Here is a 72,089-nt window from a genome sequence, read left to right on the forward strand (position 1 = left end):
TTCCCAGTGCATTCTGTCTTTTACATAGCTATGTCAATGGAACTATTCATGTGCATAAAGTTAAACATATACATAAGTGTTTCAGGATCAAGTACCTAGGCTGTAAATTCTTTGAGTCAGAGATTGTCTTTATTTTTGTGTATTGTACAGGGTCCAGGATTGAGAAATCTGGTGGTGTTAAACAAATTATTTTAAAAAATAGAAATAAGGGCTTTTCAGTTTAGCTCTAGCTATTGATATCATAGACTCTCTATAAATAATGGAAAAATTATGCTAGGACTAAAAATAATTATTGATGTTCCATCTTGATCTGAGTGCTGGTGAGTCCTAGTGCCACAACAGGCTGTTGTCTCTGTAATTAAACATATTGGTGACTGCAGCTGTTTCATTTGATATCGTTCAAAATGAATGAAAACATCTGTAACATGCATTAATCAGAGCCCTTTAGCTTATACACAATATTTTAAAACTTTTTAGCATATACACAATATTAAAAAAACTAACCCTACCAATTTTATATTTTTGCTCAGTGTTCAGAAAGCATTTAAACTCCCCTACAAGAAAAATATATAAACAAGGGATTCTTTGTAATGACCTCTCAGGCTAAAGCCTGCTTAATAGATGGGCCTTATAGCTTACAGAGAGCAAAGAAAATTGGGACTGTAACTTCTTGTGAACCCTGAACATGTCCTATCATTTAGGCCCGGTCTACCTATAGTTTCTGTGTTGGTATAACTACTTTTTTTTGTTCTATGTTTGTACAGCATGTAGCATAATGGGGGCTTAGTCCATGACTAGAACTCCTAGCACTATAGTAATACAAGTAATAAATAACAATAATAATATTTAGGTTAGGGAGTGTGATGTTTTACTAAATTAGTTGCACTGGTATAATGCCTAGTGTGGATCCGGTTATACTAGTATAAAAGAATCCTGTTACAGCTTTTTCTCCTTCCCTTACAGGAATAGCTATACTGCTATAAGGTAACATTTTATTGGTATAAATTCACCATTCACACTGTGGTACAACTAACTTATTTTCCACACCCCTAAACGACATAGTTATACTGACCTAACCCCCAGTCTAGACAGCACTGTATCAATAGGCAGACTTCTTCTGTCGACATAACTATTACCTCTTGTGGAGGTGGAGTACCTAAGGTGGTGACAGGCAAAGCTCTCCCGTTGGCATTGGCAGTGCCTTCACTAAGCACTGCAGCTGTGCTGCTCCAGCACTGTAAGTGTAGATAAGCCCTGTGTGTGATACACTGTTTTAACTATTCCATTACAGTTAATGCAGTGCAATTTTTGTGTAGACATCCCTTAATAAAAATCCTCACACACTTTAAGTTATCTTATAAATAATTCATAATAAAATAATGATAAGTAATAGGCCATGTCTACACTAGGAGTGCTTTATTGGTATAGCTATATTACTGTACTGTACTGGTGAACCACTCTTACTGTGGATGTAGTTTATACTGGGAAAGCTGTGCTTTTACTGCTGTAGGTTATTCCACCCCTCCCGATCCACACAAGCTACACTGGTCAAAGCAGTTTTGCAGGTATAACTACATCTGCACAAGGGGCTTTTGCCAGCACAGCTATGGAGGACAGATCTGACACTTCTTCTCGCCCTTGCCTGACACAGCCATGGCAGCAGAAGTCTGTAGTGTAACAGCCCTATGGGGAGCAGTGGGTGGAATCCAGGACCAGAACTAAAGGCCTCTTACACAAAGCCACAGGTTTCTTGTTGCAACCAACTGGGGTTGGTTAACACAAGATCCTCAGCTGATCTGGTTTCCTTGAGGAGCGGGAGGGTTTCTGGAACCCCCAGCGTGGGGGCTTCAGCAGTTTCAGCCATATGGGCTGCTGGCAGGTTACCGGCTGCCTATCTGGATGATGTGGTCATCCATAGCCCCGACTGGGAAACGCACCTGGGGAAAGTGGAGGCGGTGCTCGACTCCCTCCGGAAAGCTGGACTCACTGCAAATCCCCCTAAGTGCACAATAGGGCTGGCTGAGGCCAAATACCTGGGCTACGTGGTAGGGAGAGGCCTGGGAAAGCCCCAGTGGAACAAGGTGGAGGCCTGGCCTGGCCCTGACCGGTCCGCAAGAAACAGGTCAGGGCATTCTTAGGGATTGTGGGGTATTATAGGAGGTTTATTACCCACTTTGCCACTAGAGCAGGGCCCTTGACTGACCTGATAAAAGCTCGGGACCCGGATATGGTGAAGTGGACCGACGTGGCTGAAAAGCATTCCTGGACCTAAGGTCAGCCCTTTGTAGCCACCCAGAGCTTATAGCCCCAGACTTTGAGAAGGAATTAATCCTCCAAACGGAGGCCTCAGAGACAGGGCTAGGGGCTGAACTCACACAACTAATCGCAGGTGAGCAGGGCAGCCTGAGCCAGGCAAGGACTGAAGGTGAAGTCCCTGGGGTTTCGCAGCGCTGAGGCACTTGCACCTCTGCCCCAAACCACCAGAGTGTCGTCGTCGTCGTCGTCAGCAGCAGCAGCAGCCACCCAGCTCCTGACAGTCACCGGGGCACTTTCCAATGGGCCTTAGGTCCGGCCCAATGGGAAATTAGCGGCGTGAGACTCCGAAAGCTCCCCCACCCCACCCCTTTTGGCGGGCCGGGCCAGGCCGGGCCACCCCGTCCGCGAGCGGGCTCCTGCAGTTGCTGGTTCTCCTCGCCAGAGGGCAGCGCTGCGCTGGAAGGGCCGCGGGAGACAGGAGACCATAGAGTCCCTCCCTGGCACCGCCCCTCGGACGGCCGGTGGGAGGAGCGGCGGGGAGCCGAGGCCTTGTCTACCCACCGGGGCTCTATGGTAGCAGCGAGCGGTGCGCGTGCGCGGTGAGGGGGCAGCGGCAGGGGCAAGCTGAGCCGAAGGGTTCGGCGGCCATGGCGGCGTCCATGATCTGCAGCCGGGTGTCGGCCGGGCTGAGGCACAACGGCGGCCGGACATCGTTCGGCGCCGCCGCTGCCGCCGCCAAGGTGACCCCCTCGCGCGGGGTGGGGCCGGGCCGGGGTACGGGGCTGGCTCCGAGGCGGGGTCACTCGCTGTGACATTCTCCCCTCCCCCCACCTACGTGCGGGCCGCCAGCCCCGGGGGCAGAGGGGCCTGGCGGGGGACAGCGCTCGGCGGGCCGGAGCGGGAGGGGGGAACCGACGTTATGGGGCTTGTCTCAGCGTCTGGTTCGGCTCCACATACAGAAGGCGGGAGCAGCTGGGCCGCGGCGCGTCCCGGGGCTGGGTGGCTGAGAATGGCCCTTGGGGTGTCCCGCACCCTGGGTGAGGGCTGGGGGGCACCGCAGTGCGTGTGTCTCGCTGGGCGGGGGTGGGGTGGGGGAAGGGTGGTTGACATCTGTCCCTTGGCCGGCCTCCCTCCCCCCGCCTGCGTGCAGCAGCAGCTGTTGGGTGACCGCTGGCTTCTCTCTGCCCCCATCGCACAGTTGCAATGGCAACGCTCCCACACGCTCAGCTCTGTAACACTGGTCAGCTGGAGTCCCGGGGCGGCTGGTTGCTTCAGTAGGTGCCACTTCCTCCGAAGTTGCCCCTGCCCTGATGCTGGTTCACGAGCGTGTTTCTTTTCAGCTTGTCCTCCTGCTTGCTTCCGTTCGCACATCTACAGGGAATTTTATGCAAACCAAAGCATGGGCCAGTGAAGTAAACAGGTTCGGTGGTCTGCCCTTCCCCCTGCCACAAATGGAGGAAGTCTGGTGCTGCTTCTTTTCTCACATTACGCTAGGGCGTCTTTGAGGAGCACTGCTGGTCAGTTTGAGAAGCAGCAGCTACTGCAACAAGCACCTTTCGTTTGATATCCAAACCAAGTAAACAGTGTACTGTTTGCAGTAGTGATCCTCGAGGGTTGAGTAGGCTTTGCTTTCTGTTTGTCTAGCTTGAATTTCCCAGGCAAACCCTTGTGTTTGCTTATTTGAAATATAAAAAGAATCCCCTCGAATTCTGGGATATTAAACATCAATGCCCTGTTAAAAATCAGCGTGTTTAAATGTCACTGCCACTAATAACACCATAGCCTAAAACTAAGAGAATCTTAAAAATCAAACATTTCTTGTACTTAAGTCAGCTTCCATAGTGAAATACTTTGGCTCCAGCCTTGCAAATGTGTATATAAACAAACCAATTGAATTCAATGGGACTACTTGTTTGCAACAAGTTAAGCATGTGCTCTTCTACACTTAAATTTAAAAAACAAATGCACTTTTTTCTAGTAGTGTTGGGAATCATTCTCTTTTGTTATAAACACAAATCCTTGGTTTATGCTATCTAATAGCGTGCTCTTTAAAATTTGGAAAAATTGCTTTGCATTTTGTCCAGTAGTTGCTTTTCATAGTTTTGTTCATATTGCACTGTTGACGGTTGTGTAATAAAATCAGAATTCCACCCTCATTTGCTTTGTGTGCCCACTCATTTCTAGCTAGTGTCTATCCAGAAACTCCTGGAGCACTGTATATCAGTTTCCATGAAGAAATGACTCTGTTTTGATAGTGGAATGTCCTGTTTCAGTCTCAGGAATATTTTTTCTCTACTTGACTTAGTATAAAAAATATTTATCTTGCCTTCTGTGCAACCTTCTGGTTAACTGCTGACACTTGATATCAAGTATTAATAATGTCTAAGAGAGAGTTAAATCTGGATTTTTCTGCTTTTACGATGGTCTGGAGACACAGATAGCAATGCTAAGGCATGTCAACAGTCATTTTGCCAGATTGGTGAAACGCAGTACAACCCCACAGCAACTGGTATAAAATGCCCCCTTTTAGTCATTGCTTATGCCTCTTAATTTATCTCTTACACAGATAAAGTTTTAAAGATAAAATAGTTCCTCTTTTACTGTACATTTTGCTGCCTGTATCTTAATTCTGTCCATCTTTATACTTTTTATGTAAAACGCTAAATGTTAAACTGAGCGCACAGTTTTTTAAAAGAAAACTGTAACTCTTGCACTTTCATGTTAAACTTGCTAGTGCTATGGCATTTATCATTGTACAACCTTCTTATTGTACCAGAATATGCCATCTCACATAAATCCATTCTTCAAATTCCATAGTTCTTATGCATTTAACATAGAATTTGTGGTTAAACAGAGGATAACCTGTTTGAAAGACAATCACTTTCTTTACTTTTCCTAGGTACTTGGTGGAGGTCCAGGACTATTCAGTAGCCATGGGCTTCAAGTGCAACAGCAAAGGAGCCTGTCACTGCATGAATACCTGAGCATGGGACTGTTGCAAGAGGCTGGTATTTCTGTTCCACATGGACTAGTTGCAAGGACACCAGAAGAAGCTTACAAAATTGCAAAAGAAATAGGTATAATATTAAACAGAACATATACATTATAGACATGGAATTTCTGTTACAAGCTGTAACTACCTTTGTTTCTTTCTTTCCTGGTAAAACACGTCTTAGTTCTACATATCCTCTTAAGGAGAGCTCCCACCTCTTCCCCCCCCCTGGAAAAAACTTGCTTGAATATTATTTTGTAGCTGAAATCTTGTTTTATTCATTGAAGCTTTCTAAAGTTGGGGATTCTACAGTGCAACAATGAAAATAGTAATGTCAGCTTGTTGGCCTAGTGATAGTTGTATTGCTGTGCAGCAATACTGGGTCAAATCATGTGCCTGAGATCTACAAGGGGAGAATATCAGTTCTTCTGTATGGAAAAGGGGGCTCAGTTGCCCTCCTGTTCCTTGCTCCCAACTCTGTAGGAATGCTTTTCATGCAGCTGAAGATCTGTGGCTGGGTTGGGGTGGGTGGGTGATAAGGATGTTTGTCCATCATTTTAATGTGGGCTCTTCATAACTTTTCTGAGAGAGCTAATACATCATAATTTTTTTCCCTCTAGATAGATCCTGGGGAAGACATGGCTGGAGGGGTTTTTAGGGGCCAAAGCCACTTCAGGTGAAAATGGCCTTTGCATGGATGGTCCAGGCCTCCCACTGATCATGAGGGCATTGCTAGGTTTGCATGCAACTTTTTTGTGATGGAAGGGCAGGTTTTTACCCTTACTCCTAACAGAACAATGTTTCTTGAGTTCATCTCAGAGAGTTTTTTTCTTGTAAAAGTCCTCTTCAGCTGCTTTTGTTGCAGAAGGGGCCACTGTATGTAGTGTTGTGGAGTGTATGCTGAATTCCCAGGGTATGAAGAGAACCAGTTTTTGTCTGAACTCTGTAATTTAGTTACTTTTCTGCAACATTTCTGCTATTACCGTATGGTCACTCATTATGTGAGAATAGTCTCATGTTAAGCTCTTTTTAGGCTACTGGGTGTCAAAAAACTGTCATTACATTGTTCTAATGGTAACTGTCTGTAGGCTTGCTCTTTCTCTGAGTTGACTTAACTTTCGTGTCACATTGATTTGCCACTTGAATTTACTCATGTCTCTTGTTGTCAGCGATCTCTTGATAGACGAGGATGATCCCTTTCAAAAGTTTTTGTTTTATATGAGTCCTTTGGTGACTAATCGTAGAGCCACAGACTCGTTGGCAGACATTGCATGTGGTGTTGGAAGGCAGGGTTGGGCCATGATTGCTGCATGACAGTGGTCTGTCCTTTTCTGGCATTTTTCTGCAGCCAAGGTGAGGAGATGTTCCTCAAAAGTGGTCATTCCTTCTCTGACAAGTCTTCTCCAGTTAGCCCTGTCTTGGGCTTCTGTCTCCCAGCATGTGGTGTCAATGCCACATTTTTTTTGATGTTTGTCTTGAGGGTATCTTTGAAGTGTTTCTTTTGGCCTCCCTGTTTCCTTTCTCCTTTTGGTGAATTGGGCATACAGCAGTTGTTTTGGTAGGCGTGCCATCAGACATGCACACACAGTGTCCGCCCCACCTCAGCTGGTACTGGATGATCAGGGCCTCAACACTGAAGACGTTGGCCTCCATGAAGACACTGATGTTAGTATGGCGATCCTCCTACTTTATATTGAGGATCTTTTGAAAAAAGTGCTGGTGTTGGCATTCCAGGTTTTACAGGTGATTTCTGTAAGTCCCCCAAGTCTTGCAGCTGTAGAGGAGAGCTGGGATTACCACTGCTTTGTAAACTATAAAAGTCTAACGTGTGTTCTGATGTTGTGGTCGCTGACCACCCAGCAAGGTAGTCTGCCAAAAGCAAGGCTGGCACAGTGGATTCTGTGCTGAATCTCGACATCTATGTTTGCCCTCTGAGAGATGGCTGCCAAGGCAGGCAGAGTGTTCCATATTTTCCGGTTCCTCTCTGTCAATGTAGATCTTCCTTATTGGGTTTGATGATTGACTGGAAGTAGGCTGATGGAGAACTTTAATTTTTGCCAATATTCAGGGTTACTTCTAGGATTTTGCAAGCTTCAGAGAAGCAATTGAGGGCAGTTTGTAGATCTTCCTTTTAGTGTGCAACTACAGCACAATCATCTGTGTATTGAAGTTTGGTTATTGTTGCCGATGTTACTTTAGTTTAGGCATGGAGGCGAGAGGTTGAAGAGGTTTCTGTCAATCCAATATTAGATGCCTGTGACAGTTGGTCTTGGATTAGAGTTTTCATAGCTGCTTGAAAAATGGAGAAGAGAGTGGGTACCATTACATAACCTTGCTGTACACCAATTTGGATGTTAAAGGTCTCAGAAGTAGAACCACTGCACAAGATGGAGGCAATCATCCAGTCATGGAGGAGTCTTACGATGGTGGTAAATTTGGTTTGCAGTTGAACTTTGACATGATCCACAGAGCCTCATGATTGACAGAATCGAAGGCTTTGGTCAGATCAATAAAGGCCATATACAGCGCCTGCTGTTGTTCTTGACGTTTTTCCTGGATCTGCCTAGCTGCAAAAATCAAGTTGGTGGTGCCTCGTGATGGTCTGAAGCCACACTGGGACTCGGTGAGTACTTCCTCTGCAAGAGGGAGCAGATGATTCAGTAAGATTCTAGCAAGAATCTTCATAGCAATGGAAAAGAAAGCAGTGCCTTGATAGGGCCAACTGTGGCAACTATCTCCCTTTTTAAAAGTGGCAGTGTTAGTGTTGCGTAAGTCAGCGGGGATTTCTTCAATGTGCCAGTTTTTGAGGAACAGCAAATGGAGCTTGTTTATCAGTGTTACTCCCCCCCACTTTTAGTATTTCAGCTGGTATGCCATCAAGGCCTGAGGCTTTGTTCTTCATTTGCTTAATTGCTTTATGAACTTCTTCAAGTGTTGGAGGGTTGGCGAGAGTTTCCCAGACTGGGTGCTGAGGGATGGAATCAGCGGTGTCATCAGTCAACTGTCGATTTTCGTTTTAGAAGCTTTTGGTAGTGTTCTTTCCAGCACTTGTTATATCTTACAACAGTGCTCTTTCATGGAATCATTGTGTTTAAGAAGGGTACTACTATTTTCAGATCTCAGCAGTGAGAGGCTACATGAACTTGGTCCTTACAGGGTCTTTATCTGAGAGAAAAAGCTCTGCATATCATGTCTGTCAGCGAATGCTTGGATTTTTTTGCTTTGTCCTCCCGTTTATTTTTAATTTCTCGGATCCTCCTTTGAACCTCAGTTTTGAGCTGATGGAAAGAGCTCTGCTTCTGACTAGATCAGTGTTTCTGAACCTGGGGGTTTAGAGGGGTCGCAAGTGCAGAGCTGGTATTGGGGGTGGCAAGAAAGGCAATTGCCTGGAGCCACAGGGGCGCCATGAAACTAAGTTACATGCCTCAGCCCCGTGGGGGTGGGACTCAGGCTTCAGGGGTACAGTCGTTTGGAAAGGTTAAGAACCACTGGACTAGATGATGGATGGTTGTACCAATCGCAGAAAGCTTTTTTCTTCTGGTTCAATAGGGCTATGATCTCAATATTGTTGTCATGAAACCAGTCCTGATTAACTGGTGGCAGTGGTTAACAAGGCCAATGGATTCTTCACAAGCCTCATGGATGGTCTGTTTTAGGGCTTCCCAGTCTTCTTCGACACTTGTGTTGTCATTTCTAGAAGTGCATGTGGTCCGTTTTCCACTGAGGTATGCTTAGAAATTCTCTCGCTGCATTAAGGATTGAAATCTTTGTATTGCTGTCTGAGTGATTTGGATTGATTTCTATGTTTTATTTTCCTGTCGCTTGCTGGTTTCCCTTTCCAGAAGAAAATGTAGCTGTTGTCCTAAGTCTGCATGTCTTGTTCCTCTGTCGATGTTATACCTCAAGCATTCTTGCGCAATAATTGCCATTCTGTGTTTAGGTCGTTCATTTTTTTCATCGTCTATTAGGATGGTGACATTCCAAGTTGCAAGAAAAATTTTTGTTTTTCAACCACATTGGAAGTTATCCCTCTGGACGTGGTTTTCCAGTCTGGTATGATGAGAGAGCCTATGTTTGGGACAACTTTTCTAATTCGTTTCCCATGTGGGGTGAGCAGAAGGGTTCCTAAAAAGGCCTGCTCAGTCGTGACCGAAAATGGCCCTCTATCCCAGTTCAGGGGCATTATGACCATCTTGCGGTCACTACATGTGGGTCTCTTGTTTCATATATATATATAATTTGTATTTATATGTATTTCTGGATTGATTTCGGTTTCCCTTCTATATTGTTTCAGCAATGACTATTAATTTGCATGAAATAAGCTCTCTGATTTGAAATAGCATGTTGTAGACTTGCATCAGTCAGGGTTTAATGTAGAAAAGTATTTGCCTGAATTCACTGCCATGCGTAGGAGGCCTAGATATACCTTAAACTTGCTGCATCAGAGATGTTTTCTTAATTGGTATTTCTATGACAAAAATATCTACTTGTGTCTTTGAACACTGATCTCTGCTGTGGTGCTAAGGTATATTGCAGGCAATAAGATCTACAAAGAACTTGTTTTTTTTTCTCAGAGGAAGTGGTGCTGTGTTAATATGTATAAAGGTTTTGAAAGGCTCCACCCCTCAGCTATCCAAGTATGTCTGATATACTAGAAATTCAGGTCTTGTCTGTCCTGTTTTCTTGAGAATGACTGGAGAATTAGTAGGAGGATTATGACACAAATGTCAGGTAAACTAAAATTGAGCCAGAGGTTAGAGATCTATTGCAGGCGTGGGTGGGTGAGGTTCTGTGGCCTGCAATATGCAGGAGATCAGACTAGAAATCAGGGTGGCCAAACTTGCTGAGCCTCTCAGACTCACTTCCCCTCTGGGCAGAATCCTCTAGCCCTACCACCCTGCAGGGCAGAAGCTCCGAGCTCCCCATCCCAGCCTGGTAGGCGGAGAATGGGGGGGGGGGTGGGAACATAGGGGGCTCTGCGAGCTGCACATTAACTGCAAAAGAGATGCATGCAGCTCATAAGCCACAGTTTGGTCACCTCTGGAATAGATGATCATGATGGTACCTTCTGACCTTAAAATCTATGAAAACTTTATGTAAACTTTATGAAAGGTTTATGTAAACAAGGGCAAAATTGAACCATGTCTAGATTAGGAAAAATTGCTCTGTTTTCAGGATAGCTAACATACTGCAAAATCCTAGCTAATACAAAGTAAAACTACAACTTGCCCTGCCTACTCTAGGATTTTACAATGTGTTAGCTATCTTCTAATAAAAGTAGATTTCCCCAGTGCTCCCCTCCCCCAGTCAAGACATGATCTTGGAAGGGAGGAGGACTATTCTGTGGAGCAGTACTCTAGTGAATCCAGAGGCCAGTGCATTTAAGATTTTGTTTCAATTTGCATTGTAAAGCCTCCCTCACCCCCTATTGTGAATCTTTTAATTCTTGCACTAGACCTTGTGTTACTCTGACGAGCAGTAAGATGTACACACAATGAGTTTCCTACCCGTACACGAAATAACTTTCAGAATTGAGTTTTGTAAGACTTTCACAGAGATATGAACTTCATATTTAAATTCTAATTTATAATTCAACAGTCTGACTTTATTTTGTCAATCTTGTATTGGTTTCCTCAGACTTGTCTGTCACTCTTTAGGTATTTAAAAGAAAGCTGCTATGAAATTATTTGAATGCTATGAGGAACTTGTATAATAAAGCATGCTAATCACACTGGCAAGACAAAATCCCAGTAGTTCAGAGGACTGTTGCTGGCAACTTGTTCAACCTTAAGAAAGAAACATTTAAAATCACTTGTCAATTAAATAAAAAATGATGCTATTTTCAAACTATTATCCTCTACCACGTTCCAGAATCTTTCTTCAATTCACATATCTGTGCTTGTTGTAAAATGTTTTGAAAATAACTATTGTTTCATCTCTCCTTAGACATGGAAATGACTTTTTTCTTTTGTTGTTGTGCAGTGGAAGGATTGAGCACAGTTTAATTGAGCACAATTTAGTGATTGTGACATGACCTTTTGGAAGAGACTAACATTATTATGGAGAGCTACTTTTTCCTGTTTATATAAACTAATATATTACAAAGGATGTTATCACTAATCTGTTTGCCAAACTACTGTAACATTATATTCCTCAGTACAATAAATGCTATATTATTCCAACTTTATCTTTTAAAGCTCAGATCTCATTGGTAGTGCTTAAAAAAAGAAGTCCTCTTGAGGCTGTGGATTGAATAAGTTTCTCACGGGTCCATTGCCCATCATCTATAAACACTTACTGGTCTGAGTTCATTTCTAGGCCTTTCAGGTCTGAAATATTGGACTCTTAATGTGTGAGTGTCACTTAAGTTACTGAACTAATGTTTTCAGTTTTTCTGTTACAGAATGTTAACTGCAAAATACCTCCATAGATAGATAACCTGTGAATTCTGTATTTGCATCTCATATATTATCCCTTTTTTCAAAACATTTTTCTTCGTAGTCTGTCTTAAACTATTGTCACGCTCTCTTGTTTTGTCTGTTTTGACCATAACTAAGATTAAGATTATGTAATGGTTATTTTTAGAAAAAGTCAGGGAGGAGGTCAAGGGCAATAAACAAAAATTCATGGAAGTCGTGACCTCTCCCTGACTTTTACTAAAAATCACTATCTATGGCAAAATGGGGCTGATTTGGGGTGAGGTGGGGGTGGGATGAGAGCAGCAGGGTAGGGTCTGCCTTCCCCTGCTGTCTGCAGAGGCTGGGAGCTGGGGGCCAGGCCTGGGAGCTGGGTGTTTGTGGGGAGTCCAGTCAGTGAGTACTCTCCTCACCCCCGACGCCTGTGGTGACTTGGAGCTGCCGGGGCCCCTCACCCCCTGCGGCAGCTCAAAGTGCTACCCACAGCGGTGAATCGGGGCTATGGGGGCTTCCTAGTGCCCACGGTGGCTGGGAGCTGCAGGGGCCAGAGGCAGCGGCAGGAAATTCCAGGCATCCTCTACTGCTTGCTGCAGCTTGGAGCTCTCCCCCCTTTTTCCCTGCCCCTGGAGGCAGGGAGTTGCTGGGCTCCCCGCTGGCTGACAGCTCTTGCCCCGTCCCCCCATCTGAAGCAGAAAATGTCATGGAGGTCACAGGAAGTCACGGAATCCATGATTTCTGTGACATAATCTTATCTTTAACAGTAACTTGTGCAACACCTTTAATCAAGCATGTAAACTCATTTAGAATACTTCTTAAAGAATGACTGTTACAAAAGCACTATGCATTAGATATGTTATCTGATAAATCTGTGTATAAGGTTCTGTCCATAAAATATCTTATAAATCCAGTTCAGTGATAATTTGAGGACTTCTTCGATATTAACCAAAAATATTTAGTCTTGAAACTGTGGTGTGTTAACCCACTGACTGGATCACCAAGATGCAATCTTCCACGCTAATTTCTTGCCTTGCAATTAAAATACAGGCTTAATTCTTGAGTAATAAGGATATTTGAAGGTTATACCATAGCTTCCATGCTGTTCAGAAGGTCTGTCTATTCTAAGTTCATTATTGAATCAAATGTAGTATCTTCTCTTAGAAAGAAATCTCTTCCCCTAAAGAGAATTTGCAAGTCAATTAAGTACAGAAATCGAGTCAGAAAGTCAAGTTACTGGGGCTGTAAAGTACTGAAGCATTGTGACATTCCGCAGGGTACAATCCGGACTAGCGAACAGCAGTGCCCCCTTAATTCTCTAGCCTGGGATGCTTCTTACACTACTTTGCTTCCAGAACAGCCACACCTGGCCTGCTTATACAGTCTCCAGCATGTAACTTGCTCCCAGCTACACAGTATTGAGTGCTGCTAGCTACCCACTCATAAATTGCATACATGACGACACCTGCATATCCCCAGCCTTGTTCCACAGAAATATGTGTCTTGCACTGCTCAGTGTTCTCCTGGACAGTGTAAGCTCATAGTACGTCTGTCATTCCAACACTGGGTAATGATTGTGCCCCAGCCTTATCATTCTAATTAGAGATTCCCAAATACATCAATCCAAACACAATGGTTTAAACAAAGCAAGTTTAATAACTAGAGAAAGATAGATTTTATGTGATTACAAGTGATAAGGCATGAAAGTCAGAATTGGTTACAAAAGAAATGAAAAGATTAAAAATGCAAGCTGCTACCTAAATGAACTTTAAAAGCAAAATGTAACAGTTCATTGGCTGGATTTTCTTTCAGCTAGCGACCTGTCCCTCAGTTCAGTGCTCTTCAGTTATTCATTGATGCCGTGAGCAGAGAGATGTGCAGAGGAAAGGGGTAATGTGGAGGTCACTGTCTCTTCTTTTTATTAGGGATGTAAAACAGCAAACAGTTAACCAGTAAGTAGTAGTCTTACCGTTTTTAACGGTTAGCTGCATGGGGGGAGCAGGGGCTGTGCTCATGGGGTTGCAGGGAGGGATGATTGAAGGTGGGGGCTTGGATTCGTTCATGTGCAGAGGAGAGCCCTGGTGGCTCAGGGTTTTGGTGCCGGCGGAGGTGCCAGCTTGAGCAGCAGTGAGCCAGGAGACCCTGCACCTGGGTGAAGGGTCTGGGGGATCAGGTAGGCACGGGTGGTGTCCCCGGTCCTGGGACAGGGCCAGGAGCGTGAATGGGGGTTGGATGGGCTCGGGGGCTTGGCAGGATGTGGAGTTGCCTTAAATCCCCCCCTTCCACCCCGAGGGGTGGCAGGCCCTGCACACCCAGGTCAAAGTTGGGCAAAGTGTGACTGGGAAGTCAGGATGGAGGCACCTCTTTGCTGCAGCTGGCGTGGCCACAGCTCCGTCTCCAGTGCTCCCCGTGCCTGCCTCACCAGAGAAAGTCCGACCCAACTGCTGGAGTGTGGCCCTGGCAGGGCAGAGAGCGCTCCCTACTGCCCCGATGTGTGTGTTGCTTTGCTGGCCAAAAAGCAACCCCCGCTCCCAAGCACAGTTGGCTCTCCCCAGTGGAGAGCTTGCAGTGGAGAAGCTGCAGCCATGCACCTTTGGGACCCTCACACTCTTCTCCCCTCCCCACTGGCCCAGGGGGGGTCCCAGTATCCTCCCTTGCGCCCCAAGCCGGCGCCACTCACTGAGTAAGCATACTTTATACTGGAGCCAGGGATGTGAAATATATTGTTTAAACAATACAATTTTTATCATTTAAACATTTGTTTAGTTAAATGATATTTTATATCCCTACTTTTATACCCTCCTCTCTTTGAGGATTATGACCCATCCCCTCCCCTTCCCCCGTGTAGGCAAATAGTTCTCTGTGTACCTGAGATTCGAACAGTCTCTGAGATGAAATGTAAATTTCTTGTTTATACCTTCTCCCTTACTGAAGGATGGCCAGTTAAGTAGGTAATGGCCCTTTAGCACCTTGCTGGCCTGCTAGTGTGCCTTTGTCTCTGAGAAAATGGCTTGTGGGCGTTACCTGGAACTACAACATATTTGAGTAACACTCATATAGCAAAATCTCATAATTTTACATGCTGTGATGTTGCACACATTTCGACAGGATAATATTCAGCAGAATGAGTTTTCAAATGACACCTCAGAAGGCATACTCTACAAAAAGTACCATAACCATATGAAAGTGGTGAATATGGGGTACAGGGTGCCAAACACATAAGTTAGGTCAAGATGTTCTTTTCAAAACAGTATTCTAAATAATGAACTGCAGTGCACTAGTTTTATTTTCTTAGGATACTTAAAATTTTTCCGTTGATTTGGCCCCAGTGGGGAGCGAGTGGTGAAGGCCTGCAGATGACACAAAGTTGAGAAAGCCAGGCTGAAGAAAGAAGGCTAGAATATCTTCTATTTTGTATCTGTTTCCTTTTCAGTAGCAGACTTCTTAACTCTTGATCACAGCTATCTTTTGGGGTCCTTCAGGACACTCATGAGAAATTTGAATAGAGATGTAGAAATCCAGGAAATGGAATTCTTCATAGCTAAACCTTTTTTCCCTGAAAGACTTCTAGATGGTGCGGCCTGATTAACCCATAGAAGTTTAATGAAGCAAATAAAAGGAAACATATTTAATAGATAATATATTCAGATAAAATCTCCTTTAATGTCTCTTGCCTGTTTTTAGATGAACAGAAAATGCTGAAGCTTATAATTATACTTATAGTTTGGGTTTCTTGCTGCCGCTTGGAAATAATGCAACAAGGTGTTTAAATGAATTTGATATTTTGTGTTTCATGGCAAGAGAAGAAGGTTGAGCTAAACTCTCGTGATGTATGTTTATCCTTCAGTGTAATAGTTGAGATTTTCACATGATTACTAAATTCCTTGAATTGCTCTGAAAATCTCTGTGGTCTGTTCAATTTTGAAATGGCTCCTTTTACTTAAGGAGTGGGTGGACAGGTTATATGTACCAATAACAAATGTCTCAATTTATAGGTGTATTGTAACTGCATTGTCTACAGTTTTCTTTTAACTTTAATGAAGAATACATTCAGATGCCTCACTACCTAATCTCTGCTCATTTGCTGGAAATTCCTTGTATGTAAGGCTGACAGCTTTCCAGAATCTAAACTCACTCAAGGGGAAAGACTTAAATGAAACCCAACAACAATAACAAAAAAACCAAAACCACAAAACTTGCTTTAGTAAAGAATCTCCTTTCTCTTTAGCCAGCATTTCAGAAGGGCAAATACTACTGGTGCACTCCACAGCTGCCCAGAACATTGTTGCTTAAGTCTGATCTGTTCATTTTCTCCTCTTCTCCATTTTCTCCTTATACTTGTAAAGTGGAGCATACAAACTCCTCTATGGTCATTTCGTATTCACCAAACTTGTCCCTCCCAACTTCTCATGGGAGGACAAAAGGGTTATTCTTCTTTGAGTGATCGCTCATGTCCATTCCATTATAAGTGTGTGCACGGCTACTGGAACTTTTTTCCCCTTAGCAGATCCCATAGGGCCAGCTCTCGTGCCCCCTGGAGTCCCGTGCGCATGCCGTGGTATATGGGGCACTGCCAGCCCTATGTCCCCTCAGTTCCTTCTTTCCGCCCATGGCGGTTACTGGAACTGCCTGCGGTTGCACTGCAGGCGCTTCATTCCCCGTCTTTAAACTTTAGACAAGGTTTTTTTGTGTTAATTAGTTGGTTAAATATAACTGCTGTAGTGGTAGTTAGAGACTTAAAGATAGTCTAGCTCAGACTTTACCGCGGGCAGGTATGCTCCGGTGTCGTGGCTTCATGCCATGCACTTTTGGCGGGAAGGCTTTCCTGCTAGCTGGCCCCCACTGCCTGAGGCATGGGGGGGAAGCCTTTCATGGAAGGAGAGAGGCTTTCAAACCCGGAAAATCCACCTGAAACCTGGCTCATGGAGCCCCAAGTCGGCTACGAGCCATCCTGCTTCGCCATGGTATCTAGCATGCCGTTGGTGCAGAGGGCACCGTCGGCACCGACCTGACTTGGCAGCGCGAAGACGGAGCGCGGACAGTCCTCTGCACCATCAGAGCAGGCAGGGTGGAGCACCTACTGGCACCGTCGACTCTGGTGGCCGAAGGGCGGCAAGAGTCTTGTTGGCTTTGCATGTGCCACCGCTGCCCATGCCTCCACGAGAGAGAAGGGGCTAGCATTTGGGGTAGCCCACACTGGGACCCCCTGAATGGTTCAGGAGATCCCTGGTGTGGGGAGGAAGATCTCCTGCAGACGGGTTCCTAGGGTAGAGCTGGGTGCTCCCCTAGAAGTCATCCCAGGTTGCGGACCGACCTGCACCGAAGCAGCGAGCGGAGTCGTCCACCTGGCACTGGTCTTGGCAACCTGCGGCACCATCAGTACCTACCTGACTCGACTCTGTGCAGGCGGACTCCCCCGCACCATCGGAGCAGGCGGGGTGGAGCACCTACCGGCACCATCGACTTCGGTGGCCGAAGGACGGCAAGAGCTTTGTTGGCCTTGCATATGCCACCACTGCCCATACCTCCACGAGGAAGAATGGGCTGGCATTAAGGGGAAGCCCATGTTGGGACCCCCTGAATGGCTCAGGAGATCCCCGATATGCGGAGGAAGATCTTCTGTAGACCTTTTTCCTAGGGTAGTGTAGGAACGCTTCCCTAGAAGTCATCCCAGGTCGCCTTGCCAGACTGACCTGTATCGAGGCGGAGAGCAAAGTCGCCCACCTGATATTGGTCTCAACCCCCCGGCACTGGGTGAGATCCATCCCACCGCCTTGGCATCAAGGAGTTCGCTCGCAAGGATGCGGAGCTGATCCCGGTCACCGCAGACAGTCTCGGTACCGAGGACTTTGCCGGGTGGTGCAGAACCCAGCATCGTGAGACAGCCTCGGCACCAAGGGGGTTCGCCCCTGTACTGAGGCCGGGCATAGTTGGTTGCCAGAATGTGACTTGGCAACGAGACGCATGTAGAGCGCAAAGTCCTCGATGCAGGGATGATGCTCTGGTCATCTCAGCCCACTGGAGCGTTGTCTGTATGCCTGCTCTGGCTGTGGCACCCATGACGAACCTGGTAGTCGAGGTCATTGTTGCCGAGAGGTTGCCCTCAGGAGTGACTGTACCACATGGTAAGAGGCTTTTGGGCAGCCCCAGCAGTGGTCTGTCAACGGTGCCTCAGTATCCCTTTTGGGGATGCAGTACCTGGGGGAGCAACCATCAGCGGAAGGTGCCAGAGCCCCAGGTGGGTGGCCTCGGAGGCAATGGTCACCCCCAATGGCTGTATGACCTTGGTGGTTTCCTGGGGGGGGACAGGACCATGGTCTGTCAACTCCTCAGGGACGCAGTCAGTGCCTTGAGTACAAGGCTCCCTCGGATGACGGCTCAGCCCCATGGGCGGAGGATCCTAGGGGGACCACCTGTCGGTGTAATAGGACTGCGGCTTGCAGAGCCCCCTCCCCCCCCCTTCTCTCCTCCCCACCAAATGAAGCATGTGCCCGAGTCCTGGGTGATTCTAGGGCACAGCGGGAACTGCTCAAGAGGCCTCCACCTTGGGGCTGGAGGCCAAGGAGGAAAAGGGGGCGGCGGACTACCTTTAATGTGATACCGGTGGGCTCCACAGGGTGGTAGCCCTCCTGGTCTACAGAGGGATGCCAGGCATAGAGAAGATCTCATGGCAACCCCCTCCTCCATAGCCCAATGCCTAGAGGGAAGAATATTACACCCACCCAAGGGGTTTGAATACTGTTCACCACCCTGCCCCAGGTCCCTGGTGGTGGTGGCCGCCGATCACAGGGATGGTCAGGGTGGACGGGCTCTACTCCAGAGAACAAGGGTGACTGCCAGCCGGACTTGTTGGAGAAAATTTTATTCAATAGTGCTACCAGCAGGTGGAGAGGGAGCACTTGGGGGACTCGGTGAACCCCTTTGCTGAGGCTCTGCCCGACAGCAGGCGCAGAACTTGTATGTCATTACAGAAGAGGGTACCATGGGAGCTAGAGCAGCGCTTCAGGCACCCTCAGGTGCTGCTGATTCGGTGGGCTGAGCCATGCTCCCCGCCACCGGCGTGCCCAGAGGTTAGTGGCTGCAATCCCAGTCTAGCCCAAAAGGTCCAGCAGCCTATCCGGGGCCCTTCCTTGGACGAGTCAGCCTTCTCCTTGGCTTGGGTAGAGGCCTCCCAGGACCTCCTAGACCATGCTCTGTTCCCTGGGCTGCTATATGCCACAGATCTTCAGGTGTCAGGCAAGTCTCCAGGGACAGCAGCAGCAGGAGTGCCAGCCACGGCCGTCTCCCGACCTACAGGCAATGAGACAGAGTCAGGGGGTCTGGGAGACGCCATCCGCCCTGACTGGCTCCTTAGGCCTGCCAGTAAGGGTCCTCTCAGCAATAAGGCGATCGGAAAAGGCCCTTCTGCTGGTGAACGCAAGGTCAGCGCCCTAGCCTCCTGCAGGCTTGGGTGAGCCAGAAGGTCTTCGGACACTGGTTCCTTGAGATAGTTCAGTGAGCTAGGGTCCCCGGTTGTCTCCTACCCCCGGGCCCTCAACGCCACCCCCTTCCTCCCTTTCAGTGGCATTTCCACATCCAAGAGGTTGAGGGGGCCTCAGCCACGAGTAGCGGGAGAGATCCCGCAGGCGATGGTGGAAGAGGCCCTACTTAAGGTACCTCCCCCCCAAAAAAAGGGGGTGGGGATTTGAGGACGGTGGCAAACCTGTGTTGTCCCACAAATACCAAACAAGGGGCTCAGCTTTTGCATGATTCCCCCAGCTCCAGTAGTGGAAACATGCTGACCTGGATGTCAGGGATGCACATCCCCAAAGGTTCCCTCACTTTGTAGGGGTCGACTCCCTCTAATGCTTTACGGTCTGTTTCTTGGCCGATGGTGTCTACTGAAGGCTTGGCAGTGGTAGCCGCGCACTGATGGTGCATGATCTGCCCACACAGGCCCAGGTTCCAAGCCCAGAGCAGTGTGAGCCGGTCAGGTGTCTCTTGTGGCCAGCGGATCCTGCTGGTAAACACACAAGTTCACGTTAACATAGGTGCAGCCTACGGAATGCATCGGTGTGATCGGTTGCTTCCCGAACTAGACCTTCTTGCCACAGCCGTGCTGTGGGACAGAGTCCCTCATGGGAGTCCACATGTCAGCCTTATAAAAGGAACCTATCGGTCCTTAGGACCCAGCGGTGATCACCTCCCGGGGCTGAGGAATGGCAAGGTGGACCACGTCAAGGGATCGCTCTTCCTCACCGTTAGGGGTCGATGCGCCAACTAAGGGCGTTTACGACCGTCTGTAGGGGGGTTTTCCCTAAAGGGAATCCGTTGGTATCGGACTGCAGCACGAGGTCCGCAGTACTGTCCTCTCCCTGGTCAAAGGGCAGGGGTGCTTGCCAACGCCATTCGTCTGCAGTGGTCAGAGGCCTTCATATTCACTTTCCTGCCTTCCATCTCCTGCATACAGCCCTGCTGAAAGCGAGGAGGGGCTAAACAGATGCCATCTCGATTGTTCCGGTCTGGGCATGCCAGCATGAGTTCAGCATGCTGCTGGTTTTCTCGATTGCTGCCTCGGTAGCCTCTGAGCCAGCGTGATCCCAGCTCCAGTGATCACGGTCACCTGTGGTGCCCAGACCTGGCCCCTCAGCACCTCAAGGGGTCATAGATCGGTTGCCGAGGGCAATGAGCGAACCGCTCATAACAAGCCAGCAAGTACTGATAGGTAGCAGGAAGCCCTCCACACAGGTCGTGTACTGGGCTAAGTGGAAGTGGCTGTGGCTTGCCGGGAGCAGTCCCGAGACACACTGCCCGGCTTTTCGCCAGTATAGGTGATCCAGGAAATGCTTGCCACAGCTAGCAGCCATATCAGCCTTCCATCAGCCACTGGAAGGGGGATCGCGGTCCTCCCGTCAGATGGCGGTTCGGTCTCGAAAGGGGGTGGGAGGCTCTACCCATAGGCCCGTGACCCAGTGCCTCCCTGGGATCTCGACCTCGTCCTTCCCGGCCCACGCCCTTCCGCCACCCCCGAAACCCATGGTGTCATGCCCTCTACTTGGGCCTTCTGGGAAGGTGGTCTTCCTGGGGGTATGTTACCTTAGCAAGGAAGGTCTCCAGGATCAGAGCTCTGACCTCAAAGCTCCTCCCTCATACTCCAGATGTATGAGGCTGATCTGGAGGGCGGCGCAGCTCTTCCTCGCAGCATCCGACCAGATGAAAGGTTCACCGGTTGCTGACCGGCGTAATTTCCTTGCGAATAAATTCCTGCATCACGTTCGACCATGAGCAGGTGAAGGTGTCACTTCCAGATGCCACTGCTCTCTCAGCAGAGCTCAAGCTCCATCTACAGCCTTCCTAGCAGACGTGTTAGGGCATGGCATCTGCAAAGCAGCTGCCGGGCTGGCGGTACGTACCTTCGCGTCCCACCACACCTCTGTTCAGGGTGCAGGAAGGAGTGGGCTTCAGCAGAGCTGGGCTGCAGGTAGCTCACTGCTAACTCCGGCCCACCTCCAAGGTACTGCTTGTTAGTCACCTATAATGGAATGGATATGAGCAATCACTCAAAGAAGAAAAGAAGGTTACTTACCAGTAACTGATGTTCTTCGAGATGTTGTTCATGTCCATTCCACAACTCACCCCCTGTCCCTGCTGCTGGAGTTGGCGGAAAGAAGGGACTGAGGGGGTGTAGGGCCAGCAGTGCCTCAAATACCGTGGCATGCACGGTACAGGACTCCAGGGGGCACCAGAGTCGGTCCTACGGGATCTGCTGAGGGAAAAAAAGTTCCAGTAGCTGTGCATGGAGGCGTGCACACACCTAAAATGGAATGGACATGAGCAACACATGTTGAAGAACATTAGTTACTGGTAAGTGTCACGCGGGCTGGCTTGAGTGGGGGCGGGCATTTAGTATATTGTGTGACATCAGTATGTCAGAATCATGATGATTTGTGTGAGATATATCATGTCAGGTACTGTTAGAAGGGATATATTGTGCTGAGTAAGATAATACTTATTTTCATGTATTATATGTGAAATGGAAGCTTAAGAATGTATTTGATATTTCTGTATGTCAGTTTGGGCTGGCTGGGACACACCCCAGACAGAGAGGCAGCAGGACAATAGCCTGCTTAATGGCCCATTAAGACACTGAGGCAAGGGGTCCAGGAAGAAACCCCAGGCATACCTGAAGAGTCACCAAGATTGGCCCATGTGACTCTGGACTCCATTTTAGTTCTTGTGACTTTCCACAGGCCTCATGGCCCGGGACAGAGGGTATATAAGATCAAACCACAGAATCCATTTTGTCTATGTTCCTGGATCAATTAATCTTGCAACTGAACCGAAGGACTTAGACCCATCCAGTTACTGGATGTGTGCCAGAGGGAACTATACAAGCCTGCAACTCCACATTTATTCCAGAAACCTAATGTATATGGCCTTTTCATCATTTGTATATCCTTTAACATTTCTCTCATGGTTTATTTCTTTCTTTTTACAATAAACCTTTAGTTTTAGTTACTAAAGGATTGGCTGTTAGTGTGGTATTTTAGGTAAGATCCAAACTTATATTGAACTGGTACTGTGGCTGAACCCTTGGGGTCAGAGGGAACCTTTTTTAGTAAAGAGCATAGAGTTTAAATAACTGGTCTCTTTACTGGACCTAGTGCTGATTTGGGAGCCAGGAGCTGAAATGCAGTAAAGGGGGCTGTGTGCATTTATGTACTGGCTTCTGTGGAGATTCAGAAGTGCAGTTTGTGGCTGGTTGGGAAGTCTGACTTCAGTACCACCCACCAGTGCTGGGAGAATCTGCTTGCCTTTTACAGCCTGCCCTGACATTGGCATTTTCAGGAGGCTACCCTGGGCACGGATGGGCCACAGTAAGTAACCTTGTTTTTGCATGTTTCCAGCTGGAGCTGCTCCCTCTACTTTCTCTTGCTGGTACTAGGCTCTGCTCTAGTTGGATACTGACTTTTGTTTTAGTAGGTTTCCTAGCTAGAAAAAGAGGGGTTAAGTAGAATTCTAGGTATCCTGGATCATTTGCTTATGTGCAGAAAATCTTTGAGTAAACTTAGTGGGTTAGAGCAAATTAGGCTAATAAACATTAGTGTCAATCAAAAACAATGCTTGAAAACATTTATAGAGAGGCATCTATTGCTTTGCAGATTTAGCACGGAACTGGAAGTCAGGAAAACTGGGTTGTCTTCCCAACATTGCCACTGAGTTGCCCTGTGACGTTAGATAAGTTATCCTCTCTTGGTTACTGAGTATGTGAAGAGGTTTGAAGTATACCAATATTTCTCTACTGTTATTAAAATAGCAAATATACATCTTGGTGCATATCTTCATAATGAAATGAGTATAACTTCTGATCTTCATAAAACCATCCAAATGGATTCTATCTAGCACAGAAGGATGTCTTTTTGTCCCACCTTTATACCTGTTTCTACTTTTCTTTTACCCACCTTTATGTATTAATTCTTTTGGGCCAGTTCTCCATTAATGTATTCTTTGTAACAGATTATTTTTTATGTTGTAGTGTTTGAGTAGTAGGACTATTTTTAATTTGCAGATCAGTGTGTGTGTGTGTAGCTATATCATAGTCTTCATTGGCCAAATCTTGTTTATATCTGGTGGTTGGTTACCTTGTACAAGCCTTATGTTTACCTTCAAGTATAACTGCATGAAGACAGAATGATCTCATGGAAGGTTAACATGAAAAATAAGAGTCCAAGTATTTCTTGTGTGATTTCTATGAAAATATTAGTCTAATCTACATGACATCCAATATTCAGTAGATAGCTTCACAAATCCTATTTGATATTTATGTCTTGGATGTAAAAGTCATAGTAAGTCTACGTGTACTCACATCTTAATTTGTAAATTCTCTTAAAATATTTTATACCAAAGAGATTGATAGTGACAGAATTTTAGAGAGCTGCTTATAGCTATTTTTTTTTTATTTTTTAAAAGCACTGGATTGGCTAATACTTTTCACTGCATAGTTAACTCAGATGATAATTAGAGTATTGTCCCTAATGTGACTCCTGCACAAACTCAACTTGATTGTGACTTTTAATTTGAGTTGGCTGGCCTGTTGAATATAGGCTAAAACTTAAGTTAGCACAACTCAACAGCTGCCATGACCAATTTGTTGTATGATAGCAGGCTAGTTCAATTTGAGTGCTGCTAGTCCGCCACTGCCTTTCCAAACTTTTCCCCAATCCCCACCCAGAAAGCATAGACAGGTTCTCCCACAATTCACTGAAGAAAAAATTCATAGATGAGTTTATCTTCTGGCAGTACAAAGAACCATGGGACATGGCCCCAGAAGGCCAGGTTTACACTACAAAGTTTTGTTGGCTTAACTATGTTGGTGAAGGGTGGGGGGGGGGAGGGGAAACACACCCCATAGCAAAAGCCCTAGTAGAGATACTCATCTGTCAGCATAGCTAATGCCTTTCAGGAGCTGGTGTTACTATGTCAGCAAAAAAACTCCTCCTGTCATCTGCATCTACTATATTGGGGGGGGAGGGGGAGTCTGCCAGTATAACTATACCAGCAAAGCATTTATAGGGTAGATGAGGTCTTCTATGCCATCTCCAGGGGGAGAGAGGAAACTGCTTTAAAGTACCTTCCCAAAGATTATGGCTGTCTACACCAGAAGTGCTATACTTTGTATACAATGCCAGCAAAGTGCTCCTAGTATGGGTGCAGCTTATGCTGGCAAAGCTGTTTTTTTACTAGTATAGTTTTTTCTAGTGTGCCCACCTTCTGAGCAAAACAAGCTATAATTGTAAAAGTGCGGTTTTGCCAGTACTGTTTTGCTGGTGTAACTGCATCTGTGCAGGGGTTTCTTTTGACAGAAGCATGTCACTCAGGGATCACCTCTCTTGCACCCTTGACCGATATAGCATGGCCTACAGACGTCTGTAATGTAGACATATAATTGATTTAGGCTGAATTAAGCAGCTTAACCGCCTAAAAGTTATATTCTCTATTCTCATGTTCTTCTCACAAAAACTGGTAGATTCATTTAGGCCCTTACTTCTGCCAAACACTCCAGTACATGCTTAAGTGGTCTGCTGGATTGGGGCCTTAGTTGGTTGCACGAACGCTACTTGTTTGGAAGCTAACTTGAGAAAGTGTCTCAGTTGTATACCCTAATGGGCAAGACCGCACATAGGATGGATGCATACAGCTATTCATTCTTGCGCACCCAAGAAAATCCTGGCTAATGATGACTTGAAAAGTCATATATTGACAGCTAAGGATGTAAATAATACTGAGATCTGAGAGAATGTTTATCAATTAGATTATATATACAAATGATTGAATGACTGATGAAACCAAAAGTCAGGTTGTACGTTTTAATAAATAGACTTTGACTGCAAATCCAGGCACTGCTTCTTGAGCTGGAGCTCTCCTAGATTTGTTTGTACGTCAGCCTCATTTTTTTTTTTTTTGGTCAAGAGAAAACATTGAGTAACGTAAGTGAGAGTTGTTCTGCCATCTTAGTCTCAATGATCTGTGCTCTATCTTGTGTGTTCAGGGGAAATAAACTGAAAATAGTGTTGGGTATGCTATGTAGAAAACTGATTAATTTAGGAGTCATGAGTGACAAATTTTGGCATATGTTTTGTTTTTTAATTCTAGGTTCAAAGGACCTTGTGGTAAAAGCTCAGGTTTTAGCTGGTGGTAGAGGAAAAGGAACCTTTGAAGGTGGCCTCAAAGGTGGAGTGAAAATAGTTTTTTCGTAAGTTGTATTTCTAAATTACCAGGTAAATTGAAAATATCTTCAATCCATTTATATGGCTTGGAATTTTAATTTGATTAAAATGCCTTGTAGACTATGAAGAAGTTCCAAACTAGGTAAGAATTTATTTTTACTGTAGACTAATATATAGAACTCTAAACATTAATTCATTCTACTCTCTTTACTCCAGCATTTCTCTTGTCACATTCTGAGCTTCTTTTATTCTAGTCCAGAAGAAGCAAAAGAGATTTCCTCCAAAATGATTGGAAAGAAGTTGTTTACCAAGCAGACAGGAGAAAAGGGCAGGATATGCAATCAAGTATTTATCTGTGAGCGCAGATATCCCAGGAGAGAATACTATTTTGCAATAACTATGGAAAGGTCATTTCAAGTAAGTAACTTTAGAAATAGTGCTCTTAAAATGAATGTGGTATATTTGGAATTGAAAGAATATTACCGCTGTTCTTCACTGGGTCATATTTCTATTTGAAACTGTTGTACTGAACTTTACTTTCTGTTTGGTAGCATGACCTTGGACTGCATGCTTTTAAACACTTCAAATACCAAAGTAATTTGCTTGGCACAATGCAATTAAAGGAATGCTACATAACTGGATATCTGTAGCACTGACATTTCTGAACTGCAGAGTTACATAATTGCAGTGGGATAGAGAATTGGTCTAATTTCTGGCTCCTTGACCGTACTTAATTTTAAGCAGTTGGGGACTAATTTTAAACATGCAGCCTCAGCTGTCTAAAGAGGTGCAGAGCAAGAAGATGACCAAGATTTTAAAAGATGGGTGTCCAAAGTCAGGTTCCTGTGTCTATTCAGCGATGTAAGTGACCTGACTTTTAAATCGCTGATAGCTGGAAGAAGTATATTAGCATTTCTCCTCCTCCTAGGGAAGTTACATGCAATCCAACAATAGTACATAAACATTTGCATTTTTAATACGTCAGACTCCCCCAAACCTCCAAACTTAATACAGTAAGTTTTAACTTAATATAACGTTTGTCCAGGATATTGCATGTCTGTCACACCTTCTTCTTCACTATACAGTGGCTGTTTAGGCTCTTCCTATTAATTCAGATCTAAACACTTTGAAGCATTCCTTGAAGTAATCTGTGTGCCTCTGGTTCTGTAGGTGTTCAATTCTTAATTTTATAGAGGAAACGTGTGCATTGGATTTTCTTTGAGTTAGTTGATTTGTCTATTCAGTACCTCATGTTTCATGAAGGTTAAATAATCTGATACATTAACGAAATTAATGAATCAACACAGCTTCACTACAGGAAACACCTCAGGAAAGAAGATGGCTTTTAGTCTCTAGAGGACTGAATCAAATTTAGAAGCATTATAGATATGGGATGAGCATTAAACTTAAAATTACACTAGCTCAATGAGAGTGACATATAATTCTATGGTGACGATCCATTGTAGTGTTTATAAGAAGTTATTTAGTTTAGCCTCTAGCAAAGCTCCTTATTTCTAATATTAACGATATTGATGCCTCCTGGAGATGTCATGTCATGTATGTGTGTAGGGGTTGCATTTGACTCCTGCACAAGCTGAGACCATCCAATTGTTAGTTCTGTTGCACACATCACCAACATCTTCTCTCCAGGTTACACCTTTGTGCTAGGCTTATTTCTGTTGGGAGCACACCCTACAAAGTACAACTACATCATTGAAATTCAGAGCTGGAGCAGATGGCCCCTGGAAGCTTTCTTGTTTGGTGCAATGGTGCTAGAAAGCCTGCAGAGATGATGGTTCAGTAAATTCTGTAGATTACTCTCTGTGTTATAAGAACTTTTTTGGAAAAGATACCTGCTCTCTGATTTAGAATTTCTATGCAAATCAGGCATAGTGGGTGAACTGGAAAATGTCTAACTTGTATTCTATCTACTCCTTTTCCCCCTGCTCTTTCTCTTAGGTTCAGGGGCCTCTTCCCTATCTCCCCAATTTGCATAGAAATTATAGGAAACTGCTGAACATTTCAATCTTAAACACCCACAAATTTCTAAACTACTATATATCATGACACCCAGAGTTTTCTAATTTCTATATGAGTGACAAAGTGGATAAAATGTTTACCTCATGTATGCCACAAGGTGGCATTAAAATACCACAAATAGCTATATTTTATCCACTAAAAATTTCACATTATTCAGGCAAGATTGTTTATCACATACATGTCCACCATGATAGATTAAACCAAATTAGATGGCCTTTTTTGTGACTGACTTATAAAACAGAACTATGTTGACAGGATTGCATTGGTAACTAGCTTATTGCTTATAAATTTGAGGCTGTTTTTTGGACAAGAATTCTCCTAATGATTGGTGATTCTCAGCACATAATTAACACCATCCATGTTTTCCTAGAATTGTAAGAGATTTTTTTTTTTTTTTTTAAGTGAGGATTCTGTGGTGTATCCCATGCATTCTGATAGCGTCAAACTTTGCTTCAAAAAATAAAACTCTTAAGGGCAGAAGCAGCTGAAGGAGTGAAATGTGCTTGTCATGTCTTAAGCAGAACTAATACTACCTTTTGGGCTTTAACTATACTGCATTGTAATTATGCCTGAAACCGTTTTCAAAAGCACTTGTAGCTTTCCTTGCAGCTGCATTCATTATGTGGCTGTCAAAATATTAAGAATTGGTTCTAGAACCTTTGTTTTGGAAGAAGGGCATCCAACATGATGGCTTTTTTTTTTTTTAAAGGGTCTGTCCAATGCAGCAACAATCAGGCTCTCTACGACTGTAATTGTAGTTAGTTGTCAAGTATGTTTTTTTTAAAACCCTACTCACATGCTCGTAGGAAGTGCCGACTTAATAGCCAACAAGTGGAAGTCTCTCATTATGCATACAACAAGTACCGCATGTGTAGTGGCAGTAAATGTTGCTTGACTCATATGAGCAAACATGCCTGAATCCTGAACTTGATGGACCATTTCCAGAGGTATAGGATTGTTCAGTCTCCATGCCCATTGTGTCCATGGTGCCCCTTGGTCCTGTTGGGTTTAATTGTGAAAGTTGCTTTTTTGACACATTTTATGCACTGTGAAATGGGATTAACACTACTAAACTCATGTCCCTGAACAATCAAGCACTGTGTGACAAGTTTTCAGAGATGGTTATAGTTATCAACACTTGTGATCCACTGTGAACACGAATAGAGTGCATCAACTATTGCAAATGGCTCTGCAGACCTAGATTTACCTTTAGAGGCTTGAGTGTGGTAAACTATGAAGAAAATGAAGGTTATTCCCTGTTCATTGACAGCATGACCTAAAGAAGGGATTCACTGGGTGTGATGTTCCATTGCATAACTGCATTTTTCTGTCCTAACTTTAAGCCAGCATGGCATGTTCTTCCCACAGTATAAATAGTGGTATTAACATAGGAAAACCTTTCTTTTAATATAAGGGTTTAGATCCAAGAAATTTTCCAACTCATTGTATATCTTAAAAGTCTTGTATAAGTATCCTGAATGAAAAGGTAGCAACAGTAAGAGAATAAAAGGCAACTTTAGTGGATTGCCAAAAGCCAACAATCTCATACTTTGAAATATTTGTGGAAAGAATTAAAATAATGAATGATATAAAAGTCTTACCATTGAAATTTTCTCTTTCTTTAGGGTCCTGTACTGATAGGCAGCGCTCATGGTGGTGTTAACATTGAAGATGTTGCTGCAGAGAATCCTGATGCGATAATTAAGGAACCCATTGATATTGTGGAAGGCATCAAAAAGGAACAAGCTGTTAGGGTACTATAGCATACTTTTTCACACAGAAATAGAGGGAGTTTTGCTTTTGTAAATATACTTAATAAATTTTATACAGCCTTTTGTGCTGATTAAAGAAACCTGACACTTCCTAACAATTTTATATGAGCTATTTTAATGTAGTGTTTAGTTTACAATAAAGTAAATCTAGCTCCATATGTGAGAACTTTAGACCAGTTTATAGTCTGGGATCCTTAATTTCACTGTCCCTTGTAGGATCAATGCAATTGAGTGTTTTAAAAAAACAAAAGATAGGAGCCACTCTCTGCAGGGTAGGTGAAGTTCTATAGCTACAGGCTAGACTTGTATAGCTGTGTTAAAATTAAAAATAATTAATATTAAGCTGTGAGGTTCCTAACTTTCAATCATAAATCAAGATTTTTAGTGCCTAAGCTGATTACCAAAATACTTTTTTTTTTTTACTTTCAGTTGGCCCAGAAAATGGGATTTCCCCCTAACCTGGTGGATGAAGCAGCAGATAATATGATCAAGATCTATAATCTCTTTATGAAATATGATGCCACCATGGTAGAAATAAACCCGATGGTAGAAGATGCATCAGGAATTGGTAAAGTACCTTCCTTATAGAATTTTTTTAGACGGACAGTTTGAATCTGTGCAGAGCATGTTGCCTGATATTGGGGTTCTGCTAAAGTTTCTATAGTAATAGGATTTACCACTAACACGGTGCTTTGAAAAATATAGTAAAAACTGACTGTGGCACCTAAATATCTGCAAGCATATTCAGTACTGGAACTGGGGGTCCTCTACGTGGTGTGAATTCTATGCAAACTATTGGGGGCTGGCTTCATATCGCTCTGTTTTTTGGAATTTTCTTTCATCTCAAACATGGACTGCAATATTCATGCTAACACCCTATATATTTAGATGGTCAAATCAGCTTTTGAATAGTAGTTAAGATGGGACTTAAACTAGTTTATGTGAAATATTTGTGCTGTAAACATGTATTCTAAGAACATACAAAACTACTGTACCATGCTGCTAATACTGAATGCATCCTAAGGCTGCCATGCATGGTAATCCATAAAGGCAGCTAAAGTTTAACGTTCTGATGGAGATTGACTCTGGTTTTTGTTGAGCTTGGGGGTATAACAAGCTTTGGTAACACGGACCTGTAAGAATCAGTATTTCTTCCTGAGAGAAAAACAAGAATGAAGTTGCATTCAATTGTGTGCAATAATAGCTTTTCCTCTTGGAAAGAATCCAAGATCTTATAATTCCTTAAGTACAAATTTACCTTATTTCCTTTGGTTTAGATGTTGAACTCTTTAGACCTAGATTTTAAGAAGTGACTGCACTATTGAGTGCTCAGCTGGAAACATTTTGAATGTGCAATTTTCAGACATTAGGCCTTTTCTGAAAATAGGGCTCTTCTAAGGTTTTTCCAAGCCGATACCCAAAAACTGAGTGCCCCAAAGTACTAGTGACTTCTGACTCTTCATCCTAGACACTGAAGGAAGTGGAATGTCTTAACTCCACTTCCTTGCCAAATGTAAGTGTTTGACAGACATTTTCCTCTTATGTCTTTAGAGTGAACTGCCAATCTCTTATGTTGCCAGTAGATACTCTCTTGATGCCCAATCATAGATAAACAATCTTTTGGATTTACTTCTTTTCTAAGTTTTGTTCCTTAATTTAGAATTTTGCTAAGGAAACTACAGGCATGGCCGTAGTTTGCAGGGGAGGTAGAGGGTTGTTGCCCCTCCAAAGTGCAAATCTTGGGCAGTTGCAGAATTTGCCCCCTCATGCGCAGCCCTATTGGCCTGACTGGAACTATTTCCCCCTTTCTTCCCCCCAATATAGAAGTCAAACTATGCCTATAAGTACAGGATACCCAAGAAATGCAGTTTTTAATCAGATGTGGATTAATTTAAACTCTCTTCTCTGAAATAAATCAAAAGTCAATGTAGAAAACTATTGCTGCTTTAGAGGATATTTCTTTTCTTCAGTTTTGACTTTGCAGCAATTAAGAATAACTGTCTTAAAGTCAACAGACTTGTTCAGACAGCCTAAATTCAGATATAATAAATACTAAATTATAGCTATATTTCCTTCACCCAAAGCTTACAGTATTTCATGCAGTTTCTTGGTAAGGAGTTACGTTATAATGAAAACAATATCTTAATTTGAAGTCTCTCTCTGCCACAACAGTTTTTGTTAGTATATATTGTCCTTTGAAAGCTGCTGGAATGTTGTAGGAATCTGCACTTCTTTGCTGTTTCTCCTTACTAATTTTCAGTATTAGTCTCGGCATGATCCTTGCTGTTCAGATTTGCACATTTAGTTTTGTGCGGGCAGTTCAGTTCACTTCTTATACAAGCGTGTTGGGATGAAGATTACATTGTATGTCACTTTTTTTTAATGGAAATTGTGCTTCATATTCCAAACTTAGATCTAGGATAGTTGGGACTCTATTTTTCAGTTTCCTTAATATCTGATATTTCCTCAATGTAAGGAGGAGATGTAAGGAGTCTGTGTAAGCTTTTAATATCACCTTCCCTAATCTCCATCCACTATCTGTGGATGAAACGTCCTTGGTGTTCTGGTGGGACTGTCCTTGCATTTCTTTTGACTTAGTTATATGCTCTTTATGAAGCACATAGGTTTCTTTTAAATTAAACCTGAGCGTGTGGCTTTTTAAAAAAAGAGGTATAAAGGGCATGGTGGAAGGAATAATTGAGTGGAAGTTCCTTATTTAGGTGAGTTTGTCTTAATTGTTCTAGACACAGTACTACTAGAAATGCAACAAATATTGTAAAAATCACTCTTCAGGAAATGCATTATATGCTTAAAGGCACTTGTAAGTTAGGAGACCAGAGATTAGGTAATGCCGCTGATGTGAGGTAATCTGATATTATCTAGACGTGTAATATTTACATGAAGTATTTTTAGTAGAACTTCGCATCCAAGAGTTTTAAAAGAGCTTGCTGAGAAGTTTGAACAATTAATGTTAATTTGGGAAATTCCAGAAGACTGGAAGAAAGCTACTGTGCTAATATTTATAAAGGATAAATGGGGTTGATCCTGGGTAAGATAATGGAGCAACTGATAGGGACTTGATTGATCAAGAATTAAAGGAGGGTAATTGAGTTGATAGCAATCAGCATAGGTTTATGGAAAATAGATCCTGTCTAATTAACTTGACTTTTTTTTTTTTAAGATTACAAGTTTGCTAAAGGTAATAGTGTAGATGTAATATATGTACAACTTCTGTAATGCATTTGACTTGGTACCACAAGACATTTTGTTTGAAAAACTAGAACGATACAAAATTAACATGGCACATGTCAAATAGATTAAAAGATTGATACTTGGCATGATGCTGTTTAACACTTTGATCAATGATCTGGTAGAAAACATAAAACGTTCATTGATAAAGTTTGCAGATGACACACAAATTGGAGGAGTGATAAATAATGAAGAGGTTAGGTCACTGATAGAGTGATCTGAATCACTTGGTAAACTAGGCAAAAGCAAACAGTGTGCATTTTAATATGGATACATGTAAATGTATACATCTAGAAGCAAAAAGTACAGGCCATTCTTACAAGATGGGGGACTCTATTCTGGGGAGCATTGACTCTGTGGAAAAGATTTGGGGGTCATGGTGAATAATCAGCTGAACATGAGCTCCCAGTACCATGCTGTGGCCTAAAGGGCTAGTGTGATCCTTGGTTGCTTAAATAAGGGAATCTCGGGGGAGTAGAGAGGTTTATTTTACCTCTGTATTTGACATTGGTGTGACCACTGCTGGATTCCTCTGTCCAGTTCTGGTGTCTACAATTCAAGAAGGATGTTGATAAATTGGAGAGGGTTCAGAGATGCGCTATGAGAATGATTAAAGGATTAGAAACATGCCTTATAGTGATAGACTGAAGGAGCTCAATCTGTTTATTTTAACAAAGAGAAGGTTAAGGAGTGACTTGATTAGTTTATAAGTAAATAAATGGGGAACAGAAATTTGATAATAGACTGCTCTGTAGTCTAGCAGACAAAGGTGTAATAAGACCCAGTGGATGGAAATTGAAGCTAGACAAATTGACTGGAAATGAAGCATAAACAACTTACCAATTTACCAAGGGTTGTGGTGGATTTTCTATCACTGGCAATTTTAAAATTCAGATTGGATGTTTTCTATAATTTTAGAGCCCTGAAAATCTGTAGATATTCACTTTATATCCACGGACCATTTTTGCTGATCGTGGCTTGGATGCGGATACAAATTTTGTATCTGCGCTGAGCTCTAGTGATCTCCTCACTGAAATCAGGATGATGCTGTAACAGATGAGATGAGGGCAAGGCAGATGCTTTTGGCCCCAATAGAAGAAGGTGTGCGGGGCCGAGGAGGTGGAGACAGAGCTCTGACTACAGCACAGTCTCACCCGAATGGAGTGGCTGTCACCCACCCTCAGATTCCAGCTCGGCTCTCTGAATCATGCAGCAGTGAGCTGTGATATGTGACAATAGCCTTGAAAACTAGTGGGCGGCAACGACAGACACTGTGAGGAGAGTAGTTGTCGCCACTGTCTGTCCTGGCCAGGTCTATGTGTGTGAGGGCTGCTGTGGTTGCGTAGGGGTGTCCAAGTCAGAGGGACACCTCTGGGAGGGTGGCACAGCACATGAGGGCCCAGGATTGTTTCCTCCTTGCCCAAAGTGGGGAAGGAGGTGCGGAGCGGGTGGTGGGGCAGGAGGTCTCTTGGGAGAAGTGGGGTGTGGTTGGGGCGTGAGGGCTTGGCACAGCCCTGCATCATTGGTGCTCAGTGACCTGTGGAGCTGTTAGAGCCCTGCAAATCCATGGATATCCGCTTTATATCCACGGACCATTTTTGCAGATTGGATGTGGATACAAATTTTGTATCTGTGCAGGGGTCTAATTATTTTAGTGCAGTTATGTGGCTTGTTTTTATACAGGAGGTCAGAATAGATGATCACAATGGCCCATTCTGGCCTTGGAATCTATGGAGTGAAGACTTCATGGGTTAGCATATAAGCCCCAGAGAGAATTATTTGTTGCCCTAATGTACAATAGAATAAATATTTCAGAGAACTATTTGACCTTTTTAAAGTTAAAGGTGTTAAACAATTTTTTTATTTGTTTCCCAAGTGATGTGTATGGACGCAAAGATAAACTTTGATAGCAATTCGTTCTATCGTCAGCAGAAAATCTTTGATCTGCAGGACTGGACACAGGAGGACGAGAGAGACAGGGATGCAGCTAAAGCAGACCTCAACTACATAGGACTAGAGGGGAACATAGGCTGTCTAGGTTTGTATGTTCTACATAATAGATGTTTAAGTGCCTTTGATGTACTTGCTGCTAATGGAGTTCTTAAATGTAACTCTTTTTCTTACAGTGAATGGTGCTGGTTTGGCTATGGCCACAATGGATATAATTAAACTTCACGGAGGCACTCCAGCAAACTTCCTTGATGTTGGTGGTGGCGCTACAGTACAGCAAGTAACAGAAGCCTTTAAACTTATTACTTCAGATAAAAAGGTAAGACAAGGGTTGATATTTCAAAGTTCTGCATTGTTGAATAATAACTATTTTAAAATGCTGTGTATTGTATGTTTTCTCTGGTAGACTTGTTTTTTAAAGGTAAGCTACAAAGAGGAGAGAACTGTGCTCTCTTCGCTATTTTACTATATGGATAAAAAAAGACCTGAAAAACAAGTTCAGCTTTTTTCTACATGTTTCTTACTTTTCTTTAAGTCTGTCAGTAATATCAGCCTTCTTTCCTGATCTTTGCTGAAAGACTGGAGAACTGAAGTAGGAAGTTTCTCAGCCTTCAATTGAAGGGACAAGCATGTGTACTTGAATCTCCCATCGACCCTTTTCTAAAAATGTCTGTCAATTGCACAGATTTCAGACGGTTGTGATGTAATCCCAGTAGTTCCCTACTTTTTCCTGAGCAGTTAACTGGCAAAATCAGGAGAAGACACCTAACACTTCTAATGTGTGTGAGAGGAGGGGAGGAACAGCAAGAAGCAAAAACCCTGTTCTGAAGAAAACTTTCAGGCTTCTTATAAAGATTTTTTTTGTATTAAAAGGTCGCTGCCGAACTTCCTTCTTTGCAGGTCACTTTTTTTAGTGGGAATTAAGAATACTCCCTTTTTAAAATAAAACTAGAATTTTCTAATAGAATTAGCAGAAGAAAAGAGAATAAATAAAGTAATACTTTCCTGTGTAATTTGAAGGTAAGTTAAAGATAATAGCAAATTAAGTAGAAACAACTGTTCTCCAGTATCTGACAAAAGCACTTAGATGCAGCATAAATAGGGAGAATATCCATTGCTACATATATTCAGAATAAACAGTAAACAACTTACCTTTTAATTATTTTTGCAGCTTCAGCTCTGGTGTGCTCTTTTTAAGTAAAAGTACACTTGGCAGACTCAAATGAACAAAACAGTAACTTGATCCCTGGTTTCAAAAATCACATGTGTAGTACTGTAAGCAAGTACAGAGATACTGTTACTAACCTTTTAAAAATCCTTAAAGCTGTTTAACTGTCCTTGCTGTACAAACTAAATAGTTTAAAACCAAGCTGTCTTATTACACTAGATAATTTTGGTATTGCTTAAGAAATTCTGCTTTATTTGTTTTTGGATCAGTGGCCAGCTAAGCTAAAAACGTGTGTCCTAGAAAATCCTAAGCATGTGCTTTCCTTGTTTGAAAAGGAATTTGAAACTGCATGTATGTTGGTGCCATGTTAGTCTTGTCTATCTCTTACTTGGGTGCCAAACCTGCAATTAGATCCATGCTGGTGCACATTTACACCTATGCAAATCCAGTTGCAGGATTCCAGCCTTAGATAGTAATGGGTATTGTCTGACTTATACATAAACTTTAAGATTCTAAGGCACTATTCGGTAACATAGTAGATAAAATCATTTTGATAACTGGCCATAACTTTGGGTGGGCATGGAAAGAACTCTAGAGCTGCCCTCATACTGATAGATAGAAGTAATGCCACAAAGGAGAGCCGGGTTTATTTGCCACTCTGCATTAACAATCCTTTACTTTAAGTTTGAGGCCTTCACCTACCCACTTCCAGTTCATATTTTCTCCTCATTCATTCAGTGAAGATTTTAAGAAGGTCACTCTATTCCCTCTTTCCATCCCCTGCCTCCCAAACTTCTTTCCCTGAATCCCCAATCCTTTTTTTTTTGCCTCCTTAATTAAATCATTCCCTCAGTATGCTCAAATTCAAAGTACATCAGAAAGCAATATTGCCCAGGAGTACTCGTTGGTATCTTTTTTGGAGTACTTCATCTCTTTCTGTAGAATAGAGACGAGCTTGAAGGGAGTCACTAGTGCAAGTCTGGTTTTGCATATGCAGTATCCCTTTGATTTTGTATCATCAATCATGCTGAAAAATAGAACTTGGTATCCATGGCATCACTGCTTGCTTGTATTCTATCTCCATTGAGGGTTCTGTCTGCAGTGAAAAGGGCAGGCTGGCAGACACTATGGTTTGGTGAATAGATATTTGCTAACATGGATGTGAGTTGTGGTTCCATATAACAGTGGGGCACTTAGCAGATGAAGGGAGAGATTAGTACAGTTAAGAACAATGCCACATTTAATCCATACACCATAATCTTTTGTGGAATGCTGAGTGAAGAGGAAATCAGATGGGTAGTGACAGTTGTGCAGCTGGAAGGTTGGAGGTGATGAGAAATGAGTGATTCCAGAGGGATGGAGGTTTGTGGGAGCTGGGAAAAAGGCAGGAAATGTGTCCCTGAGCAGTAGGTGAGGTTGACAGGAAGAGACAGAACAGAGGCTGATGGTAGGAAATGAAGAGGTGACTAATACAGTGATATGTGCTGCATTAAAAGCCTGAGATGGCTGTGAGTTAGTGGGGGAAGAGCTGCTGAGCTAGCTGTGGAGAAATGAGAAATGGTTGACACAGAGGTGATCAAGGGTTTTGCAGCGTAATAGGAGTACTGACTCTTAGTCCACACAGTGATCTGGGTGCACTGTCATGTTAAGATGAAGTTAAAGTAAAACACTTACCTGTTCCTTTCTGGGGTTATAGATCAAGATAAAATAAGTAATGTTACCTCTGCATAGCTCTTCAAATGAAAGATCGTTCAAAGTGTTTTCCGTCAACTATCTAGATATGAAAGTGCATTACAGCTATAAGTAGGCTCTCAAACTCTCTCAGGTAGTAGCAGGGGGATGCATGTTTAGTTGTGTTGTGGGCTAGGACCATCTCCTTTCTTTCAGGGAGGCTTTGCTGCTGCTGCAGTGTACTTACACAGAGAGTGCTTGGATGGCTTGCTGACAAAACAGCTCTTTGATAGAAGCTGAATTATTAGTGCTTGTCATGGCTAGGTCCTGGGATCCCAGCAATCATGTTGGTTCAAGTATCCCACAACAGGAATTGATAGGAACCCTCCTAAACTATAGTAGACTTGACTCAAGTTTGTCTCCTCTTAAACCCTAAAACACTTTGCCTGATGAGAACTATTGAGACAATAGTCTTGATACAAGCTGATGTGTAGCAATGGAATCATTTCCTCAACAGTATTCATTAAACCCATGGCATAACTTCCACATGGAGCATGTTCTACACAGGTTGAGATACTGTCTGGTCAAGGACCAAGAAGTCATGACATAATAGTCCCTGTGAATTGTGTTTATTAGGAATCTGATTTCATATTTTAAAGATCAAAATCCAGAATATACACATTTCAGTCATTTGGCTGGTTGACTGAGTAATTATGCTTGCATGTATGGCTAAAGAGGCTTAATGTAAATTTAATTCTGTGAAGAAAGACTTTCATGTCTTAAAATTGTTAAATGATTGCCAATTAACTGCGAATCAGGTCACAGTTCTTACCATTTTTCCTTGTTAATTTTGTTCTCAAAGATCATAGCATTTCAAGGGCTTTAAAATTTAACTTAAATGTATATAGATTGAAATGATTGTCTTCTGTGGCATCTCTTCACAACAGACTGTAAATACATTTTTAAAACTAATGCATGGGGATGTTTTCAGATTTGTCATCAAGGTGGAGTTTAAACTGGGCTGTGTTTGTGACCTTTAAAGGAGATTAGATAGCACAGTGATAGATGACTTGACTTGGATATGTTTTTAAGGTATGGGTGAACACCAATGGCCTCTGAACTCATAGCATCCTTGGAATAAATATCCTTGAGTCATTGTGATAGCTCAGTGAACACCTTTGTCCAGTATCCAGCAGTATTTAAAATCTTAAAATGATTGAATGTGCTTAAATACAGGAAATATGACCTGACAAATCATGTGCACAGATGAGAATGCTTGCTGTATCATTTGCCTGCGGTCAGGCATCTGCGAAGGGATTGACATATTTGTCTCATTCAGGCATTTGGGGAATTCTTCCAGTCTTTATTATAGACAGAAAACTCTCAAGATTAGCACAAGGCTACCCCAAAAAGCTGTGAAGAAGAGCTTCTCAAAGTAGCCAGAGTTGGCTTCAGCTATTGAACGCAAGGACTGTGCTTCCCTCGAGGCCCAGTGGGGGAGACATTGTCATTCTACAAAACCTCGAGCTTCACTGCAAGCAGTGTGCCTGATATCAGTGGTACTGAGCTCCAGCTCACTAGATGATACTTAGTTTCTCCAGAAGAAGTACCAGCAGGAAGTGCAGAGAGCCATTTGCTTTCCTGACATTCTGCTGTTCTGAAGCCTGGACTCCAGATAGCTTCACCTCAAAGCCTCTAGTGTCCTCTCCCTAGAGATTCAAGACTGGGAAACTGATCTGAAATGGTGTTTGAGGACATGTGGAGATCAATCCTGTTCATCTTGAAGACCATGGTATTTCCTCTGTTGCTTGCTGCAGACCTTGCATTGAAGAATATCAGAGCTCTTATTGCAATCAAAGCACTCCTTGTGCAGCATACTTTCATGTCGAGGTGGGCTCATTTAGTAAATTAGGTATCTGCATTCACACTGATTTCATGCTGCCTTATGCATTGAAGGTCTGAGCACAGCAATTATCAAAATCTTCAGAAGCACTGTTGATGTTCTGGTCTTTCCCATCTCCTAGCATTGGTTGCTAGAGGTGAGAATTGGACAGTGATCCAGTTAATCTATTCCCTGTCCACCTTTAGTAAATTTTTGCAGATGGGCTTGTACTGTGGTCTGAAGGCCATTGTGCTTCTGGCTCTATTGGGCTAGTTGAGGGCCCCTATCAAGAGCAATTTGTCACCAGTTCCTTGTGTTTGTCTAGGCCTAGTTGGCTTAAGCACCTCAGCTAAACTCAGCTGCTTTGACAGAACACATCAGTCTTTCAATATAATAATCTGACCCTGAAACACATTTAAATTACTAGTTTTATTGTAAGTTTAACCCTTGAGACAGATGGTTGGAAACTTAAGTTTTAAGTAAATGTTTTTTAAAAATCTGATTTTAAACATCTTTTTTTGTCCACACTGAAATTTTGTGGAGTCTGAGTCAGGTGTAGAATCCAGGAGTCCTGAATCCTAGCCTGCATGCTCTAACCAAATAACCATCCTCCCTATCTACTTGCTTTCCAGCCAGGCTCCTTACACCCTTCTGTAGGCCCTCAACTAATTTTTCCTTGTCTGATTTTTCTCCACACCCCCCATAATGCTTTTTTTCATGCCACTCTGTACCAACACGGAGGCATTGCCGACCTGGTAACTACAGAAATGATCAAATCATTCCCTCAGACAGGTGTTATAGCTATGTCAGTCCCAGGATATTAGAGAGACAAGGTGGGTGAGGTAATATCTCTTGTTGGACCAATGTCTGTTGTGGGGAGGGGAAGAGAAGTTTTTGAGCCACCACAGAACTCTTCTTCAGGTCTCAATTAATGCAGCCCAATATGTCATTAGCCTTCTTGGTAACAAAGGCACACTGTTGACTCATATCTAGTTCTTGTCCACTGTAACCCCCAGGTCCTTTTCTGCAGAACTGCTGCTTAGCCACTCGGTTTCCAGCCTGTAGCAGTGCATGGGATTCTTCTGTCCTAAGTGCAGGACTCTGCACTTGTCCTTGTTAAACCTTATCAGATTTCTTTTGGCCCAATCCTCCAATTTGTCTAGGTCACTTTGTATCCTATCCCTACCTTCCAGCGTATTTACCACTCCCACCAGTTCAATGTCACCTGTGAATTTGCTGAGGGTGCAATCCACCCCAACCTCCAGATCATTAATGAAGATGTTGAACAAAACTGGCCCTAGGACTGATCCCTGGGGCACTCTGCTTGCTGCCAACTAGACATCAAGCTGTTGGTCACTACCCATTGAGCCCGATGATCTAGCCAGCTTTCTATCTACCTTATAGTCAATTGATCCAACCCATCCATCTTTAACTGGCTGGCAAGAATACTGTGGGAGACAATATCAAAAGCTTTGCTAAAGTCAAGGTATCTCATGTCCACCGCTTTCTCCACATCCACAGAGCCAGTTCTCTCATCCTAGAAGGCAGTCAGGTTGGTCAGGCATGCCCTTGGTGAATCCCTGCTGACTGTTCCTGATCACCTTCCTCTCCACCAAGTGCTTCAAAATGGATTCCTTGAGGCCCTGCTCCATGATTTTTCCAGGGACCAAGGTGAGGCTGACCGGTCTGTAGTTCCCCGGATCCTAGTCCTTCCCTTTTTTGAAGATGGGCACTATATTTGCCTTTTTCCAGTTGTCTGGGACCTCCCCCAATTGCCACAAGTTTTCAAAGATAATGGCCAACTCCCTCAGCCCCCTCTGATGCATTGCATCTGGCCCCAGAGACTTATGCATATCCAGCTTTTCTAAATGGTCTGGAACCTACTCTCTCACCACTGAGGGCTGCTCACATCCTCTCCATACTGTGCTGCGCAGTGCAGTAGTCTGAGAACTAACCTTGTCTGTGAAGATAGAGGCAAAAAAAGCATTGAGTACTTCAGCTGTTTCCACATCATCTGCCTCCCCCATTCAGTAAGGGGCCCATGTTTTCCCTGACCACCACCTTGTTGCTAACATATCAGTAGAAACCCTTCTTGTTACCCTTCACATCCCTTGCTAGCTGCAACTCCAGTTTGCTTCGGCCTTCCTGATTTCATCCCTGCATGCTTGAGCAATATTTTTATACTACTCCTTAGTCATCTGTCCAAGCTTCCACTTCTTGTAAGTTTTCTATTTGTGTTTAAGCTCACCGAAGATTTCTCTGTTAAGCCAAGCTGGTCACTTGCCATCTTTGCTATTCTTTCTGCACATTGGGATGGTTTGTTCCTGCTCTCTTAGTAAAGCTTCTTTAAAATACAGTCAGCTCTCCTGGACTCCTGTACCCCTCATATTTGCCTCCCATGGGATCCTGCCCATCAATTCTTTGTGGGAGTCACTCTACTTTTCTGAAGTCCAGGCTCCGTATTCTGCTGCTCTCCTTTCTTCCTTTTGTCAGGATCCAGAACTCTACCATCTCATGGTCACTGCTGCCTAGGTTGCCACCCATTTCTACTTTCCTTACCAATTCATCCCTGTTTGTGAGTAGCAGGTCAAGAGGAACACAGCACCTAGTTGGTTCCTTCAGCACTTGAGTAATCATACTGCTCTCTTACATACAGTGCAACTCCTCCACCTTTTCTCCCCTGCCTGTCCTTGAACAGTTTATACCCGTCCTTGACAATGCTCCAATCATGTGAGTTACCCCACCAAGTCTCTGTTATTCCAGTCACATCATAGTTCCTTGACTGTGCCAGGACTTCCAATTCTTCCTGCTTGTTTCCCAGGCTTCTTGCATTCACATACAGGTATCTCAGATAGCTAACCGATTGCCCTTCTTTCTCAATACGAATCAGGAGGCCTCCCCTGTTGCACCCTCCTTCTTGTGCTTCCTCCTGGTGTCCCACTTCAAGGTCATTCTTGGCAGTGTCATTGGTGCCCATGTGGAGGGGTAGCTGTGTGAGGGCTTGATGAGAACAATTATGACATTGATTTTTAATAGCTGAGGTTTAATCTTTTTTGTTTTGTTTGAATAAAAGTAATTGCTTTTTCCAGAAAATTGGCTGAACAAGACTAAATAATTAGCAAGCAAAGTTAAGGCGCAGTCATTTTTACATTTTTGTTAGAGATCAAAAGGTTTTTCTTTGGTTTGCATCTTATTGCAGTTAACTATTCTCTTTATAAAGAATAAATCATTCTGATTTTTAAGAAGCTATTAGTACCTATTACTCTTGGTGTTTTAAATGGGAAATTTAGAAACTTTCCAAAAACAAAAATAAACCACGGAGAGTCTTTGAAGCGTAAGTGGCACTACTTTGCAATAATTGTCCTGCAGTACCGTAGAATCCCGTTTATCCGACCCTTCCATTATCTGGCTCTCCGTATTAACTGAACTACCAGTGCACACAGGTCCAGAAGCGGATGATCACTCCCGTGGCCACTAGATGGTGCTGCAACTTGCACTTCCCCATTCTCCAGATTGTCTGAATTTTTGATTATCCGATCTGGACCCTGTCTCAATTAGACTGGGTCAGTGGGGTTCTACTGTACACTATTTTACAGATGAGTAACTTGTCTGCTGAATTCGTCTAGAATATGAATGAAGGCTTTCTTAAACCATGTGCTTAGCATTGGGTTTTTGGGACTTGAATTTTTAGAACTGATTTGTTGCCCATCTGAGTGGGCTGAATCCCATTTTTATCTGATGTGATGGTCTTCTTGCTACTTGTTAAAACTTCATAATATTTGAGTAAGATGGTGGATCTGTGTTCTGTCATTAAATGTATAATCCTACATGCTGCTTCCGTATGTAGGTACTGGCTATTCTGGTGAATATTTTTGGAGGCATTATGCGATGTGATGTTATTGCACAAGGTATCATTATGGCAGTAAAGGATTTGGACCTAACAATACCTATTGTTGTACGGTTACAAGGTGAGCACTCTTCAATATACTGTGTAAATCTAAGTCTTTGGATTTATGTATGTTAATAGTGCTCCTAGGTGCTAGAGTAATACTAATAATAGCGATCACTGTGTTTAGCAGTTCACTTAATGTGTAGCAAAATTGCTTATAAACAGAAGAATATTTTGTAAAGAGAAATATATATTAACCGTCTAAAACCCAATGTTTCTCTTGGTGACTATTAAATATTAGCTACTTACTGTACTGGGTTTTCTGTGATTTTGACATTTTGGAACAGCAAATCTAACTTGCTGCTACTGTAAATGCCTTCTAGTATATACTGTACTTATCTCAATTATGAGATGTCTTGGTAGATCTCTCTTGGAAAACTTGATCACCCCTGCTCTCCCTGTCTCTGATTGAAGCTGGTAGTTTGTAGGTCATTATCTCATTCAGTACTGAATTCTGTTATGTAAAGCTGCTATTTTTTTTTTTTAAAGGTACACGAGTTGACGATGCCAAAGCTTTAATAACAGCTAGTGGCCTCAAAATCCTTGCCTGTGATGACTTGGATGAAGCTGCTAAAATGGTGAGCAAGAAAGCTTTTTACATAACTCTTTGTAATAGATGCTATGCTCTAACAGGAAGTCTTAGTAAGGATTTATCTTCCCCCAGTCAACTTAAAACAGTAGTCTAAGATAAAATATTGGAAGCATTGAAGATGACTGACACTATAGATCCAAAGTATTTCCCAAAGCAGTGAGTTAACTGGTAAGGCAGTGACTTTGTAGGCAGAATCTGTTTTACACCAAACTAGGAACCTGCTCTGGTGCTAGAGAGGAATATTGGCCAGATTATTGCCTATTTTTATAAAAGAGCCAAGAGATCTTTAACTTTGTAGATGGGACCTCAAGTTAAAATCTCATCTGAAAAGGCTGCACTTCTAACAGCGCACAGCTCTTTGGTGGTATACTTTTAGATAATCACTTGTAGTAGTATAAGACCCAGGTAAATATTTGAACTCTTTAATAAGCAAGGGAGCTACCAGTGTATAATATGAACCATTTGTTGTGTTAGCTCCTGGGCTTGAATTCTCCAGAACTACCTGCATTCAGTGGAAGAACCTGTTCACCCTGATCCACAAAATTCTGAGTTTAAGGGCACAGTGGAAATCCTGTTAAGCTGGTCAAGCTTTTGGTTGATCACTAGAATACTTCTGCAGCAGGGAGTTTTGGTTTTAGACCTATTTGTATAAGACGCCCACCATCCAAAACTATTGGTACCATTTTATAAACAAAGAAATAAGTCTTTTAATATTAACATGACCCAAATTAATTTGTTTTGTTAATCTAAAGTTATATCCTACATACCAACAAGTAAATCACTTATAAAAGGTAGTAGTAGTTTAAAAATAACATACATTTCTCAAGAGAATATTTACTTGTGTTAAAAGAGCTCTCTGGTTGTTACTTGTGTTAAGAGCTCACTAGGATTGAGGCCTATTGTTCTGAGCACTGTATATATGTATATTAAAATATAAGGATTTGTCTACACTTGAAAATTAACAGGGATTAAAGTAGGCATTAATTTTTAAAGTGCAATGTGTGGGTATTCTCTTGTTTGGGAGTGGCTTGTTCCTGTTTACTTTAACCCACTTTCAACATGGCTTAAACTAAACAGGAACAAGGCACTCCTGTTCCAGAACAAGTGTCCACATATGCAACTTTCAGGTACAATGTTTTGTAGACAAGTCCTAACTTCCTGAAGAATTTTGTCTTAAAACATGATGCAGCAAGTAGGTGTAACAAACAAATGGAAGTGGGAAAATGAGGGTAAGAGTAATAGGATCATATGATTGGGTAGATTAGTTAAGCACAATTTGCTGGTTTTATAAAGCTATGAATAAACATCATAAACGTCTATTAGTAATCCATGCTGGCCTCTAAACTAGACAAATGTAGACTAGGAAAAAAGTGCATATTTTAACAGTGATGATAATTAACAATTGGAACAACTTAACAAGGTTTGTGATGGATTCTTCATCACAGGAAATTTCTTAAATCCAGAATCTTAGATCTTTTTCTAAAAGAGATGCTCTGGTTCCACCATAGGTATTAAACTTGAAACAGGAATTAAATATAGGAAAGTTGTGTGGCCTGTGGTATGCAGAAGGTCATACTGCATGATCACAGTGGTCTCTTCTGGCCTTTAAATTTAATAATCTATTTCTTCATATTGCAAGCTCTTTCTGATAGTCTATTTTAGAAAGTAATATCTCATTGAACTCCTAAAATTTAGTAATGTCATTTGTTACACTGTTAATATTTCTTTCTCTCTTTATAACTTTATTTCCTTTTTTCCCCCAGGTTGTGAAACTTTCAGAAATAGTGACCTTAGCAAAGCAAGCTCAGGTGGATGTTAAATTTCAGTTGCCAATCTGATCTGGGAAGTTTTGGAAGTGTCTAATATAGTCTCTTGAAGTACTGTGTTCTGTTGGTTTTTTCCTCTTTTGTGTGTGGAAGGTTTAATTGCTTGACAGGCGCACAAACTTTAAAGTACCTGGTCTTTAATGTTAATATTCAAAATGGTCAGAGTTCACATAAAAGTGCTGTTATTGCTGATACGTAGTCTTTTTTAGGTTGCAGTTCCCCCTCCTTCAGCTTCTGCTGCAGAATGTCACTTGCAATATTCTTGTTTATTATCGTCAAAAACAAAGTTATTTTGTTGGAAAATAGATTTTTCTGAATAAAATCTGAAGTTACTTTAATTGTATATTCATATTAGCTCCAGTAAATATAAACATGATGACTAGACTCTCTAGTGCTCATAAGATGGAGGAATGTATTGAAACGGTATTTTTTAGTGGAGACCTTTATGCTCTGCAGTATAATGAGTGGATTTGAGCATACCAATCATTATTTATAAAGTGTATTTGAATATACCCAGCAACATTCTAGAAGTGCTTTGCGGATCTCATCAGTTAAATATCAGGACAGCGTAACAACCACTACAAAATGTACTGTAGCCATTAAGTCTTCATGGTTTCTGGTGCTTATTAAAAAGCATCATTTAGCTTTGTATATGAACAATAAAGCATATTTCCTGAAGTGTGGCAGACATGACATACAGAGAATTAGAATGTCAATTGTAAATTAATAAAACCTCCCCAAGCGTTCAGTATTATGTTTTTCCTTTGTCCACTTTGATTAATCAGTCACATAGTTAAATGAGCCCATGAAGGAATTGATAGTGTTTAAGCCAAAAGGCAAAGTGGTTTTTAAGTAAATCTGTAAAAACAGCGTTTCTGTTCTGGCACTTCTTTGGTGAATTGCATTGCAGCATATAAACTTACAGTAACCTAGTATGTGATACAATGGTGCTTATATAGTGTCTTGTGTGTACTGTATTATACTAAAAGTGGACATACAGATCTTCCCAGTCTGGCTTCTCTGTAAGGAAAGGCACTATAATAGGAAGGCACTGGAAAGCATCTATATTATGAGAAATGCCACACAAACCAACCAATGGGATATCTTGTCCTGTTCCATTTTGTTTACCTTGCAGCATTTTTCAGTGTTAAGTGACCAAAAAAAAAAAAACCAACCAAAAAACTAAAGGAATTTGGGCAAATATAATAAAATTCCCTTACCTGTGCTGCTAACATACATTAAATTGATATTTTTTAAAAAAAAATCTATTTTATTTTTCACCACTTTTTGTTTTTCTTTTTTGTTTTAACTTGTCGTATCTGGGATAATGACAAGTCAAGTTAGTATCTAGGCATCTTCACTTGCTGGTTCTTTAGTATATTCACAGTGGTATTGGGTTGAATGTCTGTGGGGGAACTTTTTTATTAGTTTTTATTAGAGAGAGTCCAGAAGCCCCCATTGGGATTGTCCCTTTGTGCTAGTTGTTGCACAAATGCGCTTGTGCTACTGTCCACTTTATGGTGCATTATAAACACTGAAAAAATACCCTTAAAAAGTCAGTTAAGTTTGTGTTGTGTAGGATGGATGTTACATCATTAACCTTGCTGATGATATGTGTGTGTGCTTGGAGATGCTGGCAATGGATTTCACAAAGGGAGCTTTCTTAAACTCAGAGCTAAGAAATTGGGAGGGTGAGAAGGGGAAAGGAGTAATTGAAGTGTAGAAAAGTTTACAGAAAATTGCATGTTTGGAGGGAGGGCTGAGATTTGACATGTTAAATGAGCAGCTGAGGTTTAAGAATTCTGCAGTGATAACAAATGGGAAAAGTGGTTAAAATAGGTTTTTATAGGTTTGTGAATTAAAATGAGTGAAAGATTTGACATTAAACTTGAGTGAGTGTGGTTATAACTTGAAAAGTGATTAAAATACATTGGAGAGGTCTGTGATTGTCTCAATAGACTTCCATATCAAATGTCTTCAATTTACAAGTGTTTCTGTTAGCCTTGCGCATTCAGGTTTAGTTGGTGTGCTTTCTCTCAAAATTGCAATAATGAAGTTTCTTCCAGGCAAATTAGATCCTTGGTGTAACACCTGTGCCAACCCCATTGCCTTCAAAGGATTTACACAGGTAGCTAGTTTGACTTTATATTTCTGTTGATACACAGGAAGGAATAGAATCCTGCTCACTATTAGGTTGTAGAGCTAACAAAACTAAAAAGAAATAAAAATATTTGCTACTAAAATCAGATGCAACTAAATACCTGATAAATCTTTTCCATTTGTTTAAGGTGCCACTCGTTTACAGTAAGTTTTTTAGAGTAAAACTGCACTTTAAAATGAAAAGATAAAGTGAAGGGCAGAAATGCTTTGATCTAGTCAAAAGTGACACACTACAATTGGGAAACAATGCAAATGCTTTGGAATAAAACTGTCATGGATCTCATTAGTTTCAAGGTGAGTGAGGTAATATTTTTTTTATTGGGCCAACTTCTGTTGGTGAAAGAGACAAGCTTTTGAGTTTACACAGAATCTTCAGCTCGAAAGCTTCTCTCTCTCTCTGACTAACAAAAGTTGGTTCAATAAAAGATATTACCTCACCCATCTTGTCTCTTTAATATCCTGGGACCAACATGACTGCTTGAAATTGTTTTTTTTCCTGAATAAAGTGTTCTCTGCAAAACAAAATTCTGAAAAACTTGGTTTGGGTCAATTGAAATATTTCATTTTCATTTTGATGGTATAGATTTATTTAATTTTACTTTATAAATTGGTATAATAGAAAATAAAAATAAAACAAATATAAAATTACAATCTGTTGGTGCATTTTCCCCAATGTTAAATGTCTCTGGATGTGTCTATGAAAGCGAGAGAGAATAGACCTGTGTTCATATATATCAAGCATTTTTCATTAACAGATTGGTTTGAATATTTTTTCGTGTTCCATTTATGACCAATGAAAATTGATTGTTTGCATTACTAGGGAAGATTGCTGCAGTAGCAAGGATTGTGAGGTGAAGGGTAGTGAACACAAAGGGTTAATTTTCCTCACGACTTAGATGACAATGTATTAGGCTAGTGAATAGCTACGGAGGAAATTTCGTGTTAAGCATTCAGCATCTTTAGAGTCCCTGAATTTAATTCAGGAATCAAAATAATGGTTACAGTGAAGAAAAGCACAGCACCGAGAAAAGTCTGAAAGGTCACTGAGACTCAGAGAGGTATGACTCTACCATTGTGTGGATCAATGGATAATGGACAACTAGGTATCAAAATATTAAACCATCATGTGCCATAGTGCAAAATTGTTAAGAACAATCATGCACAAAAGGAAATTCTTTTATATTCCTGCCAGGACAAAAAAAACTTGCTTGAGAATTGACTTTTTAAATGTTTTACATTCATTGGAGCTCAGACCTGTTAGCCAGGAATTTTTGTTCTGCTTACTTTTGCGGTGTAGTTGGGATAAAAGTGCAATCTCCAGGTTCTAATTTTTCCCAATTCAATTGATGTTGCTTTTTAATTTTGGTGTTTGTTGATCAGATGTCTTTTTTGTATTAAGCAGAATACAACTAGTGCAGAGTTCCACAGTAATTGGAACCTCAAATTTGAAATCAGACAACTGGATTCCTTTAGACATTAGGGTGAAACATTTATCACCCTGCTTAGTAATTCTGAGTTTTGTTATAACACAAGCATGTGGATTTAAATACAAATATTAACTTTTAACTGAAAAAAGTTGGTTTGAAACAACATCAAAATGTTCCAACATTTTTTTATTTATTTCTAAGTGAAATTTTGTCAAAATCGACACATTCCTGATGAATAATTTGATTTTGACAAATTAACATTTCCTGATGGAAGAACATTCATCCGAAAACTTTCAACCAGCTCCATATATTTGGTTGCAAATATTATATGTAAAACACCTGAAATCTATAGAAATATTTTAGTGTAGAGAGTAAAATAATAAGTGTGAATTGACATGACTGGAACTAGAGCTGGGAGGCTCTAAGCCTGAAGTGGAGTCTTGACTTGTGATGAATCTGCGGGTTATCATACAGTGTGTTCTGTTTGACTTTGCAAACAATAACTAGTCTATAGGCGCTGCTTTAAGAGATTTAAAATATTTAGCAATTCAACCTCTGTTACTAGTGCTGGGAATCAGATTTTATATAAACTGTTGATTGTGGCAGTCAGCTTATTGCTATGGTTCTCTAAAACCCAGACCTGATTCAAATATAGCACTGCTGCAGGCAAAAGCTCTAGACTTCCTACCTCTGAAATGAAATGGAGAATTCAGAGACAGCACCTATAGAAACAGGTATCTCCAAATGGTAAAAGTGTGGGTTGGTTTGGAAAAGATTCAGATGCTGCTAGAAATCATGTCAAACCCACAGAGTGTGATCATCCAGTTATGATTTAACCTGATAAACTTCTGATCTGGTGTTTCATTGGTTGATGGTGGTGTCCCTTATTGTTGGGTGTGAAAGTACGTAGATGGTTTCCGGCCATGAGAGAAAATTCTGAATTAAATTCAGCTAAACTTTTAGTAGTTCTGTAATCTGAATTCTAAGCAACTATTGCTCCAAACCAGAAAAGCACTAAAGAGGATCTCATCATCAGTTCTATTGTCACCTTCCACACAGGAGTTCCAAACATCCCAGTGAGACAGTAAGTATTTTTCTAAGTTCTTTACAGTTCAGTTGTATGCCTCTCAGTAGCCTCACATTATGCAGAGCATTCTGCATTTCAGCTCTTTGTTTGAAGCTGTTCCACCATTTCAATAGCTGCTGCCTTCTGCAAATTCACATGAACAGGTAGGGGGAAAATGAGGAAGGTGCTAACTGAATGAACATTGAAGTTGGGAGTCCCTGATCTCCTCAGTGAAGCCCTTTTTGGTGGTAATGATACAAGAGATTTTTTTAAACCACTCTAGCCCACATAAGGAGATCAGCACCAGAGACAGCATTTAGTCACACAGCTGAAAAGTAGGCAGAGGGATAAAAACAGCAAAGATTTTCTGCTTTGATCAGAAAAAAGTGGTGACAGTATCATGATGTTTAGGCATGAATAGCATTATAGTTAGTTTTAAGTTTAAGGCTTCTGATAAGTAGTAATTAAAACTTATTCTAAATGATCATTAGTTAAAAATCCAGATTGGTGGCCAATGATGTCATCGGTTAGAGGGGGGAAAAAGAAACAAAATGGATGTGTTAAGAAAATGGCAGAAAAGTAGGATGGGGTGAAATAAAGATCACTCCGAATGCCTATAGGGAGGAATCATTTGGTGAAGGGGAAGGATCAGGAGGAGGTCCAAGTCCGAAATAAACAAGCAAAGCTAATTAGCATATTGGGTAGTTGGTTGGTCAAAAATGATCTTGCCCCTGAGTGGGGAGAAGCTGTTGATTGACACTAAGAAAGCAACCAATCAGAAAGGTCAGAAGAGGTCGAAAAATCATATACAAGTCAGAGAGCTGACAGGCTTGTGTGTGGGTAATCGTGATTGCTGGAAAAGACCTGGAGACACAGAAGAACTTTACTAGCAGCAGCAGCAACACCAGCAGCTTCAAAAGTGGTAGCAGTAATGATGGAACAGGACAAGCCTTTTGACAGATCAGAAGGACCAGAAAGATGATACAGAGAGATTAAATCAAGGAGACGTAAGTGTGATTTTTTTCCCTTAAGCTAAGGAATGCATATGTATGACTGTAAATAAAGCTGGATGCTTGTGCTTGGATGATCTGTAAGCCCAACCCATTCTATGACTACTTGGCCAACACTTATAGAGTATTAGTTTATAATAGTATTAGTAGTATTGTTAAGTATATTATTGTAACATGTTATTGTATACATATGTATAAGGGAACTGTATTCCATTTTAACAAGTTTGGCATTATGTTGTATTAAGGGTTTATACATATGTATGCAGGATTTTTTTGTGTTGCAACGTTGTATGTTTGTTATGCCATGCCACAATTAAGTATTCATAACACTGTAGCATGTGCTAAGGAAATATCATATTGTGTTGTGAATACTGTATTGCAATTTTAGAAATTTGTTATATGTAATAGTATACCGTATATAGTTTTATAGTGTTTTGTATTGTCTTAAGTGGCTTATTCCATATGTTTCATTGTATTGATTTTCAATTTAAAAACCAATTGTATTACAATTAGTATTAAATAAATGGACATTTTGTTTTCAGAGAATTTACTGTCAGAGTGTCAATCCTTTGAGCGGAGAGCTGTATCTCTGTTCTCTCATGGGTAAACTGAGGCAGGCAGGTCTAAGGAGTTTTTCAATAATTTAAATAGGAACCTCTGGAAATCCCTAGAGTGGACCACTTTAATTTACCCACTTATAGAAGTAAGACTGAGGAGCAATATTGTTAGTATACCCAAGGCAGCACAGGGCCTTGTGGGTTCTGAGTTTTAGGATAACAGTAACTCTTTACAAACTGTTGTTACTGAGATACCTTTTATACCATACTCAGATACTATGAAGGTGAGAGTGGCAGATGTACATAGATAGACAAACCGATAATGGTTAAGCAAATGATTAAATACAGAGGTAATGTTCAGTTATTGCACTGAGCAAAATATATGTTCTTTTCAATAGTAAATCTTTCTAGTTATATGTATATGTGTCAAAACAAACAAGAAACAAAACGACCACTGTGAAAATGGTAAATAACGAAGAGGGCAGGTCCCTGATACAAAGTAATTGGGATCACTTGATAAGCTGGGTGCAAGCAAATAATGTGCCTTTTTAATTCAACTAAAAGTAAAGTGTTGCACATTGGAATAAAGAACGTAGGCCATCTGTTCAGGATGGGGTACTCTATTTTGGGAAGCTGTGACTCTGAAAGACTTGGAGATCATGGTGGATAATTAGCTGAACATGAGCTCCCAGTGTGGTGCTATGGCCAAAAGGGCTACTTTGATCCTTGGATGTACAAACAGGAGACTGTCAAGCTGTAGCCTGGTTTACTCACTTACATTTCAGGTTTAGCTGAAGTTAATTTGTTCCTCATGTTGGGCTCTTTGTCTTACCTTCTATTACCCTTGGTTTGACCTTTAGTTTGGTGCTTGGCATGCACTTATGATTGGGTACTTTTGTTTGAAAATACTCTTTGGAAGTTGAAAAATTTGCCTAGTAACCTAAAGGGTGGAGAAACATCATGTGACCAAAGTGTGTAGTCTGCCTAGCAACAGGTTGTGTATATATAAGGACTTGGCATATGTTGTTCAGGGCTGTCCATCCTAGAGGCAGTCAGTGTCTGCTTTGCTGTTGCTTCAGATCAGGAAAAGACAACTATGTCCTTACCTGCTCCAGTAGATCTCTGATTCCTGTGAGCGCTTCTGTTGGTGTTCCTGTGTTCCAAGTTCATGGGTCCCAGGTGAAGAGGTCCAGTTCTGGTTCCTGGTTGCAGCTGCTGATCATCAGCTGGAAGAATTCCTTTTATGATTAAGGCGTAGTGGCCCTTATTGGGTTACTTGGATCTGGGCTTCCCACCCACATGGAGTTAACCTGAATATAAGGTGTAAACGTGTGGTATAAGTGTAGTGCCTTAATAGTCTAAAGAGTACTATTAATGTTTTGATACTATTCTGGTTAAGACATCATTTTACAACCCTGAAAGGCCACCAGTCTCCACCAGCAGCCCCCCGCCCCGACTGCAGCCAGAAAGGAGTTCAGTGAGCACTTCTTTGCTGATCTCCTGTCCCCCTGGCTGCAACATGGATACTGCACATATCCTGGAGCCCTGTGCGCTCCACCTAGGTCCCTGGGTAGTGGCTCCTTTCTGCAGCTAGTCGGATGGGAGATCAGTGGTCCCCTCCCTCTGGCTCCAGTAGGGACCCCAGCACCTAGGGACCCAGGCAGAGCACTTTGCTCTCTGCAGGAGACGGGAGGGAAGTGATGATCTCCTCTCCCTCTGGCTCCAGCAGGGACCCCAGCACCTAGGGACCCAGGAAGAGCGCTTTGCCATGCTTCCTCCTACAGCCAGGGGGAAGGGAGTGCTGATCTCCCATTCCCTTAACTGCAACAAGGGGCCTGCACCGGTCTTGTAGTCCCGTGGCAACATGCTCCACCTGGGTCCTTAAGCAGTGGCTCCATTCTGCCGTCAGTGGGAGGGGAGCAGCTGGCCTCTTTGAAGGACCCCGTAGGCCACGGGTTGGGAACCACTGGCATAGTATATACATGTGGATCTGGAATAATTGGAACCATGCAAATCTGTTAAATCCTGATCAAGGCAAATACCACTACATCTTACGGCCCAGTAATGCTAATCATTCAGTTTTGGTGTTTGTAGACTCCAAATGTGTTTGTGTGTGAAGTTGGTGCACAGAATCTATTGTAAATCATTTCTACAAAATATCCCAGAGCCCTCATGTGAATTTATGCTTGTGTTAGGAATACAGGGATGTGATGTAGATTTGAGAATAAATGAAACTGTACAAAATGTTGGGATACATTATGCATTATATGATTCTGTAAAATCGGTAGATCTGGGTGTGAATATTTCCCTTTTGAAACCGATGATGCAGCACTATGATCTTCAAAGTCACCTCGAACAGTTAAAAAAGGATGGCTTCGAAATACATCATTTTTTTTTTTTTTTTTTTTTAAACAAATTGAAAAGATTCTAAAGTGGGTCGATACCACTTTAATATCTGGCAATCGCTGAAAAATTTTACTGACTCCCACAGTCCTGCAAACAGGAGTTTAAGGCAATCCTGGAAGAGGGTAGGACAGTGGCCAGGGCCTCCTTACAGGCGGCTTCAGAGGCAGTGGACTCGGCGGCATGGGCAATGACCTCTGCGGTGTTAGTGAGGAGAGTGTCATGACTCCAGTCATCTGGTCTCTCGATGGAAGTCCAGCAGTCCATCCAGGATCTTCTGTTTGATGGCACTGCTCTATTCTCGGACCAGACAGACTCCAGGCTGCATGGGCTAAAGGACTCTAGAGCCATGCTATGCTCCTTTGGGCCTTTATACCCCCTCCTCATTGAGAAGACACTTTAGACCTTCGCAGCAACAATGCTTCGGGGGCCAGTCCAGAGGGGAGCCTTATAGGAAGAGAAATAAAGGCTACAAGTGTTGCTGGGGCAATTCATCAGCACCTGCCTCGAGGCCAGGGCCCAGCCATCATTCCTCGGGTGGAAAACAAAGCTTTTGAACATGTTCTTGGGGGCGACACAACAGTCAATACCTGAGATCCAGTTTCCCGACCGTTTTCCTCCTGCTTTGCCTCTTTTGCCAGCCTGGAGGGCCGTTACGTCAGACTGTTGAGTGTTAAACATGGTGGCAGCTGGTTACACCCTGCAGTTTGTTTCAATCCCACCCATCCCTCTTCAGGGACCCCTCTCATGAGCAACTCCTCGTTCAAGAGGTGCAAGCCCTCTTGGAAGTGGAGGCAGTGGAAGAGGGCCTTCAGGAACTGAGAGGCAAAGGTTTTACTCATGGTACTTTCTGATTCCAAAGGCAAAGGGAGGTCTGAGGCCCATACTGGACTTAAAGGGCCTTAAACAAATTTCTCAAAAAGCTTAAGTTTTGTATGGTCTTCCTAGCAGCCATCATCCCCTCACTAGAACCAGGCGACTGGTTCACGGCCCTTGATTTGAAGGACGCTTATTCTCATGTCGCTATTTTCCTGGGCCTGAAGTTCCTGCAGTTTACAGTGGGCATTTGACACTACAAGTTCTTCCATTCGGCATTTCCACTGCACCTCGCATATATACCAAATGTATGGCGGTAGTAGCAGTCCACCTCAGGCGCAGGGGAGTACAGGTGTTTCCTTACCTGGATGACTGGCTTGTCAGAGGTCACCCAAGGGAACAGGTCCGACTCGGCATCAGCATCATAAGAGACACATGTCGGTCGCTGGGCCTGCTGATAAACGAACAGAAGTTGATACTTACACCGGTCCAGAGAATAGAGTTTATAGGGGCAGTCCTAGACTCTATTCAAGCTAAAGCGCTACTGCCTAGGGCCAGGTTCCTAGCAATGATGGAGCTCATAGCCAGTCTAAGCCCACCCCCTGACCACGGCAAGGGTGTGCCTCAGCCTTCTGGGACATATGGCAGTTTGTATTTATGTGGTATGGTTCGCCAGACTTCGCCTTTGACCATTCCAATTGCAGCTAGCAACAGTTTACTCCCCATCCAGGCATTCTCTGGACAGGGTTTGCACGATCCCCCCGCCCCATCTATATTCACCTCTATCATGGTGGATCAACCCTCAACAGGTGCTAGGAGGGTGCACTTCGAAGCCCTGAGACCAATGCTGTCCTTGGTCTCAGGTGCCTTGGATGCGGGATGGGGTGCCCACCTCGGTGCCGTATGAACTCAGGGCCTTTGGTCCAGAGAGGAGCTAGCTGTTCATATAAATGTCAGAGAGCCCAGGGCTATCCGGCTAGCCTGCAAGGTGTTCCTTCTGTACCTGTCCAGCAAGGTAGTACAGGTCCTCACTGACAACACAGTGATGATGTACTATATCAACAAGCAAGGGGGAGCCAGATTCTGAGCTCTGTGCCAAGAAGCTTTATGTCTCTGGGACTTCTGTGTGGACCACAACATTCACCTCCAAGTAGTCCATCTGCCGGGGCTGAAGAACACCCTAACGGATCATTTGAGCAGATCCTTTTGCTTTCACCACGAGTGGTCACTACACCAGGAGGTGGCTGAACATGTCTTCCAAAGGTGGGGGTTCCAAGTGGACCTCTTTGTGACCAGGGAAAACAGTAAATGCATCCGCTACTGCTCTCTCCTGGGATCAGAGGACGGCTCCCTGACGGACGGTTTCTTCCTCTCATGGTCAGGAGGTCTCACGTATACATTTCCCCCGATACCTCTTGTACACAGAATTCTGGTGAAAGTCAAGAGAGACCAGGCACAGATCATCCTGATAGCCCAGCATGGCCTCACCAGCACTGGTTTGGGATGCTGTTGGAGCTCTTGGTAGCGAGACCTTGGTCTCTGCTGTTGCGCCTGGACCTCATCTCTTAAGACAGGGATCGGCTGCATCACCCGGATCTGGTCTCCCTGCATCTGACAACGTGGATGCTTCATGGCTGAACAGGGAAGAACATCACTGTTCGGTCCAGGTCCAGAGAATCCTATTGGAAAGTAGGAAGCCTTCCACCAGGGCCTCCTACTTAGTGAAATGGAGGCACTTCTCCAACTGGGGAACCCGTCAAAATATATCACCGACGAAGTCTTCTGTATAGGTGATCCTGGACTATCTGCTTCCTTTGAAACAGGAGGGCTTAGCCTTCTTGTCTGTCAAAATTCACCTAGCAGCGATATTGGCTTTTCACCCCGATACAGGGCAGATTGGAATTTTCTCATGAGATGGCAGCTAGATTCCTCAAAGGACTGGAAAGGCTCTTCCCTCCAATTAGAGAGACTTTTCCTCAGTGGGATCTGAGCCTTGTCCTATCCTAGCTCACTACTCCGCCTTTCAAACCGTTGGCCTCCTGCTCCCTCATGCACCTGTCCTGGAAGGTGGCCTTTCTAGTAGCAATCACTTCTGCCCGAAGAGTGTCTGAGATTAAGGCCCTGACCTTGGATCCTCCTTACAGTATTTTTCAAGGACAAGGTCCAGTTCTCTCTTCGAGAGTTGCTCATATGCATTCCATGTAGGTGAGTGCGCGCCCCCGTGCACGAGCCTGCGGAAACTTTTCTGCCCTAGCAATCCCAGCGGTCGGTCCCGGCGCCCCCTGGAGTGGCGCGCGCATAGCGCGGTATATAGGGCGCCACCGACCGCGCGGGCCCCCAGTTCCTTCTTTCCGCCCGTGACGGTCAGTGGAACGTCTGCCCCTTGCCTCTTCACGATTCGAGGTTGCTACTTGCTGTAGATAAGTTCTTTTGTTGTTTTCTTAGTTACTCTAGTTATTAGTAGATAGCAGTTAAGATAGTGTAAGTAGTTAGCCCTTAGGGGCTCCCTTAGGAGCCATGCCGGGCTCCACCGGATTTAAGTCATGTGCGGCCTGCGGCAAGGTGTTCTCCGTCAGCGACCCCCATGATCGCTGCCTTCGGTGCCTAGGGGAACAACACCGCAAGGACAAGTGCCGCATATGTAAGGCATTCAAACCCCGCACCCAAAAAGATAGAGACGCTCGCCTCCGGGCGATCTTGATGGAGACGGCACTTCGTCCTGACTCGGAGCCGTCCAGGTCACCTACGGCACCGAGCATCTCGTCGGTGCGCAGCGCACCATCGGCACCGACAGCAACACCATCGGTACCGCCCAAGACGGCACCGAAAAAGAAAAAACGGCCAGCGGCCGTATCTATGGACTCCCCCTGCGACCGGTACAGCAGGGGGTGATACAGGAGATGCCCCAGCCACGTGCCGTTGAAATAGTCCCGGCACCGGCATCTCCTCGTAGAGAGCCTCCCCCGACCCCGGGGGGTGGGGGAGCACCTCTACAAGGGCCGTCGACGCCGGAGGCGTTTACAGCGGCACGAGCCCTCATGGCCTTGCCTACGCCTCCGTCCCCCCCTCGGCCGAGGGCATCGGGGACAGCGTCTCGGGGTGAGCCCGCGCTGGGCTACTCCAGTGGGAGGTCGAGACGGGACTCGGTGTCTCCCCCCAGACGGTCGGGGAGAGGGAGAGCAACATCCTCCCCTCCCAGCTCCGACCGCGAGTCGTCGAGCTCCTCCAAGTCCCGGCACCGTGCGGATTCTGGAGGTTCCCGGGAGAGCTCCGTGTCTAGATTGAGGTCTCCGGAGCCTCAACACGGGTCAACCCTGCGGGGAAAGACCAGACCGAAAGACCCACGGCACCGCTCCAAGTCATCGTCGGGCTCACGGCACCACCCATCGCCGGTGCCGGCAAAAGATCGTCGGGAGCACAGTCCGGTGCAGGTCCCGGTGCCGGAGACACAAACTCGACACCGGTCCAGATCCCCGGCTGTGCGTAGAGGCAGCCGATCCCGCTCGGCCAGTGGGCAGCGGGGCAGCCAGGCTCGGTCACGGTCTCGCACTCCGAGCCCATCTCGCCTTTCGCGAAGGGCCCCGGCGTTCCAGAGCCCTCCGGTACCGAGAGCACGAGACCGGCACCGCCCTACCCGGTCTCGATCATCCAGTCCGGTGCAATCGGCGGCACCGAAGAAGACACCGGCACACCACCGACGCTCTCAGTCCCCGGTACCCAGGGACAGCACGCGGTACCGATACAGATCACGGTCGCCAACGCGTTCCCCGACGCGGCGTACGGTACCGAGGGAGGACACGGCACCGCGTCGGCGCTCTGAATCCCCGGCACCGAAAGACGGGCACTACCGCCGACGCTCCAGGTCTCCCACAGGCAGCCCGGTGCAGCACGATCGGCACCGAAGGGTCACTCAAGCCCGTTCTCGCAGCCCGCCACGAGCCCCGGCGCCGGGCCCCTCGGCACCGAAGGTCTCTCCGGTACCGCATGTCAGCCCGGAGAGACGATATTCGAGGAGTCCCAGGAGACATACAGGGAAACACCGCCGCAAGACGTGGAGGTTCTCATCTTCCTCCAGCGGCTCTCCATCACGCCGACACGGCAAGCGGCGTCACCGCTCCTCCTCATCGCGCAGCCCGTCTACAGCTAAAGGGCAGCGCAAAAGGAGCCGCAAATCCCTAAGCCCGGCTCCCGCAAGCATGGCGCCGTACCCGGCACCGGGCCCGGTACCGGCATGGGGACAAGGCCCATGGCAATGGCCTTTCTGGGGGCCCTGGCCGCCACAGACACTACAGGGGACGGGGTCTCTCCCCTCATCCTCAAAGCCCCAGCCTCCTCCTCCACCCAAGAGTGCATCACAGGAGGAGCGCCCACAAGGGGATGACCAGTCGTCGGAGTACGAGTCCGACCCTATGGAGGGCCCCTCCACGGGTCCCCTGTTGCAGTCCTCCTCCTCTTCTCCCCCGACACAACATCCAGGGACCGGAGGACCCCATTGCCTGATTTCAAGGCACATCAGGAGCTCCTGAAGAGGCTGGCAGAAAACTTAAAAATAGACCTTCGGGAGCTCTCTGAGGAGGAGGACCCCATATTTGGCTTCCCGGCCTCTGCAGGGCCTTGTAGAGTAGCACTCCCAGTGTATGATAGGGTGCTAAGGCTCGTTAGACCTATTTGGGAGACCCCTGCATCCATAGCTCCCACATCAAAAACGGCGGAGCGTAAATACTATGTCCCGCAGCAAGGGTTCGAGTACCGTTTAACCACCCAACCCCGGGCACCCTGGTAGTGGACGCAGTAAATCAGCGGGAACGGCAAGGTGCCCAGGCTAATACTCCCAAAAACAAGGAGTACAAAAAGCTAGACCTTTTTGGGAGGAAGGTATACTCGACCGCTGCCCTACAGCTCCATATAGCTAATCACCAGGCTCTCTTGGGGCGTTATAATCTTAATCTCTGGTCATCTCTCCAGAGATTTACATCGGCCCTACCCCAAGACCTAGCACTGGATTTCACCACGTTGCTCCAGGAAGGGTCAACAGTGGGGGGAGCTATGCTGCAGTCGGCCAGTGACGCTAGAGACGCAGCGGGCAGAGCCATGGCGTCTGGTATAGTTATGAGACGCTCGTCCTGGCTTCAATCCTCCGGCCTCTCAACAGAGGTACAGCAGGCCATCCAAGATCTGCCTTTCGACGGCTCAGGCCTGTTTTCGGACAAAACAGACAGCAAGCTGCATGCCTTGAAGGACTCGAGGGCCACTCTGAGGTCCTTGGGCCTGTATGTACGTCAGGCCACGAGACACCAGGGCAAACAACAGCCTCCGAGGCAGCAGCAGACAGCTCCAAGGTTGCCCCCCCGTCCACCACAACCCAGGAGAGCTCGGGACCGGTTTAGACAAACTAACCGCTGAGACCGCCCAGGCCCTGCCAAGGGCTCTCAGTCAGGGCCGCGTAAAAATAACAAGCGCCCTTTTTGATGGGACGCTCGAGAGCGGCACCTCTGCCATTCCCACGGCCCTCGTAGCCGACCAGGATCACACCCTGCCCTTCAGAGACAGGCTTCGGCCTTTCCTCCGAGAGTGGCGGGGCATAACCTCAGACCGCTGGGTGCTAAGTGTGGTGCGGAGAGGTTACGCCTTGCAGCTTTCGGCTTTCCCACCGGACTCCCCCCTACCCCGTCCCTCTTCAGGGACCCCTCTCACGAGCAACTCCTCCTGCAGGAGGTCCGCTCCCTGCTCCACCTAGGGGCAGTAGAGGAAGTCCCACCCACGGAAAGGGGCAGGGGGTTTTATTCCCGATACTTCCTTATTCCCAAGGCAAAGGGAGGCCTCCGGCCTATTCTGGATCTGCGCCGCCTCAACAAATTCATCAGGCGGCTCAAGTTCCACATGGTCTCCCTAGCCTCCATCATTCCCACCCTGGATCCTGGGGACTGGTATGCCGCTCTCGACTTAAAAGATGCATATTTTCATGTCTCTATCCTCCCTGGCCACAGACGTTTTCTACGATTCATGGTAGCTGGTGGCCACTACCAATTTGCAGCCCTCCCCTTTGGCCTTTCCTCAGCGCCCAGGGTCTTCACCAAGTGCATAGCGGTGGTAGCGGCCTACCTGCGGCGCAAAGGGGTTCAAATCTTCCCCTACCTAGACGATTGGTTACTTCGGGGGAGGTCCAGACTTCACGTAACAAACAGTTTAGCCCTAACGTGCGCGACATGCAACAGACTGGGGCTGCTCATAAAGGAGCAGAAATCCACGCTGACCCCAGTACGGCGCATAGAATTCATTGGGGCAACCCTAGATGCAGTACAGGCCAGGGCCTTCCTTCCACAGCCCCGGTTCCTAGCTATGACAACCATCATTTCCGAGCTACAGAGATTCCCCACGACAACAGCCAGGCGCTGCCTTCAGCTGTTGGGGCACATGGCGGCATGCACATACGTGGTGAGGCTGGCTCGTCTCAGACTCAGACCCCTGCAGGGGTGGTTAGCCTCAGTTTATGCCCCAGCCAGACATTCTCTGGGCAAGGTAGTCACGGTCCCACCCCAGGTACTAGCGTCCCTGAACTGGTGGACAGACCCAAGACAGGTAATGGAAGGAGTTCCATTTGCAGACATGGTTCCCTCTGTAACGCTGATCACAGATGCTTCCGACACCGGGTGGGGGGCCCACATGTCCCACGACCTGAGTACACAAGGTCGATGGTCAATACAAGACAGAATGCTCCACATAAACATTCGGGAGCTCCGAGCAGTACTTCTAGCCTGCAAGGTTTTTCTCCGCTTTCTCAAAGGGAGGGTGGTGCAAGTCCTTACAGACAACACCGCAACGATGTTCTACATCAACAGACAGGGGGGAGCACGCTCCTCGACCTTGTGCCACGAGGCGTTGCAACTATGGGACCTGGCGGTGAGATACGATTTCCATCTGGTTGCGTCTCACCTCCCAGGGGTGAGGAACGACGAGGCAGACCGCCTCAGCAGGTCGTTCTTACCCCGCCACGAATGGTCTCTTCATGGGGAGGTTACAGCGTTTCTCTTCCGCAAGTGGGGAGTTCCCCATCTGGACCTCTTTGCCACGCTACAGAACAGGAAATGCCCACTATTTTGCTCCCTGCGCGGGTGCGAACAGAACTCCATTTTGGACACGTTCCTGATAGACTGGTCGGGGCCACTTTTCTATGCGTTTCCCCCGATTCCACTGCTCCCCAAGGTGCTCTTGAAGGTCAAGAGGGACAGAGCGGATATCATCCTGGTCGCACCGGCATGGCCGAGGCAGCACTGGTACAGTATGCTGCTCGACCTCTCCATCGCCACACCGATCCCGCTCCCGAGACGCTACGATCTCCTCTCCCAGGAACAGGGTCGCCTGCTCCACCCAGACCTGGACTCCCTCCACCTGACGGCATGGAGGCTCCATGGCTAACGGAGGGAGAGAGGGCTTGTTCTGCACAAGTCCAAAGCGTCCTGCTGGGGAGCAGGAAACCTTCTACCCAGGTTGTATACCGGGCAAAGTGGAAACGCTTCACTTATTGGGCACAGTCACGTGGCATTTTGCCTCTGGACTCAACTGTCCAGGCCATCTTAGACTACCTCCTACACCTAAAAACGCAGGGCCTTGCCCTGGTCTCCCTAAGGGTGCATCTGGCGGCCATCTCGGCCTTCCATTGCCCAGTGGAGGGGAGGTCTATATTTTCTCACCCAATGTCCATCAGGTTTCTCAAAGGAATAGAGAGGTTGTTCCCACAAGTCCGTGAACCTCTGCCTCTCTGGGACTTAAATCTAGTCCTCACTATTCTCACAGGTCCCCCCTTTGAGCCTATGGCTACATGCCCACTTCTGGTCTTGTCATGGAAGGTAGCCTTCCTGGTAGCCATTACATCGGCTAGGAGGGTCTCCGAGCTAAGAGCCCTAACCTCAGACCCTCCTTACACGGTGTTTTATAAAGATAAAGTGCGACTGAGACCTTACCCGGCCTTCTTGCCTAAGGTGGTGTCCCAGTTTCATTATAACCAGGATATCTTCCTCCCCGTGTTTTTTCCCAAACCACACGGATCGGAGGAGGAGCGGAGATGGCACTCACTAGACGTCAGGCGAGCCTTAGCTTTCTACATAGACCGGACCAGACCGTTCCGGAAGTCCACGCAACTCTTCGTCGCAGTGGCGGACCGCATGAAAGGCTCACCTGTCTCCACCCAGTGCATCTCCTCCTGGATCACCACTTGCATCCGCACCTGCTATGAGAGGGCGAAGGTACCACTCCCGGGACCGATTACGGCGCACTCAACCAGAGCCCAAGCCACCTCGGCGGCTTTTCTGGAACGAGTGCCCCTGCAGGGTATCTGCAGAGCTGCAACCTGGTCATCGGTCCATACCTTCACCTCCCATTATGCCATCGTGCAACAAGCAAGAGAAGACGCAGCAGTTGGCAGAGCCGTGCTGAGAAGGGCTTCGCGCCACTGACTCCTTCCCACCACCAAAGGTATGGCTATATAATCACCTACATGGAATGCATATGAAGAACTCTCGAAGAGAGAAAACAGGGTTACTTACCAGTAACTGTTGTTCTTCGAGATGTGTTGCTCATATCCATTCCAAACCCACCCTCCGTCCCCGCTGTCGGAGTCGGCAGAAAGAAGGGACTGGGGACCCGCGCGGTCGGTGGCGCCCTATATACCGCGCTGTGCGCGCGCCACTCCAGGGGACGCCGGGACTGACCGCTGGGGTTGCTAGGGCAGAAAAGTTTCCGCAGGCTTGTGCACGGGGCGCGCACTCACCTACATGGAATGGATATGAGCAACACATCTCGAAGAACAACAGTTACTGGTAAGTAACCCTGTTTTTCATCCTCATCCTGCATTCCTACTGAAGGTCATTTCTCATTTTCATGTTAATCAGGATATCTTCCTGCTGGTATTCTGCCCAAAGCATCACAGCTCTAATGAGGAGAGACACCTTCACTCTCTCGATGTAGGAAGGGCCCTAGTCTTCTACATCAATAGAACCAGAGCATTTTGCCGCTACAAAGAGTTGTGTGTAGCGGTTGCTGACAGGATGAAGGGCAAGCCAGTCTCCTCGCAGCGAACATCATCCTGGATTACAGCCTGCATTTGAGCCTCTTATGAGCAAGGTGGAGTCACACCTCAGCTCATTCCACAAGGGCCCAGGCATCTTCAGCGGCCTTCCTGTCGCATGTGCCTATTCAAGATATACGTAGATCTGCTACATGGTCGTCCATACATACCTTTACATCCCACTATGCCATCACGCAGCAAGCTTGGGATTATGTGGGATTCGGCAGAGCAGTACTGCAATCTTCAAGGCCATGAAATCCTACCCACCTCCAAAGGCACAGCTGGTCAGTCACCTAAATCAGAATGGACATGAGTAAGTACTCAAAGAAGAAATAATTGTTACTTACCTCGTAACTGTTGTTCTTCGAGTCGTGATTCTCATGTCCATTCCACAATCCACCCTCCATCCTACCTGTCAGAGTTTTGACAAGAAGGAACGGGGGGGATGGGGGGAGCGGGGCTGGCAGCGCCATATATATGAGCGCATATGCGCACTGCTGCAGAAGGCATTAGAGTCAGCCCTACGGATACTACTAGGGGAAAAATTTCCGGCACCGGTGCATGTGGCATGCGCACACACACCTAAATCAGAATGGACATGAGCAACAAATCTTGAAGAACAACAGTTATGAGATAAGTAACGGTTCCATGATGTGATCTACTTCTATGGTCTTTGTTTCATGAAGGTGGTTTTGAGTGTATTAAGGTGCATATCCTGGACTTTCTTCTTTTCTTTCCACCTTGCATTTTGCTGTGATGTTTTGGAGCACCCTTCCCAGATCCAAAGAACACCACTGCATGGCTTGAAAGCTTGTCTCTCTCACCAATAGAAGTTGGTTCAATAAAAGATATTACCTCACGCACCTTGTCTCTCTAGTATCTGGGACTGACACAGCTACAACTACACTGCATACACTACACACTTTTTGTTGGAAAATCTAATGTCCTGTTGCTATGTGATCAAAGCTGCTGTCCCTGCTTACATACAGGGTGTAGTAACGAGTGTGACCCGTCCTGTGCCCAGGGTAGCCACCTGAAAATGCCAAGGTCAGGGCAGGCTGCAAACGGAAAGCAGATTCTCCCAGCACTGGTGGGTGGCACTGAAGCCAGACTTCCCAACCAGCCACAAACTGTGCTTCTGAATCCCCACAGAAGCCAGTATACAAATGCACACAGCCCCCTTTACTGCATTTCAACTCCTGGATTCCAAAATCAGCACTAGGTCCAGTGAAGAGACCAGTTATTTAAACTATGCTCTTTACTAAAAAAGGTTCCCTCTGACCCCTAGGGGTCAGCCACAGTACCAGTTCAATATAAGTTTGAATCTTACCTAAAATACCACGCTGCCAGCCAATCCTTTAGTAACTAAAACTAAAGGTTTATTGTGTAAAGAAAGAAATAAACCATAAGAGAAATGTTAAAGGGTCAAAGCAAATCAGATACATACAAATGATTGAAAGTTCATATACATCAGGTTTCTAGAAGAAATGTGGAGCTGAAGGCTTGTATAGTCCCCTCTGGTATACATCCAGTACCTGGATGGGTCTCAGTCCTTTGTTACACAGCTTCAGTTGCAGATGACTTGATCCAGAGGTAAGTAGGTGACTGAAGCTCAGGATAGTAGATAAAATGGTTTCTGTGGTTTGATCTTATACCCTCTGTCTCTGGCCATACTGCCTGTGGAAACTTATAGGAACTAAAATGGAGTCCAGAGTCACATGGGCCAATCCTGGTATCTCTTCAGGTATGCCTTTAGTTTCTTCCTGGGCCCCTTGCAGCAGTGACTGTCTTAATGGGCCATTAAGCAGGCTGTTGTCCTGCCGCCATCCTATCTGGGGTGTTGCCCAGGCAGCGCAATTTGAAATACAGATATCTCAAATATATCTATAACTTCCATTTCACATATTACACATGAACATAAGTATTATCATCTGACTTAGCATATTATAACCTTTCTAACAGTATCTGACATGGCATATCTCACATGAATTATTATGATTTTGACACACTGATGTCAAACAATATAACACATGCTCTCCCCCCCCATCTACCCAGCATGACACCCCAATGCGAGACTGGTGTAGAAAGGAGTAATCAGAGCTCCTGAATACACCTCAAGGGCCCCCCTCATTCAGACAGCGTGACAATGAGCAAAGGACAGAATTGTACAGTTTCTGGAAAAAGCCCCTAGTGATTAGAAAACAGGCTAAAGGATTTCAGTAGAGAAGAATTGTTGGCGAATTCCAACATGAAATATGTGACCTAGTCACATTTTTTAAAAAGGCATGGCTTTGAATTGAACTGCATGAGAACTTTTAAAAGGACCTGGATGTAACTGTAGTTTTTAAAAATATTTGAACAAAATGAAGGATTTGACATGACCAAAAGCTGCCAGAGCCCCAGAACAATAGGTTTTAAATGTCAGACTGACATTGTGCAGTTGCAGTGTAAAACTCCACTTAGCACACTTTGCTCATGCATTTCAACACTTTTCAAAGACCACATGGGGAAAAGGTATGGTACAAAGAGAGAGTACATGGGGGATAAATCTGAGCTACAAGATAACCACTGCCTTTCAAATCTACATAGCACTGTGGATAAATCTTCAGAGGGGAGTCAGTTGAAGTACATAACATGTTAGAAGGGCATATGTCATACCAACCACAGTATTTTCCAGCCTAACTAAGACTATTGGCTTGGGGGCTGGGGAGGGCAGGGGCAATGGAAATTTATGAAACTAATTCAGAACTGGTATTTTTAAGGGTATATTTGCCCTGTGTGCGCACACATATATATTCAACAAGGCCAGTCAACCAAGGATTTGGAGGTTGTTAGTACAAGGGTCATCCCAGATTCAGTTAGTCGGCACTGGAAACTACTCTCTCTCTATTACATTAATATATCATATTGTACATACATGTGGAGGAGGGGTGTCTTTAGATTTCAGCGGGTGCAGACCCTTAAATTGTAAACTGGGGTAGGGATCCTCTTTGGCACAGTTTATTAATTGCACAGTGCTGTGTACACTTGTGCTGCTATATAACTTAATTATTGGAGAAGAAAGTTAGAATAGTATGAAACATTATGATCCAAATCTCTATCTGCCTTTTTCCCCCACTTTGCCCTTATTTCATGTGGATTTGTTACTCACCACTGCTACCAGCCCAGTGCACACTTAGGAAAATCCTAGATCTCATCACACCTTTGTTCTGATCTTTTTCCCAGTAGACTTGTCTAGGATGGAATGTCAGCTCTTTTAAGTCATCATAGTGTCAGAGGTTTCTGCTTGAGCATTGTAATGGACCACTGATAGTAATAAAAATGAGAACAGCCACTATCTCTGCTTCTGAGGGATTGAGAGCTGGAGATTGGCTGCTCATAGCTGACAAACTACCATTCACAGTCATTGGAAGGCAACTATTTTTTAATGCGAGTTATTGCTGGTGTAGGCTTGCCAGAGCCTGTTGTGAGCACTGCTATACAATCCCAATCAGACATGACTAATCTTGGAGTATCACAAAACACTTCTTAGGAGTGAATGTTCTACTTTTGGTGTGCATTAGATGGCATTAATTTACCTGAGGAGAAAACTCTTATCCACATATGAGATCTTCTCTCACACATTTCAAATTAAATACAGTGAATGCTTTCAAGATCAACATGCACCTCTGAGGTGCATTTTCTTTTATCTACGAGAGATGAAGTATATTGTACAGAAGTTTATTTAAATGTACCATGGATTGAGTGTGGTCTGGTGAATAGAGTACAGGAGCAGGAGACAAAAGACCCAGATTTTGATCCCAACTTTCACTTTTACTGTGTGAGCTTGGTCAGTTTACTTAATATCACTGTAATAGTTTCCCCACCTGTAAGAGGGGGATAAATATTGCTGCTTTTTCAAGTGATGGTCCCTAAATGTATTCCAAATGTGGATGCGCATCCGTGCCGTACTCGATGTGAAGTTATAAGAGGCTGTGTTTGGTAACACACCCCTCAGTTCCCTGTTACTGCATAATCAGAGTCGGAATCCTCTCTTTGTATTCATAGTCTCTATGAGAATGACAGTCCATTATAGATAGATCTGTTTCTTCTTTAAATAAGTTAGTGTATATAGTAGCACTATACGGGACCTCCCCCGACCCACAATTATGCCCCACGTTCTAGGGTTCAAGAAATGTCTTGTGCCCTTGCTCATTCTCTGTGAGTGACAAGCACATGTGTTGTCTCGACTGCCTGGGGGAGATGCGCTATGTCTCTCACGGTGCTATCTGCCAGTCCTTCCTGTCCGGGATCTGTAACGCTTGACTTCTGTGCCTCTGCAAGTTCCTCGTGGCAGAGGCACTCTGGCCTTATGTGGAGTCCAACTCCAGACCGTTGGTGCCAAAGGTGCACTGTGCCTCACGGCAGCGAGCACTCTGTCCTCGGCTTCATGCCGGGATCAATGGCCACTGCCAAGGTGGGAGAAGGCTCCTAAGGACAGCTGCAAGCGCTCTCACAAGCACCTCAGCAGGTCCCTGTTGCAGACTGCTGCAATGCATTGCATTCTCTCCCTGAGCCGGGCTCGTCAGGTGAGATGTCGCACAACGCCCCGCAGGGCCATCCCCTAAGGCAGGGGACGAGGTGAAGAGGACAAGGCCAGTGCGCGCTCCTCAGCTGCGGCAGGATTTTCTGGGCTCCACTCTGCGTACTTCTCCTCGCTTTGGCAGACAATGGGATGTACCCTATAGACACCGGGCTGGACAAATCCACTGGTCTCCACCCCCCATCTTGAGCTGCTGTACCCACCTTTGCCACTTCTTTTAACCACATAGCCACCTACACTGGTGGATGAGCCGCTCCTCCTCTGCCACAACCGATCTCCACCAGTTGTGGTATCGCCCACATCGATGCCTCCGCCACTTCCAGAGGCTTCTTTAGACTTGGAGGGCTTCTCGGTGGAAGAGCCGTCCTTCTCCCCAGTCTCCTGGCATAGTGCAGACTCCTGGGCGTGCCCGCCTTTCCCGATCCACTATGCTCCAGTCCTGCTTGGGTGGTACCCATATCCATGGGGACCACAGTACCATCAGGACCCAGTCTCAGGGCACTACTGGCCCACGTGGGACCCTTATTGCTGACCGTACCCACCGTTGGTGGCCTCAGCCAACCCCAGCCCCTCTTCTGGAACTGGTCACCTGGGACCTGGAGGAGAATCTGGCGCTCAACCAGGCACCGCCAGTATCACCAGTCCTGATGGCAGCTGCCTCCTCTCCAGATGAAGCCCTGATCCTGCTGACTCTCTCACCTCCTGATGACCACCACCAGTACCAGAAGCTGCTACAGAGAGTGGCCCTTGGCTTGGACATTCCCCTTGAGGCAGTTCAGGACCAACCAGACTGGTGCTAGACATTCTCCAGTCCCGGGGACCGATGTATATAGCTCTGCCAGTTCACGACACCATTCTGCAACCTGCATGAGCAGTGCGGCACACTCTGGCGTCCTCCACCCCTATGCCCAAGAGGGTGGAATTGAGGTACTTCAGCCTGGTTAAGGGGGCTGGCTTTCTGTTCTCCCAACACACCCTCCCCCCTTCCCCCCGAGCCTCGCTGGTCATGCATACAGCCATAGAACAGGCATGCCAGCACTCTTCCACTTCCACCCCCCTGGGTAAGGTGGTGAAATGCCTGGACCGCATGGGCCCCAACCTCTGTTCCTCTATGGCCCTTCAATTCTTTATTTCCAGTTATCAAGCTCTGCTGGCAAAATATGCTTTTAATAATTATACCAAGTTGGTAGCATTATTCGAGGATGTCATGCAGGGCAAGTGCCAGTGATCCCAGGCCCTGCTCGACAAGGGCCATCTGACAGGCAAAGTCAGCTCCAGGCCATCATAGATGTGGCGGACACATCCTTTTTCTCTCTGGCCATGGGGGTGGGGAGGGGGAGTAGTGATGAGCTGTGACTCATGGCTCCAGTTGTCTGATTTTCCCAGGGAGATCCAATCCACCATCCAGGACCTCCCCTTCGATGAGGACAAGCTGTTCTCTGCGAAAATGGAGGAGGATTTGCATTCACTGAAGGACTCACTGGGAACCCTCTTATCTCTCATAACCGCCACCCATAACCTAAGCTGCAGTTCTGGCCAGAGCCGTACCCACATTGGTGAGTAGCTACTCCATTAGAAGTCTGAATGATCACTTGTGTCAGTAACAGCTCACCTTTGGGAGTCAGGAATTCACAATCTGTTCCTCAATTAACGTTTGTAAAATACTTTGACATCTGCAGATGGCAGGTGGAAGGGCTAAGTATTTTATTGTATTATACAATAGAAAATTAAAAAGTAAATAGAAGACTCTTCATGCAGGAGGTTCAAACCCTTTTACATGTGGGTGCAGTGGAAGAGGTCCCTTGGGATCTGAGGCTTCTATTCCTGTTATTTTCTGATTCTGAAGACAAAGGGAGGGTTAAGACCCATCTTGGACCTGTGGGACCTCAACAGATATCTCAAGAAGTTGAAAGTTTTGCACGGTTTCTTTGGTGGCTATCATTCCTTCTCTGGATCTGGGTGACCTGATACTCGGCCCTTGACCTAAAGGATGCCTATTTCCATGTTTCCATTTTCCTGGGCCACAGAAGATTCCTGTTATTCACGGTGGGCAGCCAGCACTTCCAGTTCATGGTGCTGCCCTTTGGCCTGTTCACGGTGCCACACGTGTTTCCCAACTGCATGGTTGTGGGGGCGGCCCATTTCAGATGTAGAGACGTTCAGGTCTTTCCTTACCTGATGACTGGCTCATCCAGGGTCAGTTGAGAAGGCAAATCCAGCATGACATCAGGGTCGTATGAAGCACCTGTTGAGCGCTGGGCCTGTTAATAAACGAACACAAGTCAACACTCGTATTTGTTCAGAGGATACAGTTTATTGGGGCAGTCCTAGACTCTACGCAAGTCAGAGCACTCTTACCAGAGGCCAGATTTCTGGCAATTTCAGACCTTATAGCCTGGCTGTCAACCTACCCCCTCACCACACCGAGAGTGGGCCTTGGCCACATGGCAGCCTGTACTTACATGGTCCAGCATGCCAGACTACATCTCAGACCATTGCAAATGTGGTTGGTGACAGTATACTCCCCATCCAGGCACCATCTAGACAGGATACTCACGGTTCCCCCACAAATACTTCTGTCCCTGTAATGGTGGATGAATCTGCATCATGTGATGGCGGGGGTGCCAGTTGTGGCCCCATGACTAATGCTGCAATTGGTCTCAGATGCCTCGGAGCTAGGGTGGGGAGCCCACCTGGGAGTGCTTCCGACTCAAGGTCTTTGGTCCAGAGATGAACGGTCTCTTCACCTCAACATAAAAGAGCTCAGAGCAGTCTGGCTAGCATGTGAGGTGCTCTTGCCCTGCCTCTCCAACAATGTCATGCAGGTCCTCACGGACAACACAGCGACGATATACTGTATCAACAGGCGGGGGGCCGGCAGCACCCTTTATATTGCTGCTGTAGAGGGCACTTATTGCCAGAACTCCGACTAAGAGGATGGAGAGTGGATTGTGGAATGGACATGAGCAACATATCTCGAAGAACAACAGTTATGAGGTAAGTCGTCGTTCTTTCTTCTTCAAGTGCTTGCTCATGTCCATTCTGAATTAGGTGACTTACCAGCAGTATCCCCAGAGGCGGGCACGAGTTCATGAACGTGACAATTGTAAGCACCACTCTGCCAAACCCAGCATTGTCTCGAGCTTGCTGCATGATGGCACAGTGAGACACAAAGGTACGGACTGAAGACTATGTAGCGGCCCTGCAGATATCCTGTATTGGTACCTGAGCCAGGAAGGCTGCAGAAGACACTTGAGCTCTTGTGTAGTGGGCTGATAGGCCCCCCGTCCTTCTCCAGTCCTCTGGGACCTCACCCATCCTCCATAGGTTCTTGAAGATAATTGTTCTGTGACTGCTTTAGCTAGTTCCTGAAGTACCCTGGATGGATTTCATAAAGCCCTGCTGACTTGAATACATCTAACTTATCTAAATTTTCTTTAATCTGTTTTCCCTATTTTAGCTGGTGTTCCTCTCCTTTGTTAATATTGATTGTGTTGAATATCTGGTCACCAATAACCATTTTAGTGAATACTGAAGCAAA

The 72,089-nt window shown here is 44.7% G+C and overlaps 1 protein-coding gene across 1 annotated transcript; it reads left to right on the top strand.

Moving 5' to 3' along the window:
- The first annotated feature begins 2,767 nt into the window (after window positions 1–2,767).
- Window positions 2,768–46,333, top strand: SUCLA2 (succinate-CoA ligase ADP-forming subunit beta). The gene is made up of 11 exons (XM_067563120.1): window positions 2,768–2,996; window positions 5,156–5,333; window positions 25,291–25,390; window positions 25,619–25,781; window positions 29,030–29,158; window positions 29,606–29,744; window positions 34,302–34,463; window positions 34,552–34,694; window positions 42,944–43,064; window positions 43,535–43,623; window positions 45,401–46,333. Exons 1-11 carry the CDS (start codon window positions 2,904–2,906, stop codon window positions 45,473–45,475), a joined length of 1,392 nt encoding a protein of 463 aa, XP_067419221.1. The 5' UTR covers window positions 2,768–2,903; the 3' UTR covers window positions 45,476–46,333.
- Window positions 46,334–72,089: the final 25,756 nt, after the last annotated feature.

This window comes from Emydura macquarii, unplaced genomic scaffold, assembly GCF_026122565.2.
Source record: "Emydura macquarii macquarii isolate MOO-44397 ecotype Brisbane River unplaced genomic scaffold, CSIRO-AGI_Emac_v2 contig_2473, whole genome shotgun sequence".
Lineage (NCBI taxonomy): Eukaryota > Metazoa > Chordata > Testudines > Chelidae > Emydura > Emydura macquarii.

Coding starts and splice junctions, on each gene's coding strand:
- SUCLA2 (XM_067563120.1), top strand. CDS start 2,904: ATGGCGGCGTCCATGATCTGCAGCCGGGTGTCGGCCGGGCTGAGGCAC. Junction 2,997..5,155: donor CCGCCGCTGCCGCCGCCAAG/GTGACCCCCTCG, acceptor TACTTTTCCTAG/GTACTTGGTGGAGGTCCAGG. Junction 43,624..45,400: donor TGGATGAAGCTGCTAAAATG/GTGAGCAAGAAA, acceptor TTTTTCCCCCAG/GTTGTGAAACTTTCAGAAAT.